At 47.6% G+C, this 60,948-nt stretch overlaps 2 protein-coding genes across 3 annotated transcripts; one reads left to right on the plus strand and one right to left on the minus strand.

Moving 5' to 3' along the window:
* Positions 1–20,872: 20,872 nt before the first annotated feature.
* Positions 20,873–57,386, minus strand: LOC115397329 (teashirt homolog 1). 2 transcript variants are annotated; one of them, XM_030103574.1, is made up of 3 exons: positions 57,313–57,386; positions 54,648–55,239; positions 20,873–25,670 (listed from the first exon to the last, which is right to left on the minus strand). In XM_030103574.1, exons 2-3 carry the CDS (start codon positions 54,685–54,687, stop codon positions 22,129–22,131), a joined length of 3,582 nt encoding a protein of 1,193 aa, XP_029959434.1. In that variant the 5' UTR covers positions 54,688–55,239; positions 57,313–57,386; the 3' UTR covers positions 20,873–22,128. The 2 variants fall into 2 exon arrangements, with proteins under 2 accessions (XP_029959434.1, XP_029959433.1); XM_030103573.1 differs by lacking the exon at positions 57,313–57,386 and adding an exon at positions 55,434–56,083.
* Positions 56,419–60,626, plus strand: LOC115397330 (prostaglandin reductase-3). The gene is made up of 2 exons (XM_030103575.1): positions 56,419–57,145; positions 59,056–60,626. The coding sequence occupies exons 1-2, from the start codon at positions 56,883–56,885 to the stop codon at positions 59,987–59,989; spliced, it is 1,197 nt and encodes a 398-aa protein (XP_029959435.1). The 5' UTR covers positions 56,419–56,882; the 3' UTR covers positions 59,990–60,626.
* The last annotated feature ends 322 nt before the right edge of the window (positions 60,627–60,948 follow it).

Raw genomic sequence — 60,948 nt, forward strand, 5'->3', positions numbered from 1 at the left:
AGCAACATTTCTGCCATATTGACTGATTTACTGGTTGCATTAGGGCTGTTAATTGCCGGGACCGTGGTAATATAATGCACACTGCAGGGGTTTAAACTGAAGTAAATATATTGCTTTATACAGTGTATATTTTGGGACATAAACAGTGACATTTGCTTTTTAATTCCATGGCATATCTCACCGAGACATCGTCAACTGCTGAAACGGAGAAACCCAGATGTCTGGATTAATTTAAAATAAACAAAGAGAGAGACAGGAAGTCAATTGAAGTCCTGCTTGTAGCATTAGCACAGCTGAGAAGCAAATGATGGCTGAAATTACAGGGAAAAACTCAAAATTAAGATCACTTTATATCAGTGCATTTCATGCTTTTAGAAAATGTATTAGAGAGATAAAGCAAAACTTTTGTGTAATATTTAATTAATACTTTAGTTACTATATTCAGGGAACTGCTTTGGAAAGGTATTATGTAGAAATAACTTTACCTCAGGGCAACGTCATAAAATAACACAGTAATCAAACCATCAGAATTTGAATATAACTCAACTACTAAAACCTAAATTACTTTAAACAGGAACATTTCTAAAATGACAAAGTAAAGAAGATGTGTTTCCACGTCAAATGTCGTTGTGTAAACCTGGCCTGAGACTCTAGACAAAGGCTATAGAGGGCTGGGCTCTGCAAATCCTTCTGTCACAAATTACAATCAGAGAAAAATCATCAAGCAAACACAGATCCAATCAACCTGAATGAATAGCAAGGAGCCACAGAATCAGTCTGGCTGAAAAAAACAAAACAAACCACGTCTCATCACTCCGACGGTTGACTTTCACTTCAGACCATTGATGATGAATTCCCTCGTGAGTTTCACTATGGTGCTTCCATCCACAATATCCCTGTACACAATGTCACACCAGTTCATCTCTTCTGGTTCTTGGTGTTTTCAGAGCCCAGATTTCAGGCAGCAGAGTGTGAGAGGGATCTTCAGGGTGGACACAGGTTAGCACCGGCGCTATCCCAACGGCTCTTCCACCCACTTAAAGAGTCTTCTTGATGGTCGATGACGGGCTGACACATAATGTTCCAGTTACCGGAGTGTCTGGAGAGTCGGTAGCTCTTTGAATTCAACGAGCATTCAGTGCTGGTCTCTGGGTGCAAAAAGAAAAGAAGAAGAAGAAGATTTCCACTCGTTCCAGGCTGGAGTAAAGTTCACTGCTCAACGTTTGAGTGAAATCACTTCTGAATGCACGTCATCAACAAAAGGAAGTTGTGTTTTGGCCTTATTCTCTAACATTCATTCATTCATTCACTCGTATCTGAGTCCACTACATTCAGAATAGGGTGGTGTTGCTGAATCTTCCTCCAACTGTATTCCTTCATGTGGATACTCGTCAATGAACTTGTCCAGGTTCCGTCAACACCAACAACCCCATCGCCTATTAATGCCAGTATGATTGGTTTAGCTTCGTGTGACTACCCTACATCAACATTCACCTCTGAAAAGTGTTCTCTGAAAGTACGACTCGTCCATAACTGATCAGTAAACACGGCGTCTCTCGGTGAATCCAGACCGGCGCTGATATGATAATGTTGACATCGGGGCTCTGTTGGAGGCCATACCATCTGTTGCGGTACACCTTGTCCTTCTTGTTCCTCATGGCTCTGCCTGGATGTTTGGGAAAGGTGCGGTGGCGCAGACTGATCGGACGCCTCGAGGACGGCAGATGCATGACAGAAGCGTTTAATATGCCGCGTGTTCTTATCGGCGATCGGTTAGAGAGCAGCCGTGTTTATGGAGGTCAATAAAAATGACCCGCAGTATGAGAGCGGTGGTGAAACACCGAATAGGGGATTGATGCACAGATACACCCGAACACCGGCTAATTTATGCAGTCATTATAATAAAATCAATCTCCTGCAGAGTGCATCTTTGTGATGATTTCATGTCTAACTAAAGTTTTCAAAGAGTGACTGAATGGCCGAATTAGACAATAAACTACCGAGGGAGTTGATTGCATTATTGCTGTGTTTCTGAAGCTAATGAGACAGTTTCAGTTATTTTCTCCCACAGCGACAACAGGTAAAGTGGCTCACAAGCACACACACACACACACACACACACACACACACACACACGTTCACACACTGACGCCGAGCATTCATCTCTCACTAATCTAACCGCGGGGATCCCTCACAGTTATGTCCCCCGAATAGCAGGAGCTGTCAATATGGACAAGGTTAGTGAACCCAGGGTCACAACAAGCCAGACCTCCACCACCCACCACCAACCAAACACACACACACACACACACACACACACACACACTGCCTGGTTCTCCAGCACATGTATAAACATTAGCAGTCAAAATAGCAGCGAGTGTGTGGACTGTACCCGCCTTTTAATACACCTCGGACTGATACTAATTGAATTTTATCCGTAATACTCCAGGCTCCTTGGTGTTATAAGGCACAACATGGCAAATAATTAAGCTTTCACTCTTGGTGACATAATATTCTATGGATGCTATCAGGAGTCCTCAGCCAGGGGGATTGCATTGATGAACTCAATAAGCTCATCTGGAGCGAACATCTCGACATATAGAGAAAGTGGCATGTCTGTCAACGATTTTCTCTGCCCATAATTGAGATTAAATTCCAATGAAATAAAAAAAAAAAGTCAAAAGAAGAGGAATCATCAAGCCGATAATAGGATTATTGTTTGTTGTTTGTTTGTTATGGATGGCGGATTAAAAAGAAAACCAGGGTTAAACGCGGGGAAGATTAGCACAGCCTGCGTAGTTATCGCCCTGCCGTTTCATAAAATTAGCAAACGCAACAGACTGAGAGCTCATTTGCATGAGGAGATAACGCTGGCATTGTTGTATGAGTGTTGCTGCTAATTAGAGGTTGTGCGAATACTGTTATGATGAATTAAACCCTTCATCATTAACACTGAGAAAACTCACAAATGATTGGACAGAGGGGGAATAGCTGAAACGGGAGCTTGAAAGAGTATTTACAGGGTGTCAACTTGACTGACACCCCCACCACCCCCCCCCCCCCCCCCACCCCGGAAAAAAGCGTCTGGGGAGGGGCGGCTTTCGCTTTCCGAATATTATCAAAGTCAGTAAAGCCCCAGATTGAAATATTATGGGCTTTAATAAGACTTGGGGGGTGTGACCTGCTTCTGAGCGAGGGGTTTTTGTGTGCGAGTGTGTGTGCTGTCTGGCTCCGTGTGTGTGTGTGTTTCTGTACCATACTGTATGTGTGTTTGCTTTATCTAAAGTGGTTAATTAAATAGCAGAGTGGAATTGTCATTTAGTTTTAATTATGTGCCATAAATGAGGAGCGCGGCCGACTCGCTCTCCTCCTCGCTGTGAACTGGTCCTTCAAAAACATCAGTGAATAAAACCTAATATACGGTTCACTTCCAAGTTATGCAATCTGACGAGAGTCTGGGGGGGTGGGGTGGAGAGTTGGGGGGCGGTGGGAGATGGTGGAGAGGGGGCGGGGGTGGGTAAAAAGGGAGATGGTGCTAATTAAAGTCAGCTCTCTGTCAGTTCTGGTGGATAAACACTTCAAGAAGCTTTGCAGATAGACGAGAGATGCCTTTGTGTCAGGGAAATCTCTCTTACGTGGAAACGTACTCCGCAAAGGGTGACAATCCCCGGGGAGGGAGCGTCTGATAAGGACCTTGTCTCAGTTTTTTTCTAAAAAGCCTGAACAGGCCTCATTAAGGACCAAAGTCATATAGATATGCCCTTCTCCTACTTCCTGCAGCCGGCACTGTGGAAACAACGGCAACGCCACATGATGATCACCGTCTGATTTCACCAACTGTACGATATCATCGCTGCGTGTATACATCTGTTAGATTTCCATGGCCCAAATGGAAATCCAACCGCGTTCGGAAGCCTGCTTCTAAATGCCTTTCCATTGTTTGCTGCAGTTCATAAAGAGGCACTTGGAAGCACGAGCTGCGACTGATAATTGCTTCATGAACTTGCTCTGCCACAATACAACTTGCTCACATTTAATTTGTTTGGCTCATTCGGCGGGTTTCTCGAGGCTACGAGGAACTCGCCAGGAGAGCCACTCCAAGAGCTCCGAGTCGAGGCCTGAATGTCTGATTTGCTCACCAACACATAACCACAAAGACCCCTGATGTCCTGATAGCGTCTGACTCTTTCCTTGGGTTCGACAGACAGATGTGCAACAAGCAGAACTCTGGAATGGGGATATCATCCATCTCACTGCTTAACTAAGCAGCAATCTGGCTCCATTTATTTAAAGAAAAAAAGAAGAAAAAAAAAACACAGAGGGAATTGGCTTGGGTTGACACAGCTGAGCAAACTGATGTTTAAAGATTTATGGAAAAAAAACTGACAAGGGCTGCAACATTGCCTCTCCAGAACTGGTCAGATACAGGCCTCGGGCCTTATGTTTGACACCCCTGATGGACGCCGTTTTTACAGAAGCAGTGAACGGACAAGCGAGCCCGATCCATGGTGGCCCCAAAACTGAAGTCACCTGCTGCTCACAGCTCAGTGCCAGATACCACAGCAGCCCTTCAACAGGCCGCTCTGCCGGCAGGAGGATCCAGGCAGGTTATACAATATCACCTCTGACTGATGTGTGTCACAGGCTTCGAACAGATCCAGGCAAAACAAAACGAAAATTAATGTTGAGAGAATTAAGTGAAAAGCACACTTTTGTTGAGATGCTTCATGAAAATGCAGAAGCTCTAAGTTCTCAGATCACCTCAAATACAGTTTGCACACACACACACACACACACACACACACACAATACATTCAGTACATTAATACCTTACTTTCAGGCCTGGTGTCATGTTTGGACCGGTGAGGCTGTTATAATCAAAACAACAAAATCAAAGTGTGTTACCTTGTTCCTGTAGTCTCAATCCAAACTGAAGCTTTCATCACGTTCTGGTCCTCCATTAAAGGAAACAGGAAGTCATGTGTTCAAAAGCAGGAAGTTCCATAAATCCAGAGACCTGCCTGGTCCGGGTTGCCAGATCTGACCGTTTCCAGCCAAGATGAAAGATAAATTCTGCTCACCTGAAACTCAAAACATATACACTTTAGAAACACAAGTTAAAATCAGCAAAGTATCAAATGTTCCATAAAGAATTTGTGGGAAAACTGCACAACTCTTCACAGAGAGTGCAGATTAAGTAACAAACACAAATAGTTTCCACAAACAGGGCTTCATGGCAACCACAAAAAGTAATCCAACGCCAATATGAAAACAGCTGAGTTCACACATAGACATGTAGGGCAGATCAATCGACAGCCATGAAACAAATCAAGTTTATCAGACAGGAATGCATCAGCCACAGCTGTGAAGTAAATCACCACAGCCCACACAGAACAACACAGGTTCATTAAGAAAGATAGTTTTACATGTTGCTTTCTCTTGGAATATTGAACAATTTATGTAAAGTCAGTATTGACCCGTAGACTACACTGATTATTTAACCTGGTTAGGAAGCATGTTGTGGTCACTATCAGAAGTGTTTGACATTAAACAAACTAGTAAATAGTATGTTAATGCTACGTTTTTTGTTCTCCAGTGTAGATGAATACTTTTCAAAATGCAGTAAATATCTTCCCCACGTTAACGGGACCACGACCTCCTTTACATCTCCGGGCGCAGCGTCTGTCCTCGCCTGTTTGATGTTATTCTGTTACTTCCTGGAACATCAGTCCAGGCCTCAGCGCTGCTGCATTTTGCTTTCAATCTGAAGCTCGAGGTGGCCGTGGCTCTGATGGAGGGGGGGGGGGGGGCTCCGCCTCCGACGTGCCTGCAGGCAACGCTGACCCCGCCGTCCTCCTCCGACTGTCTGCGATGAGGCGCCGATCCTCGCTCCAGGCTACAAACATACAAGAGGGGAATGGATGGATGAGAGCGGGGAGGGACGGGGGGGGGGCGAGGCTGCAACGGGGGCAAAGGCTTAATTTGGCTGTTTTGTCACTAAATTCAAGAAGGGAGCTGCTTAGAAGTGTAACATTTTACACTGTGATTAATCCCACTCTGTCACAGCAAACAAGGGGCTAATGGGGAAAAATGGGGTGAGGGAGCCGGGTGGGGCGGGGAGCCGGGTGGGGGGAGCCGGGTGGGGCGGGACGCAGGGTTTTCCCTGAAGTGTGGGGAAGTGGCTGACTGGTGGTCTGTTTACCATATTAGCCTGCATGGAAACCAGATTTTATAAAAGGCTTCTGATTATCAGAGATGATACTTAACTTTATACAGGGCAGGTGAATATGTGTGGCTAAAACTAAAGAAACACGTCGTCTATCTGACAGAAACCTGTGTTTTTGGAACACATTATTACCATCTGGCTTATAAGATGAGATACTGTAGTTATGACAGCTTTTTTAAGACAACTAGTGGGACTTTTTAGACTCTCTGGATGTTTTTTTAAGCTGTAAATTTTGAAATACAAAGCTATTTTAAATACTTTACTGTTTTTGCATTAATATTAAGTCTTGTTTTATGTTAATACTGACTGTAAAAAGTCACAAATATTAAGAATTATGTCTTGAAATATTCTTTGGTAATTTTTGTTTGTAAATGTTTAAGTTCTGGTTTGAGTGGGAGAATTTCTTATAATGTCATGAATTGTCATTTCCACTGAAACACTTTGTTATAATCCAGTCACAAAATGTTCACATGCAAAACTAGTCTGAAGCTGCATGTGGAAGTGAAGAGCAAAACCCAATGGACAAAAAAACAAACACACAGAAACTATTTCAAACCAGGCTGAAACTCATCTAAATCTACTGCAGGTCAAGTCTAAATCTGACATAAAAGAATCTAAAAACAGATTCACTTCACAGCGAGAAGGTCATGGGTTCAAATACCGACCAGGCCTTTCTGTGTGGATTTGACATATCGCAGAATATTCATCAATGTAACAGAACTAAAACAACATACATATTGAGATTTCAATACTCTAATAAAGCAGGACTAGTTTTGTTTAGATTGACCCAAATTATCAGTGTTTGAGTCACCTGAATAATTTCGGTTCCAGAGAGCCGCACGCTTCATATTCCCTCAGTAATTATTATTAAAGTAGAATTTATTCACTGTTTTATTTACTTCGGTTGCAGTGGCTGTGAAGGGAAGTGATAGCAAACAGAAAGGTATTTGGTGAAGGGCCTTGTTTTGGATCTCCACCACATTTCTCTTTGAGTGACAGCCAGCAGTATTTTTCAAGGCTTTCCTTCCTCGTGAAGCTCGGGCGACAAACTGCACATCACACGCCGGCCAAGATGGCATCCATCGCACAGCCCTGCCACTGATCTCACCGCCATCGGCCGCCAATCAGACTCATCACATAGCTGCCTTCTGCTTGCTGACAGCAGCCAGGGCCAAGAAAGTTAACTCTTGCTCCTCCGGTCTGGACAACAACAACGACGGCAACCGCAACAAAAAAACAAAAAACAAAACAAAAAAAAACTCCTGGAGGAAGCGGCTCTTCCTCTGTCTCTCTCTCTCTCTTTGTTTCTGGTCAGATTTTATCTGCAGAGAACAGGATTGAACCACAGCAAGCGATCACTCTCTCCAGGATCCACCTCGGCCTCCTCACTGTCACCGGGACAGCTCTGCAGCTGCATTTCTTTCTTTCCTTTTCCTCTTTCTTTTTTTTTTTTCTTTTTTGCAGCCAGACCAGGCTTATCATCTCAGTTTGCATACACAACACTGTGGTGAGTTATTGTGCGAATGTGCATCGCGAACATTTCCAACTTAATTGGGAATATTGAATAGCAGATAATTAGATATTTGATGTGACACGTGGCGTCTAATGGGCTTGATGCAGTGGTCTCATGTTGTTCCCATAGCGAGAGGGATTTTTGATGTGTTGTCAGGCTCCAGTGTAAAAATAACTGAAGTGACAGCAGTGACTTGGTTGTCAGTGTTGTCGAGGCTGGTGCGGATTTTCACAGCCGTGGGTCCTGTGTGTGTGTGTGTGTGTGTGTGTGTGTGGATGCGTGTTGTGTGTGTGTGTGTGTGTTTGTGCACTGCAATGTTGTGGGTGACAGTGCTGATCGTTGTGTGATGACAGCCTATCATTGTCGCTGTGCAAGAGTGAGAGTGGCAGGGGGGCCTTTTTGGCATGTGTTTTCTCCACGCCTTCATCTGTGTCTGTGGCACTCCGAGCTTGGCTTAACAAAGGAGAGGCAGGGTGGCGAGGTGGAGTGGGGGTACTGGGTGCCGGATGCCGGAGACTGGGTGGGGCTAGCTGTTGAGAAAATGTGTCGGTAGCGCAGTCACATGGTGTCACTTCCATCCACGGTTTCAGGAAGAGGAAGCACAATTCTCAGAATCCACCAGGAAAGAAAGTCTCCAAGGCAACTTGCTTCTTCGAAACTTTTCTGCTTGCACGTTGCCATGTTTGCCAAAGCAAAAACAAGCGTCAGCATCAGCTGCACACAAACACGTAAAGAACATTTCAGCTGTACACCTGGAGATGCTTCCGCTGAAGCGAGTCAGTGAAGATGAAGTAAATACCTTAGATACGCTGTTGTGTTGATTTCAAGTAAATTTAAGTGTCATTTCAGCATTTTGATTTGAAAAATAAGATTAGATGCATCAAAACTGTCAAATACTGATGATACTTCTAAACACATGATGCTTTAAAACAGGTTAAAGGTCATGCTTATTTAAAAAAACCCCATTACATTGTTACCAAACTTTTATTTTTAAGCTAAAATGGCCTTTTGACATGTGACACCAGGATCTGTGTGACCTCAGGGTCTTAAACTGTTGAAATTGCAACCATAGGGTGGATTTTGCATCCAGAGGTGATGCTGACGTCAGAAGGGGAAATTCCACCACGTCTCTCCAGGCAAACTGCAGCCTCCAGCACGCTGGATTTCACTTCCGAAATGTAAGTTTATATGATCAAACGATCTCATATGAACAAGCACATTCAGTCAAGTACATTCAGTCTACCTTTGCAAAACTCAGTAAATCCTAAATCACCATCAAATATGATGGTGCAATAATTCACTGGAATTTAATCCTGTTATATTTAAATATTACCAATTATGAGAGTTTTACTTTATAACTTATTAAAAACTTAACATTTACACATTATAAAGCATAGGCTACAGTAGACAGGGAAAGCCATCCGGACCCTTTCTACTGGAAATAAACCTCTGCAGAACCAGATGCAGGTGATGGGTTTCTGATGGGCAGAAACAAACAGGATGAGGGCATCAGAGGGCAAGATGATTACCATCCATCCATCTTCTAGACCTCCTCTGTCCTGTTCAGGGGAGCTGGAGCCAATCCCATCCATGGGCGATTGCAGTTTTCATAATGGACTCGTAGACAGTCTGTTACATTTCAACCAATCACACACACTCACCATCACACCTGTCAGCGAATTAGAGTCACGGATTAACCTCACATGCATGCTTTTGTTTGCTCTTCTTATTGTTTGCAGTTATGTTTGTCTTTTGGGACTGTTACAATGAGATGAAAAATGTTCTATTGCTCAAATCGCCATTTTCCTTTCCAATGAAAAAGACTTTGGTGAAAGAAAAAAAAAAGAAAGAAAATGGTCCAATGTGTTGTGCCACAACTGTAAGCTTTATAAAACAGGAATTTTCAAGCCTTATCCTAGAAGTAGATTGTATCAACATCTAACTTGGAGCTGGTTCTACAGCAGGCAGATAACTGAAAGCTAAATGTCCCGTTCTACTGAGAACCTCTAGAAACCCGCAGTACTCTGGGATAAAGTAGAACTAATAACACTTCACAAATCCTTCGCCTCCTTATTGTCGTTACTGAGTTCATATTTGTGATAAATAAACCAAAATAGCATTCAGACAGGTAATAATGTGTCTCAACTCCAGCCGAGTACAAATTCCTCCGGAGGGTTGGCCTGGGCTTACTTTGGAACCAGTCCAATTCATTGCACATACAGCACACGCACGCAGTGGGTGAGGTAAAATTATCTGGGTGAAGTGACAAGGAAGTGACAGGCTGTCCATTAAATCAACACCTCGGAGCTGCAGGATCCCGCCTCGGTACCAGGACGGCGAAGCGTGGCCATTAGGTGGACTGCCGGCTCATCTGCACTCCCCACACCAGCCCTCACTCATCTGCAAAATAAACTCCTCCAGAAGGAGAGCAGTTTGAGATGAATCATTATTAGATGGACGCTAATTGTTCCCTCAGACTGACGCACGCGTTTGCAAATTACGTCGAATTTACAGCTTCCCGCTCGGTTATTTATACCGCACAAACTGTGACAAAAACCTGTCAGTTGCGCTGCGATCAGGGAAGAGAAAACAAAGTTTTTCGTCAGAGACGAGCCGCCTGAACGCCGCAGACTCGGGAGGATCGTGAGAAACGTGCGCTTCATAACTGTGGAGGCAGTTAACCTTTAATAAACAGATGGACAACTCCAACTGGTGCTGTGAAATTAACAGGCTTGAAATAACAACAGGACCATTACATGCAAGCTGCCTACAATGGCAGTCTGTTTCTTTTTCACTCACTTCTACTTTTGTTTATTCCAGTCGACGCCACGCTGGTTGGCGGCGGTTACCTCGCCGAGGTCCGGAGGTTCAGAGGTTCAGAGGTTTCTCTGCCATAATACAGAGCTTTCACTTGATTATTCCCACATCCACCTTCTGCACATGCTTGATTCAGAGCAGGACTGTGGGCCGGTGAAGCTAACAGAGGGTTCAGCTGCTAGACAGACGACCCCAACAATGGAAGACACCGATTTGTCTTTGGATTGTGGGAGAAATAAAGAGTACAGAGAGAACATGCAAACTCCCCATGGAAAGGCACAAGGCTGGAAAAAAAAAGATCTGAAAGAGGAGATTTGGAGATTAAGACGAGGTGAAAGCACGAACCGCTGCTCCGGCCCACATCCATCCGTCTTCTGTTCATCATACATCAGATATACCGTCCCTCGCTTATTGAGGGAAATGAGGGGTGAATGATGGACGTGTCGATGAATTTCAAGTGCCGTTAAACATGAGTTTTTCTCTTTTTCCCTCCAGTCACCTCCAAAGAAAAAAAGACTGATACTGAAAATCGGAATATGTCTGAACAATGTTTTGAAAACTTGCGTTGCACTGGAAATGTTTTTGGTCGTTGAGAGGAAGCTGGAGTCCCCAAAGAAGGAAGTCCACAGGGGCCCAGGGAGAACATGCAGACTGAACTGAATCTCTCCCGATCTTCTGTTTGAGAGAGCACCAACCACCACCCCACCACGTTCTCTATTTCAGGTTTTTTTTCTCCCAAAGTGCACGTTCTCATGAAGTGCTTCCCCTCAGAATGTAGCGCTGAGTCATCGCTGGCGTGACTTTTGAATCTTCGCCCACAAATTAACGCTCGTTTACAGCTGACACATGGAATCACACATAACAACCGCACCATTCATCCCAAACAAAAGCCCATATGCACTGCAATCAACACGTTTCCCTTCGTAGTCTTCCTTCTGCACCCCCCCCCCCCCCCCCCCCCAAAAAAAAAAGCCGTCTGACGACAAGAACTTGAACCAATAATGTTAATGGTGTGTCACAAGGGAGCATTGATTGAGCTGGGAGTGGGTAACACAGGGAAACTGTTTCCAAGCACACTCATTGTCATCCCTCAGAAAAGAAAGTAGAACTGAATGTACAATACGGCCCCCGAGGGTTCGCTCCTCTGGGAAGGCATCGGTTTATGTAAGTCTTGGAAACAGCTCGCACTCTTTTACAGGACCCTAAAATTCTCCATTAACATCTATTTAAAAACAAGTTTTTATTGCAGGTTTGGCGGGATGAAGAAAAGAGGAAAAAAAAAAGTCTCGCCCTTTAACCGGAGCTGCATCTGTGGCCACTTTCCTGATCTTTAGGCCATATTAACGCAAAGGAAGCGGGTTAGATCCATCCAGGTCTGCCGGTTCCAGCCGAACGCCGCGTCGTCGTTCCACGTTTCTCTGTCTGAAAACTCGTATCTGTCGGTCACCACACTGACATGCTGTAAAAACAACAGCAGCTTTGTAAACGCTGCCCTGCTTGTAGCCCATGAAAAGCCCACAACTAATTTTCAGAATTCCAGCAGATCTGACGGAAACAACCTTCCAATTGACAGCATGGGTTTTACTGCCTCTGAATTGCCACTAGTCATACGTTTTAAGGGTTTTCTTGAGAGATATACCCATAAAAATGTTCGGTTTGGAGAAATTGTTTTAAAAATGTCCACATTGTGACTCGTTTTTGGGAACATTTTCTTTTTTTCCCACAGTGATAAAAAACGTCTGCAATGCTTTCATGTGTGTTTTCTCACACACTCAACAGTTTATGCTGCCGAGGTGCGATTAATGTTTTGGAAATGTTCAGATATGTGTGATCAGTTTCTTTTGAGTTGTTTTTTTTTTTAGTTTTAGTTTTAAAACATTACTTTTTATATCAATACCAGTAAATTTAAATATTTTTACTTTCAGTTAAGTTGTTAATTGTTTTTTCAATTTGGATGAATTTTTTGTGAAGAGACACAAAGTGTCACAGTGACATTCATTTATATAACTCCTATTTTGGTTAGTATAGGAGGATTTTTATTGTTGCCTCTTTATTCTTCCAATTCCACACATTTCAGAATGCTCATCACACTTTCACCCCAATTTCACTTATTTTACAGTTTTAAGTTGTCCTAATTAAGATTCAATGCAGCGTATAGTTATAAAACAAACTTCAACCTCATAATGTCACGGATAACCAATTAATTTACAAAATTAATTAATCAGAAATAATTTTATGTTTTTTTTTTTTAATAAACAGTACTTTTTGAGCAATAACAGCTGATTTAATGTTTGTGCTCTTAGTTCAGATGATCAGAGATGTTAATAACACTACCATTTTCTACTTTAAACTTTCCATGACAACAAATGTTCACACAATGACTTAATCCAATTCAATCCAATTTTTGTGTCTTCTGTTTAAAAAAACAGAACAAAAACAGCAACATAATGTATGCACTGATGTTTTACTAGTCATTCGAAAAATTCCATTAATATTAATATTTTAAAACTACAACAATCTCAGCATAAAGCCAACATTAAAGAAACTTTCTGATGTAAAACACAGTGAAATCACCAAAAAACCTGCTGCATAATGCATGTTTTTACAAACTCACTCAAATAACATTGAATAACATTTCTTTGAGGCCAGTTTGCTTGCAGTGACTGTATCATGTTTTGTCCAGCACTCTCAAGAAATTTCTGAAAAAAGAAAAAAAGAAAAAACAAAACCAAGATGCACAGTGTTGTTGTGGCCTTTTAAACATCAAACCAAAGGATGTAAAGAAAACTGTTCCGGGCTGCTGGGACGTCTACAGATCTGCTCCTCCCTGCATCTGAAACATAAGAGATGTTCAATTATTATTCATTTTTGGGAGACTGAAAATCCAACATAAAACCATCATCACCAGACGTCTGCCACGTCCGTCATTCGGTCGTGAACAGCGCCTTGTTGCGGGAGGTTTCAGACCTCAGTCTGACCAAACCACCAGCGCACTCAAACACGATTTTCGGATTAACTGGTCACAGTTGTTTGGTGGGTCTGGACTGAAGCAGTCACACCTCGATCAATGGACCGCACAAACCCGTCAATTCAACCAGGACTGGGACCAGAACATCAGGGGTTCTGGTGAAACAGCTGTGTATTCTGCATGTGAAATGAATAAAACACCTCCATCGTACCAGCGCGCTGGAATGTTTGATGGGAGTATTTTGGAACAGAGAACTTCATAATGTGTGTTTTGAATACGTTTCTGGCGTCAGTAAGTTTTCTCACTTGATGATTTGAATCATGGGTAAACGGCCTCCCTCCACTGACACAATGAAGAAGATTTCATCACAATCCTGCAGCGAGAGAGCAAATCATCCACAGTGCGGTTACACCCAAAAACACACTGTTCACACATTGAAATGCCTGTAACTACTTTTCCAATAGTGGCGACTCACTTGAGATGAGTCATACTCATTCGTCTTTGTATTTTTCAATTGATCCCTGGTTAAGATTACCAGTACCGTGACAATTATTCAATAATGTTAATCATCGGCCCGATCCAAACTGAGGACTGAATCAGTCTGTATCGATACGACTCAATATAATTCTCAGAGTTCATTAATTCCATCTTCTTTTATTCCTAGATAGCCTCTGGGGTTCATGGCGTCGGACTTGGATGAAGTGAAATGAATATTTCCCATCAACCTCCAGCACGAGTGCAGTAATATCAGCAGACAGGCGGCCCACGGGCCTGCAGGACCCCCGGACCCTCGTCCACGCCTGCCCGGGACGAGCCCTGTCCAGAGAGAGGAGGCCTCCAGGGCCCCGACTGTACCTCACAGTCATATCTAATCTGGTTACCGCGGCAACAGCGAGGATTAGCGGTGTGATGTGGGAGGGGCTCCTCTAACGAGACTGGTCATATGCATAATTCATGCAAACGAGCCGGGCTGGGGAGGGGAGGGCAAGGAGCTGACGAACACACACACACACACACACACACACACACACACACACACACACACACACACACACACACACACACACACTGCTACGACACAACAATTCTCCAATAATACCAAAAGACAACCATAACATAATTGGTATCTCCGTGCAGAACTGAAACATTTCCACACTGGTGTCTTCTCATCTTCTGCTTAGATCCACGGCGATCTATCGATCTGCAGCCTCACTTCCGAATCCGACTGCCTCATTGACGTAATGAAAACAACAACAACAACAACAACAAAACAAGCAGCACAAGCACAACTACAGGCTCATCCTCGAACGCTTTATTGAGTCACTGGAGCAAAAATCATGTGAGTGTGATGAGATGTGGTGTCAGTGGCGCTGCAGCCGAAGCCTGGAAAACAATCACATCCACACACAGCGGCGCAGGGTCACTTCAACAGTATTAGTCATTTTCACTCATGAGCAGATGTCTTAAGGGACAAGATTATGGCTGTGATTTCACTGTGACTCAACATGCATATCAGCAAAGCCTGGATGTGTGTGTGTGAGTGTGTGTGTGCGTGTGTGTGTGAGTGTGTGTGAGAAAGAGAGGGACACAGAGAGTCGTGGTGTCTGCATTAGTGAATTTGAATGCACTTGTTTATGTGTATGTTGCTTCTCAGTGGACATGACAAATGTGTCGCCCCTTCAGTGTGTGCTACACCGAGACGCCGCCTTCCACCACACACACACACACACACACACACACACACACACTCTCCCTGCCACCTCTTCGCCCCCTCGCTCCCCTCATCCTCCTGCCCTGCCCCCCCCCCCCCCCCCCCCACCCCACCTGCATAATAACCCCCTCCCCCTCCCCCTCCCCCTCTTCTGTCTCCCCTGCCAGAGCGCCCATGTCCAAACCAAACACAACAGATCAACAACTCGACATGCAGATCGTGTCACGGGATAAATTATGCGCGGCGTGTCAGCTTCATACGTGGGCCCTCGGCTGGCTGTCCGTGACATGTGTCACGGTGCCCCTGCGTCTCCGCCGCGCCACGCTAATGACGGGATGCCGGGTTAGCCTCAGATTGCACCCCGCCCCGCCGCCGCCGCCGCCGCGCCCGCCCCCAGCCGCCACAGCCCCACCGCTCCTCCAGCAACCCCCCTCCACCCATCACTATCGATGAGACAGTGTGTCACCTCCAGAAGGGTGGAAGATTTAAGAAAAAAAAAAAAAAAGGATCTGGTATTAAGGGGATAAAGATGGACACTGGTGTTTGTGGGGTCCGTGGTCACGCCGCAGTGCTTGGATGATTCCCTTTAAAAGATGAGTTTGGATTTTTAGAAGGTCAGCAGCAGCACTGGGAAGCTCTGGGTCCATTTGGATTTTTTTCATCAACTTAATACTTATTAACAGAAGGAGAGAACGGAATCCAACCATCAGTTGAAGCGCAGCAATAATCCCACGATGATGACGTCCAACAACAACAACGACCTGAGCAGCAGCGGAAATGATGCATTGTCGATACACACGCATGCGTTTCTTTGCATTCGGCTGCATGCAGCTCTAAGCTAAATGCCAAAGGCTGCCATCAGGTCTGGATGTCGGTCTAACCCTTTTATATACACAACATGACATGCGAGACCTTTTTAAAACAATTTACCGGGCTCCCCTTCCTCCTCCTCTTCGTCGGCCCCTCCCACCCTCTCCTCTCAAATCTCTTCAGTCTTTTCTCTCTCAAGATGGTGCATTTTTTATTTATGCCCTCCTTTTTTTTTTCCTGTCTTTCTTTCTTTCCTTTTTTTTTTTTTTTTTTGTTTTTAGTCTTTGTATGCAAATCCTGTCTGACTTGTCTGAATTATGTGTGTCTGTCCGGGAGCTTCTGTGATTCGGAGTGACTGAGGATTGCACACACGGTGATTGCATCCACTGGGCCCACTCTGAGCCTTGCATAAGTAATTGAGATGTCAGTATGTGTTCTCATATTCCCACAACAAAACTGTAGGAAAACATGCACTGTTGAAGGTCATTTGAATAATTCCTTAATGGAAGGGAGGCCTTGTTTTTCGGGATGCATGAAAAAGCAAATGTCAATGATCAAGATCAAGCAGCATCATATCTCACGGAGGCAGCACTGATTCCTGGAGCACTTCACCCTCTATCTCCGTCTCCTTCTCTCTGAAAAGATAGATAAGGGATAAGTGTCTTTGTGCATATCAAACACAGCACAAGCCACTATTTCTCAAGGGTCTTTTTGAAACACAAATTGGTTTTGAGACATTTTCTATGTTGACCTCTTTGATTTGAAATAGGAAATGACAGGAACATGGTAGTCCTCACACTCAAAAAAAAATCCCTGAGAGGTCAATGATTAAATCATACATATACACACACTGGATAATGGGAAATATGCCATTAATCTTTAATACGTTCAGTATTATTGCGGCTATAGACATGTCCCCAGGTGAACAGGAAAATGGAGACAGATTAGATGCTACATAAAGAAGGTTGTATGTAGAAAAACACCCAACAGACGCAGCGTGTTGTTTCTCAAAGAGTGAGAACTAGAAAGGTGGATTTCTCGTAATGTATATTTTAATGCAATTCAAAGACAAAGATTCACAAGACAAACATCCCCAGAGTGCCCCGACTACATGAAACGAAAAAAAAAATGACAGGTTAAGAAGAGAATGGATAGGTATAGCATCTTGTTTTGTAAAACCACATCACTCATCCACCAAGATGGAGGGAACACTTCATCCCCCGTATGCTTTGTGTTTTGTCCGGGCTTGTGATGGATGAAGGGCCTGGCGACACACACCTGCAGATCTCATCCACCGCCACATCATAACTAAAGGCTTGGCAGACTGAGATGATCTCCTACATCCGTTAGCCCGCCGCTGTCAAATACCATCACTCTCCCAGGACAACTCTGTCACATCAACCCTCCCACCACCAAATAACCCACCCTGATGAGAGAGTGCCGCGTGTCCATCAGAAAAACACAAATACTGGGACTGACTCGCTCCCGGCAGCAGTGCTGAGCCGGAGGAGAGCTGGCGCCACGGTGTCAATGAACAGAAGACAGTCAAAAGTTTATTTTTCTTGTTTGTTGACAATTAAATGAATGCTGAATGTGGTGTGGCTTTTAAAAAAATGAGGGTAACAAACCACTGCATGTATAGCTCCTAGTTTTTCTTTTTTCAATGCAGATATTAATGAAAGAGTCATATAAAAGCAAAAAAAGTGAGAATTAAAACCTTGTAAAGATCTGAAACACACACAAAGCCTTTAGTACTGAATGTTATTGAGGTGTAATCAGCGACACCTGTAATTTTCTCTACATTTTAACAACAAACACACTGTTAGAGGATCCTTAAAGACACGTTTTGCTAATAAAGTGGCCTTTAAATGTTGCCCCACTCTAACACGTTACAGCTTTATGTTCCTCGAAGAAGCTCAAAGTGCTCACTTTAGTGTGAACGGAGCTTTCTGCTTCATGTACACAGATCCTGAAGAGTCACAGATCCGGTGTGTTTTTTACAGTATGAATCCGAGCAACCTAATCAAATCATGCCTCCAAACCCGCTAAGATGAACATAAAAATAGACCGAGGCAGGTACGCTCTGCAGAACGCGAATACTGATAACTTCTCCCCCGAACGCAATTTCCACAATGAGCCGTTTTATCAGGATCCAAACAGATTTCTGCGACTTTAGTTTCTGATCCAGCACAAAGGCTCTCAGTCGTCGAAGCTTTGTTTGTTGATTCTCTGTCAGACATTGTTTGCTTGGTTTGAGGTATTTTGGAAGGGTATTAAACCTTACGTTGGAGTTTCTGTGCGAAGTTGGAGGGGTTTTTTTTTTTTTTTTTTTTTTTTCCTCCCCAGACTGCAGGCACACGCCGGGATCCTCAGCAGGAGCTTTGTCTTTGTTTTGCGGCTGGCGATGATCTTCGCGCCGCCGCCGCCGCCGCCGTACACAAGCCGCGCGGCGACGACCAGGAACATGCGACGCCTAACAAAGGGACTTGTCAGGAAAAACCACAGGTGTGTTTCCCCGGAGCGTACATACGTTCTGTGGTAATGACACACCTTGAAGCTTCAGAGGTGAACCTCAGAGGAAAGATCAAACACACCCTGACACCTTATCTCTTTGAGCCCTGAAACGCAGCGACACCTCTCTGTCAATGTCTTTAACAGACCCGCAGAACGGACCGCTTCATGTAACGTACACATTCTGAGAGCAAACAGCGAAAATACGCCTGTTCCATCAAGGCAGAGGCAGACAGGAGTTCTGGAGGTTAATACCTCCTCCCCGCGTTCCCACCAGCCCAGGTAATTTTGTTATTCCGTTTGTGCCCTGTGTCTACACCCACCCCTGTCTGCTGTACATAATGGTCCCAGCCCTGGGAGGAAGCAGGCATTTACTTATACAAAACCTTGAGGAAATCCCTACCAATCCTCAGGGCTCACGTTCAGCAGCGCCCAAAACACAAAGGCTATGCAAATCTGCCCAGGCTGCGTTTATCTACCCTCGGTTTCCGTTTGCACCGCGGGAACCAGCATTGTGCCGTGCGTGGCGATTATCGCATGTAATTTACATAGAATACGCACAGGAAACAGTGCGCTGATCTCTAACAAAGCAGGAAAGAGTCTCTATCGGCTCAGGAGCTATCTGACGGCCCAGCAAAATTACAGGTTTAGCTGTGGGGTATTAAACCTACAAGGTGTTTTTTATTTCTGGTGTGCAGGGAACACTATCTCCTCCAAATGTTGCTTGTTTATCTGCCTTGTTTGTTTTATAACCCAACTCCAGCAGCCCCTTTCCGAGGAAGCCGCATCTTCAGCCGAGCTAATCTGCCCTCTGCCTGTGTTTCCTTTGTCGCCGAATCCATGTATCAACACAGCGAGGTGCAGGCAGATCGAGGAGGTGTGTAATTGCACAAAGACACTCCATGCTAATGCAGCCCGGAAGAGTGAGTGCGTGTGACTGACTCAGCTGACACGAGACACGTTGCGAGCGTGAGGAATGGAAGTCATAACACTGCAGCGCGGCTTCATCCGTACAAAAGCTGGTACAGTAAGTACTCTGTCAGAAACTTGAGACATGGGGGCGAGACGGGAGATCGGGTTCCTGATGCAGACGCTCCGCTGGCGGGAGAGCACGAGGACCGAGAGCCTAGGTCGCCTAGAGGTCACTGTGCGCCATGGACAACTTCTAACCCGCACACCAGCTGGCCATTAGGGCAGCGGATCGTTTTTATATCCGCAATTTAACAGTAGCAAAGCTGCACGCAAAAAAAGGTAGAACGCGGTGTGAAAAAGCCTGTGGCCAGAGCGCAACAGAATCAGCAGAACGAGTCTGACAGTGCAGAAGCTGTTTGATTAGTCAAAAAAAAAAAGAAGCCAAATTCTTCCGTCACGCTCGGAGAGTAACAATGCAAACATTCATTTAGAGGAGATGAAAACAGTCAACGAAGTGGAAAGAGAAACAGCAATGCTTTTCTGCTGCAAACGGCTCCATATTTGATTGACCTCAGACAGTCGGAGGAGTCTGTGGAAGAGAGCCAATAAAACAAGTGACACTTCAGCCCCGGAAAGTGTTGCTTTATGTGCACAAATCGGCTAAACAGGAGCCCCAGAATAACATTTCCACCTGCACACTCGTGCGCCTGTTAAATCCGGCTGCGGCGAATCTGACGAGCAGTTCCTCAACGATCACATTTAAGTTACGGTTCACTCTTGATTATTGCCTCCCTGTTGCCAAGTTTCACTTAAGCAGAACAGACACCCATCTGATTTTGTTCCGAGAAGACAGGCAAAAGTACACTGCCGTCATTAATATAACACTGATTCTTTCAGAGCGGCCCTCCGAAGGCCAGTCACAAGCCTAGCATGGGTTCCTCGCAGCACAATAGGCACTCTTACAGGCTTATCAGCCTCATCATCTTCATCATTATAATAATCATTGGCGGTATGATGTGGCTCAGTCATCAGTTACAAGTATGACACCAGTGACTGTTCTCTCTTTAGAAAAAAAAAAAGAGAGAGAGACAGAAGGAGGTAAAGATAAAAGCAGGCCTTCAAATGTGAACTGATATTAAAATAAGTTTACTCTCACCTCTGCACACACAAAGAAATCCTGTTACGCAGGGTTCGGATTTAAAATGGGTGTGGATGCTTTAATTCGCCACAGATATACTTCACACATCTCGAGTTTGGTGCTCCGCCGCGAAGGAACAAACAACAATAAATAAATTAAAAGGAGATGAAGAACACACCACCAGAAATTTGTGACTGTTAACAACTGCTTTGGGGTTTATTTTACAGTTGAGAAAGAAATGAAACAAACTAATCGGTGCTAAAAAGTTTTTTTTCCATTTTCGTTTTTACAATATTGTCGATAAAACATTGAAATGTATAGTCATTGTGCATCGCTTATTTTATTTTCCACACCATTTCATGCATCAAATTGGATGCAAGTATAATTAAAATCATTTCTGTAAACCAAGCCAAAGAAGCTAAATTTGTATTTTCTTTAAAAAAGGACATTTTTGTAGCTCTACAGCATATATCTATATACATCATCTGTTTTTATTTTTTAGCGTTTTTGTATATAAAATGACAATATAAAAGTTAGAGAATGCACACACCTTAAGATACAAAGAATGTTGAGCCGTTTCAAATGGTAAGATATGTCTTATGGAGTACTGACATTTCACTGGTAATCATTTACACATAACGGACTGTTCTCTTTACAGTTGAATAAAGCGACACAATTTAGAAAGAGAAAGTTGTAACAAACCATACAACTGGAAAATTGCTATAAGGTGATACTTCACAACAAGGAAAAGTTTTTTTTTTCTTTTACTGAGCAAACTTGCATACCGATGGCCATTCATTTTTCACTGATTGACTCAGAACCAGAAGCAGCATTTCAGTTTTTCCAAATGTTCACATGTTCTCTTTTTTTTTCTAATACACTGACAGATTTAGGAGCAGGCCATTCATCATCAAAAACATTGCAGTGACAGAAACCCAGGAAGGAAGGAGGAGGGGGGATGATAATCCTTGATCTTTTAAAATCAGATTTTTGACAAATGCAAGATATTTCAAAACATGTCCTCTTTACAAATTCATAATTCAACTGTCTAAGGTGCTACTTCAGTCTTTCAGGGTATTCTTTCATTCTTTTGGTGTATACATTTAATTTTCACCTTCTTCATATCAAGTATTATACAGTTTTCTCTTCCGCCAGTTCTTCCCGCTCGCCACTTTTACCATTGAAGCAGTAGTTGTATTTGCCATGAAAAGATTAAAATCTTGTGTTTAACCTTGATTCACTAAAATACATGCACAGATCAGACAAATAGCATATAAATATATTACAAAATAAGTGTAAAAAAGCTTGGCAAAACAAAAAAACAAATCAACATGAAAAGACATGGTCCAGTCAGGCAGTTATCACAACAAAAAATAATAAGACTGATTTTTATTTTATTTTTTTTTCCTAGTGGCTCAGTTCGGCCCAGTGCAGTAACTGTGAACAACGTCTTTTTAGTGCAATGAAATTCTAGTCAGTTCCACAGCTGTCAGTCTTCACCCTCAGCTCAAGACACGCTTCCTTAAACCTTCTCCGCTTTGTCCAGCTTCTCCAGCTTCTCCAATGCAGTGACAAACACCAGGTGGTCCTCCGGAGACTTGCCGTGGGTCTTGCTGAGGTGCAGTTTGACTGCGTGCTTGCTGACGAATGTCCGATTGCAAAGTCTGCACTGGTACACGGAGCCTGTGTCGTCCTCTGGCGTGGTCAAGGCTGACAGGGGGCTGCCGAATGTCATTTTGTCTGTGATCACCTTTGAGGCAGCCTGCTGCTCCCGTAGGTGCTCCGCTGACAGTTTGGACAGGTCCTTCAAGCTGAAGCCCAGGTGAGACTCCAGGTGGCTGATGTAGGAGGAGGGAGTCCTGAACTGAGAGGCACAGTCGCCACAGAGGAACACGGGCTGGCACGAGTCCATGTTCTTGAGAAACTTGGTGCCGCCAGTCCGTCTGAGCTGGTACTTGACATTAGCCAACCAATGGGAAATGGTCGTCATGGAGAGGCCTGTGAATTTACAGATGTGGACCCTCTCCTGAGGGCCCAGGTCAGTCATGGCGTAGCGGCCCTCCGGGGTCTCCCTCAGACTGGAGGCAAACTGGGCCTGCAAGATGAGGAGGTGCTGAGGGTTCCAGTTGGATTGCCTCCCTTTCCTTTTCTGCACTGGCGAGAGGTCTTCCAGGGCGTCCTCGAACGCGCTGCCGTCGGCGTCCGACTTCTCTGAAATGGAGGACGGCGTTGAAGATTTCGGTGTCAGCCTTCCCGTGAGGTTCTTCACCATGTCTGAAATGTCCATCAGAGCATTCTCCCTCAGGGGGGAGGAGACCGAGTCAGGGAGGGAAATGAGGGGTTTGTTGCCATTCACACTGTTGTTGGTCAAAAGCACACCGCTGTTGTTGTTATTGTTGTTGTTGCTATTCGTATTGGCCTTATTCTTACTCAGGTCAATGGGCTGGTCGTTGTTTTCATAGAGCTGAAAGTGGTTGGCGGACTCAGCCGGCTTGCCCTGAGGAGTTGGGTTGAAAGTCGGCTTATCCATCATGCTGTTGCTGATTTTGTAAAGCATGGACAGCGGATCTGCAGCTGGGCTCACCGGTTTGGACGCCTTGCCCAGGTGCGTGTTCATGATTGACTGGAGTGCGCTAAGAGGGTTGATGAAAGGGCTTTCGGGTGAGTGATCGGTGATGATTCCAAGGCTGTTGCCATTAGTTACGGGTGATTGGCACGCCTCGGACCCATTCTTTGAATGGTTACTGTGGCCGTCTACGAGGCTCTCTTTGGGCTCCTTCTTGCAGATAAGCTCTGAGTCTACACTGCCTGGACTGCTACTTCTCATACCAGACGGTTTACCTACAGAAAGGTCATTGGGAGATGCTAACTGCTCTCTCTGCTCTCTCAGTGCAGGAGAAGGGGATTTGACTAACGACGGGGGTCGGCATCTATCCTGGCTAACCACCTTCTCCTCCTTTTCTTTCTTCACAGTGGCAGCTTTTCCTGTCACTTTCTCCACGAGCTCCTCCATGGCAGTGACGTTGCTTCTGAGGGGGGTGGGGGAGGAAGGACTCCGAGGTGAGTGAATGACTGAGTTGGGGTCGCTCACGAGGCCTCGTAGGCTACTGTTGAACATCGGCTGCATCTGGACGCTCTGGACTGTTGGGGGAAGAACAGTAGACGAGCTCTTCATAGCACCCTGTAGCTGGTAGGCTGCGTGAATGCTAGGGTAGCCCCCCCAGGTGGGTGTGCCTGTCTGGGCCTTGCTAATGGCACTAGAAACTGTATTCTCTAAAGATTTTAAAATATCTAACCCCTCTTTAGGTGTTTCTTCAAGGTCTTCTTCTCTAAGGTATTTATATGACGTGGTGTCAGTCTCAGACTTCTCACCCGAGTCATCTTTCTCCTCCTTAATTTTTTTTTCCAAAATATCACCACCTTCAGGTTTTTCATCCTCTCCTGCTTCCCTTTTTTCCTCCGAGCCAGAGGAGAGGGCAGGGGACACTGGCTGGGACTTAACACTACTGGGAACAGGGAGTCTGGTCGTGGTTGGGGGCAGTGGGATAGACTGAATCTTTTCTTCCACGACGGGATCAAAGACAAGCTGTTTGCCTTTTTTGGATGCGGAATTTGTGACCTTCAAAAAGTGACCTGTAACCATCATGTGGGCGGTCAGCTGTTGGAGTGTATCGTGCGAGCTGCCACACTCCATGCATTTGAGGATTTGCGCTTTCCGAGCTTCAAACTGCCATGTGTAGCTGGCACCATTCTGATAGCCGTAACGGTTGTTTGGTGTAACGTAAGGGTTGGCTGCAGCTTTTGTGTCTTTTCCAACATCCCCGAGAGATACACCTCCACCGCCACTACCAGCATGAATCGAGTCTGGGGAGCACGGAGAGACTATAGCGTCTTGGATAGCACGTTTTTTAGCTGAAGTGGGTACCAGCTTTGTGGCCAAGGCTGGCACTGGTTCTTTGAGAGGCACTTTCTGGTAATGCTTGGTCTTAATCATATGAACGCTAAGATCTTGCAAAGACTCAAATGAGTGGCCACAGTACATGCACTTCAGTACTTTCTGTGCATCCTCTTTTCCCTCCATTTCCATCAAGGACCGCTTGCGTGGCTTGGACCAGCGCTTCCCCTGCTCTTCCTCTTTGTCCTTGTTGTCATCTCGGTAGTGGCCGGTCTCATTCATGTGGACCGTCAAACCCACCAGTGTGTCGTAAGCCGCACTGCAATCTTTGCAGCGGAACTTGCTGGCACCGGTAAAAACAGAGCCATACAGCTTGTTGTTCTGCCTGTAGAGCTGCACTGTGCTGAAGAGGCTGGGCTCTGGTAAAAGATGATAGGGGGTCTGCTGAAGAGTTTTGGCAAGGGCAGCCTGGTGCCAGTCATACGCTACGCCGCCACCATTACTAGCACCGCCGGCACCGCTGCTGCTCCCGCTGCTGCTGGTCGCGCTGTGGCTGCTCACAGAGTTGGCTGCTGTGCCGTTTGTATTGCCACTTGCACTGCTTGTGTGGTTGACGGTAGTGCTGGAGCTCCTGCCATTATGGTGACTGCTAGCCAGGTTGACTACGCTGCTTTTGTTTATAGTGGCAGTCGTGGAGACGGAGGCAGTAGAGACAGGCTCGGGAGTGGTGAGGGCACTGTTGACACTGCCAGCTGCAGCAGGCTTAGATTTCATAATGTCCATTGTGATGCTAGACCAAGAGGCATCTGAGATGAGGTTTGCATAGACGGCTTTCATCTGCGCCAGGCTGTCCTGGAAAGAGAGGCCATTGTTCGGACGGAAGGGCAAAGCATTGCCGTCTCTCTCCTGGCCATCCCTGGAAGAGGTGCTCTTGAAGTCCGCAAGCCGGTCGCTGGCGTCACTGAGAGGGGACCCGTATCCAGCGTCGGGGTTGGTGCCGTTGCTGAGCGGAGAGTCTCTGTAGCTTGGTGGCTGCCCTCCGTCCACATCTTCCTCTTCCTCGTTGCACAGGAACTCATTGTCCTGGCCATCTAATGAGAGGCCGTCATCCTGCAGGTGTTCTTCCTCATCGTGTGTGGATGCCTTAAGCTCATCCTCGGGCATGTAGGCTGGAGAGCAGAGACAGAGAAAGGACAAAAATGGGGGGGGGGGGGGATAAAAAGAGGTCAGCTCAGTGAAATTAAAGATTTACAGCACACTAACAGGACCACTGTCAAAATAACATGGAATGAATACTCAGTGATACGAAATGTAGGCTCTTATTCTCATCCATTGTGTGTGTCTGTATGCATGCATGCATGAGTCTGTGTGTATTTTACACACATGTGGCTCTGAAAGCCAGTGGTGAAAAAAGCCTCCAAGGGAAAAATAAATCACTGAGCTTCTGACAGTTGTCCTTTTCCTTCCCAACTATCTATTCCTCCTCGCATACCTCATGTTCCCCAGGAAATGACTGGCTGTTTGGCCTTGTTAGCCAGCTGCATGCTTGCATGTTCATCTCCCCACTTTCTCTTTCATTCGCCCTCCCTTCCCGAAGTTTTACTGAATCTCGCACATGCAGTCCGAGAAGTTCAGCCCCTCACATGTTCAGGTTACGCAACTCATCGGGGAGAGTTACAGACGTAGCACTAATTTGGAGATATCACAGCTTTTCCAAACCCACTCTGATGAGCCGAAGGTCATTTTCATTTGCGCTAATAAGCAGGAACTGGGGAAACAATGGCACTTGGAGTGAGAATCCTGCACTGATTGCTAGAGGAAGGAGTCTGCAGCAGACGGTTTTTCAAGTTTGCGCTACCGTTGCTCTGTGATCCACAACGGCATGGACAACGCAAACAAAAAAAGAGACAGATTAAACAAGGAAAGTGAACAGATGATCAAAGATAGAGGCCTGGGGAAAAGGAACTAAACAAGGCTGGGATGTAACAGGTTTACCAGTAAAACGTGTACGGGAAAATGAGATGGAAGGTGAGACTATGTGGGTGCATATGCATGCTAGGAAGACACAGCGAGCATCCGTAAGTAGCAGAGACAGGAGGTGGTTAGGGGGGAGAACAAGTGAGTGAAAAGAAGACGTGGAGGAGAAAGAAAAAGTGAGCAGGGGGTGGCGGGCTTGTTCGGAGGGAGCGGGGGGGGGGGGGGGGGGGGGTGTAAGAGAAGAGATAGAGGGAAGAGAGAGGGGGAGAGAGAGGGTGAGCGAGGCAGGGAGACAGGAAAGACGGCCCCCTAGCTTCTTCCTTTATCTCCTTCCTGCATGGTGAGATGTGTGTCCTAGATGCCAGTATCAGTCTCTCCTGATGAAACAGATGTGCTGTCAACTTCAAACGGCACGCTAACCTGTCATATCATAATCTAAGTGGACATAATACCTGATATATATACACTGGCACCATTTACTGCTGCCTGAGAGGAGCTGGGTGGAGGGGGCTGGGGCTGGGGGTGGGGGAGGTGAGCAGCTGCACCATCAACTGTGACTGTGCGATGATGTGCATGCGTGTGCGTGTGAGTGCCGCGGTAAGTGCCTGTTTGCGAATGCCCGCACGCTCACCTTCCCGTGCCCGCGTGCGTACTTTATGCATTTTGCAGCTCACACACATTTGCTCTTACGCTGCAAACCCACCGACCATAATATTGCCTATAAGTCTGAGTTCGCTGTGTGCTACTGATACACCCTTCTCCAAATGAGCAACATACTCCCCTAACGCCTGACAGGATTTCTGTGAAATGAGAGCACTACAGGAGAACCTGGCTGCGCTTCAATCCCACTGACAGACTGAGACCGAGACAGTTTCTAAAACTCCTGAAAATCCCTAACACAGCAGATTAGCATTATGTGCTGTACTCTCCTACAACACATCTGCAGAGTGTCTTCTGTTACAGTGCCTTCTCCCTCACTAACCCACTTCCAGGAGAGGAGGCTATCAATACGCATCAGCCATTTAATATACAAAGCATCCTGCAGAACGGCTCTCCGTCCTCCACAGAGCCTGCGAGAACGGCGCAAACATACAGTAGGAATTACCTATGTGAGTCACTGGTGTCAGCCATAGCCAAAAAATAGCTAAACCCAAATAGCTGTGGCAGTGTTTAATACACACACACACACACACACACACACACACACACACACACACAGAGCAGGAATGAGAAGCGGCAGATCAGAAATATCCCTGGGTGAGTGACAAAACACAGACTGCAGCGGGGAGGGGCTTCGAACGATGAGCAGGTCGCCAGGGAACCCTTTGACGATCCCTGTCAATCAATTCCTGTCCTGCCACGTTGTCATGGAAACAACAAAGAGGGAGATATCAAAAGCACCCAGACAAAAGACTGGCAGAGACAGACATCTGTAAAAATCACAGGCAGCGAGTGGACGTTTTCGCAAGCCATAAACGCACGGCATTAGTGATGAAATGTTGGCTAACGTGAGCCTGAAATAAAACGATCTGTCCATCTGCTTTCTCAGATGCCGCATCCATCCTGACAGGATGCTCAGAAAAAAAAAAAAAAAAAATCTGAAGGATGAGGAAGGAAAAGTATTAAGAGCTGCACGTCAACTCAGTCGGGGCAACTTGAAGATGTGTGATTCTGACTGGCGAGCAGATTAAGCTCCTTCTCCCGTCCTGGATGCACATATGCGGCGCAACACCGGCAGCGAAGGGGCGGGCTTCGGGAAGGGGTAGGGCAGGCGCGCCGTCCCTGGCGGTTTGGTTTGCCGAGCGGGTGATGGCTGTGAGCAGGGCCATCTGCACGGGCGCCAAAGCGCCTGTCACTTTTGCTCGGGGACGTGCCGCCATCAAGGAGACAGGCGGCGGTGTGGCCGGGATAGGACTGCAGACTCACTGTCAAAAACAGCAGCGATCAAGCCCGCCACCAGCCACGCCAGATCACCCGCAACACACACCAAGGAGGCAGGAATTAGCATCTCGCTCATCTCCTCCTACCTCCACACGGGGTTAATGCACTATAAATAAAAGGGAGTATAAAATATGTTAAGTGCCAAAATGGCTTTGTAGTATCCCTTTTTGGATGTTAAAAAGAGCTCCTTCAATATGCATAATGCACAAACAGAATGACATACACACTTAATAGTGCTGTAATGCATGTTATCAAAGGTTTTCCTGTCTCAGGATAGCAAATATACTTAAAATAAGGGCTACAGACCCTTATTTGATTAGAGATAAGAGCTTTAAAAGAGCTCAAGTATGTGTTTTGCTCCTATCCGCCTCATTTATTACTATTCTTATTTAAATGAGAGGGCTTTTGAAGGACGACCCGACTAATGCACCCACCAAGCACCCTTGATCCTTACTTGTAGCTAATATTTAAAGATTACAGAACACTATACGTCAGTGCAGATTGTTGCATTAGGATTCTGCGCCTCACGGCAACATTTAGAGGCCACATCCGAGGTGGACGAGTGCAGCGGCGATGTGTTCGGGAGGTGGTTTTTTTTTTGTGGTGAACGCCCCTCGACACACCGTCCGGCCTCACAGCGGGACGACACGAGCAGGGCTCGCGTCCAAAACACTCTCCCTCACACAGAGTGCGAACTTTCTGCTATTTTTCTGTGTGTGTGTAAATGATACTGAGTGAAATACAACCGGCAAACACGTCAGCGTTTTGGCAAAGAGCGCAGGAGAAACATATCACTCCTTTTCAAAACTTAGCTATCTTCCTCCGCCCTTCCATTTTTTTTTTTTACCGCCTTCTCCCTTTTCTTCACTGAGAGTCTGCTGGTTGTTAAATCAATAAAACTCTCTGTCAGGCTCGCAGAGCTTCACCATTTGGCCGCTGTCAAAGCCAAACAAACCAGATAAGAAAGGCAGAAAGGCGATGAAACGAGAGAGAGAGAGAGAGCGAGAGAGAGTGAGGGAAAAGAAGGGGATGAAACCAGTCAGCCTCCCCTCGCCGGCACCCCTGGTTCCTCCAGCACCCCTCCTTCTATTTATTTACACACATTTCTTTATTTATTTGATGTGAGTTTGGGAAGAGGGGCAATCACGGCAGTCATTTGCGGCACTAATGTCCAATCACGGGCCCCTTCACTCATGTGATTTAGGCAGTGCGGGAGTGGGTCGGCGGCGGCGGAGGGCGAGTCGGTGGTGGCTGCGGTGGGGGGGGGCGGGGGCACGGAGGCCGTTTAGGCCGGGCCCTAATAGGAAACTGGCAGTCTTATTCCTTCCCCAGATTCTGTTTGTCACCCTGCTCTCCATTACGTGCCTCTCAGCCCTGATGGCTTTGGACAGGAGCTGATCAAAAAGCCATCGCTTGACCTACACGCCGCGGCAGAACCAGACTCGCGCCCCGCCAGATGAGACAGGAGGAGGAGGAGGAGGACGAGGAGGACGAGGAAGAGGAGGGGTGTATGTCAGTGGATGGTGCAGAGAGGAGAAAGGAAAGGGGGGGGGGGAGGGGTGATGGCTCTCGGACCGGGACAAGAGGGCTGTAAATAAAATGACATTATTATTTCCTCTGTCCCGTCATGTAGAAAAGCCAATTATGGTAATGCTGCTGCCGGCGTGTCAGAGGGAATGCTGGGATGTGCTTCCCGTGAAGCGGCTAACATGAGAGCAATGCCCTGATCAGGAGCCCGGGCCTCAGTTTGACGAGAGACCGAACAGATAGGAGGAGGAAACACAGAGGGAGGAGAGAGAGAGGGAGGGAGAGAGAGGCGATGCTAACAGCAGAGCCGTGTGTGGGCCTTGTTTCCTTAACTGATGAATATTACGCCACACGGAGGAGATTTCAGAGGTCAAAAAAGTTTGTTTCTCATTGCTCTCTCATAGTTACTGTACATTAAAACGTCTCCAGTGTGGAAATCGCACTAAAACACAACCTGTGAGGCAGAACATGTATTTAGGGTGAGCTTCTTAACAACAATTTAAAAAGAAAAGAAAAAAAAAAAAAACAAAAAACCTGAAATGCTCTGGACCTGAGAAAGTTCATGAATTATACTCTGAGAATCTAAGGGGATGAATTATGCAGAGCCGAGTGTGAGCGCGCCGGATATTGAGGAGTGAAGGCCATCATTTACTTTAGGAGCTAATTTGTTCTCATCTCATCGCAGGCTTTTCCCCGGCATCCCGTCCTCCACATTCCTCCTCCGCCTGATGGAGGGACTCTCCTTAAAATAATTCCTCAGCTACCTTGCTCCGTTCACTCCCCTCCATTACCCCCCCCCCCCCCTCTCTGTGTTCTCCCACCTTCCTCCTCCTCCTCCTCCTCCTCCTCCTCCTCCTCGCCAGCCCTGCTCACACGCCCACATGGGCCCCTCCCAAGCGGAATAATGGGAGCATATGGCCTAGGCAGCACCTACAGGGCCTTAAATAACTGCTGCAGCATTCCAGCTCGCTGTACCAATTTATCTCCCACTCACACCACTCCCCACCCCACCCCACCCCCACCCGCTCCCGCACCCCACTTCACAACACTCCCAGCCTCCGCCGGGCGCCGGCAGACGGGACGCGCTGTTATTCAGACGCCCGGCCACATAACAGGCCGACGTAGAGGAGCGCTGCGCAAACAGAATTAGCTGTGAAATTCGGGGTTTATTGGCCGATGCGCCGGCGATGAACCCGCCGGGCTCCCTGCGAACCGCTCCCAGTCATGTTGAGTTACAGCGGGCCGCTAACGTTATGCAAAGTCACTCCGCCGATGCTTTAAATAGCCGTTTGTGAGTTTGTTTTGCCCTGCGAGCGAAGCCACGGCCGCTCGGGTCCGGCGTCTTCGTCGGCGTCTGCTCCGCTTTCCGAGGGGGGAAGTCAGGGAGCGAACGCTGCGGCTAAAGCCTAGATCATTACTCTGTAAACTGGAGGTAGGGGTCAGAGGTCAGACAGGTAGCCAGGGCTAAGCTGGGACAGGTCACGCTCCCATGTAAATATGTCGATAAGTCCCACAGACATCCTTTCCTTTGACCTTTAGGGAATGATGTATGGAGCGAGGGGCGACCTGGGAGGGAATATTTGTGCATGCGACGGCGTCCAGGCAGGTGTGAGATCCAAATGGGTAGATTTGTATGTGTGTGTGTGTGTGAGAGAGAGAGAGAGAGAGAGAGAGAGAGAGAGAGAGAGAGAGAGAGAGAGAGAAAGAGTGAGTGAGTGTGAAAGGTGCTGCTGTTTTATTTATAGAGCGAGCGCTATTTATACCCAACTCAAAGATCAGTTCAGAGAAGCTGCTAGTGGGCCACAGCCAAGATCACTCTCCATTACTGAGCATGCACAAAACCAAAACACACACACACACACACACACACACACACACACACACACACACACACACACACACACACACACACACACACACATTTATATGTACAAACACACATTTGCAGCTGCGTATTCTGGGTCTGTGATCGTCTTTCGACACATGCATCCCAAGAACAAACAAACAGGAAGAGTTCTCCGGGTTAACCCCGTGTTGGCCGGCGTGAGACGGGGGTTTGGCGACGGGGGGGGGGGGCTCTGACTGAGTGTTCTTCATGGAGTACAGCAGGCTTTAACATGCCGGAGGATCAATACAGTGAACCAGCGCCAATCGATTGCAATTCATCTCGTTTTTTTTTTTTTTTTTTAATTTCATTCTCACCCACTCACGCTGCACGGCGAACTGCTGCCGCTGTCCTGTGAGGCAGCACATAAATAATCATACACGCATTTGCATACACAAGAACACAATAACATGCACACACACACACACACACACACACACACCTGAGTGGCTGGAACGATTGCACCCTCCACGCAAAAGCGGGTTCAATAAACCCGTATGGAATTTATTTATTTTTATTGAGCATATCAGCCCATCCTGGTCCTCTCTGCATAACAAGGCCTGTATAATTAAACCATAAATTTCAGTGCGCTCCTTTAATTACCACAGACAATGTCAGGAGGCAGCAGAGTAAACAAATGGCTTTGAAGTGAGCAAGAGGAAAAAAAAATGCTTCGACACAGCAATGGAGAAGCTGTTCATTTTGGTGGGGATGTTGCTGCACTTAAAAAGGATGAAATGTTCAAAAGAGTGTACGTGTACGGGGAGTACAGTATGCATTCTTCCCCTCGTGTGTGTGTGTGTTTTTTTTTTTCCTCTTCCCAGGAACGCATTTGAGGCACGAGGTTTGGCAGTGGAGTGAGAGGAGGAATAATCAGTGTATCGCTGCAAGCATGACGATGTGCAAATATGTATATTTTGGATGAGCATAGCACGCCTGCATCGACTAATAAGGTATGTACAGGAGTGTGTGTGTGTGTGTGTGTGTGTGTGTAAACCTTTGTTTCCCCTGAACACACCGAAGACACAGAAGGTTCGTTTGTGCTTGGATGTAATTTACAGGAGAGCCAGAGGTTCTTGTCCCTCTTGACCATGACTGGAGAACTGTGTCTCCTACAGTATATATACATATATTAGAGTGTGTGAGTGTGTGCGCGCACACGCGTGCACGCTTTAGGTCAATGTCAACACGCGGGCCTGCTTCTCCGCAGCTTAGCTAATTACACAAGAGCCCTGAAGGCCACTTAGAACAGGTTAGCTAATTAACAAACAGGCTGATTGCAGATTAATTGAGAGGTGTTCCTAATCTTCACCCCTAAATGCAATGACAAATGCTAACTGCCGCTAATTAGGCCGGTATGGAGAGCCGAGAGCGGAGGCTGTATTTACAGTTTGCCGCGGCTCATATGGATGTGTGGCTGCCATCCAGCTGCTTCGTACCGAGCTGCCAACAGGTTAAACAAATGGAACTACTGGGAAGTAAACGCCAAGTGGAAACAACCACATCTGCAGCCAGTGTTTACGCTTCAGTCCTACTATTTTTGTCTGCCAGGAATTTAGTAGCTTGATTATAATATTTCTACCTTTAAAATCAATATTATCATAATGATGAAGCAAACTAGCAAAACATGATTATAATCCACTCCGTGTTTCTGAGCGTCCATTCATCTTTTCTGAATACCTTTTGAGCACTTTTAACAATCCCCTTCTGAAAACTTCCTCTCTCTTATGTTTGTATTTGACCTTTTAATGTGTGTGTGTGTGTGTGCGTGCGTGTGTACATGAATGGCCGCGCAAACCGAACGCGTAACCTGAATCGCCGTCGACACAAAGGGTTACGGCGGAGCACAATGGCCGGACGTAGAGAAAAAGACCCCTCAGCGGGGATGTGAACCAGCACCCATCTGTGGACTATCACCTGCCAATAGGAACAAAACACACACACACACACGTACACACACAATCTTGCAATTTTCACAGCCACTAAAACCAGTCCCCGAGGCCCGACTTCTTGCGACGTCCATCTGCCTGGATGAATTTATCATACAGCGAGCCTGTCTATCACCACACCTGTGCCTTTTAAGCTGCCCACTCTCCCCCAGAGCACACACACACACACACACACACACAACCCCCCCCACACACACATACTCAGATTCCACCTGGCCTCGTTCAACCTCTGACCCCACCCTCACCAAAGTCTCCCTTCTTCCCATAATCCTCTCCTCTATCCATTGACTCCATTCTTTCTTTTTGGCACCACCTGCGCTTTTAAATCCCTACATCAGGATCGACCATTTTACCTGAACACACACACACACACACACACACACACACACACAAAAACACTCACAGATCCCAGGATACACACCGGAACATAAGTATGTACAAACACACACACATGCACTGTCCCTGACAAGACAACAGCCCGCAGCAGCTGCTTCCATCTCCTAGCAACAGCCAGCCTGATAGATGACCCGACGATGGATAATTACCGTAAATCACCACGGCTCACACACCGAAGGAGAGAGAGAGGGGCGAGCGAGCTCCAGGAAGAGCGAGCAAAGAAGGCGAGCGAGACAGAAAGGGATGAGAAGCGGAGGGCTGGGGCCGGTCATGTGTGTGCTAATGCACCTTGATGAGCTCGGATTCATCTGCCTTTTAGAGCACACACACACACACACACACACACACACACACACACACACACACACACACACACGGAGACGAGTGCGTAAACACACCGTCTCCAGTATCAAAACACACACTCACATAACCATAATTCACATACGCTTGTACGCTCGCGCCCTCGGACCCGCATGCGTGTGTTCTTTAATGCCGTGCGATCGGCGCACAAGCGCACGTACAAACACCGGCGGCGCCGCGGCCGTAAGCCGACACCACAAGCCCCGCCCCCCCCCCACAGAGGCGCTCGTCCGTCACAGGTTCGCGTCTCTCACTCAGAGGCGGGTTCACACACTTTCAACTCACTGGTTCAGAGAAGCGTTGTTAGGGACGCATCGCTTCGTGTTCGGGTTTCATTAAAGCTGCATTCACACCGTAAAGTTCTGCGTTTTCATCTTACTCACGTCTGCACCTGAAGCTTCCCTTCAGCGGTTTCTGCTCTTACTGTCTCACTTCCTGCTGCCAGTGATGAAACATATTGATCCTGAGTCCAACCCAAATGGCGTGCAATCCCCATTTCCATAAAATCTAAATTTAGCAACGTGACAAACTACCTCCAGAAGTTTGAAATAATCGTGCTCTAAAACAAAGTTTACTCCAAACGATCCCCAGATCTCCGATATGCACGCGCAGCTGCTCCATTTACTTCCCCTTCATTTTCAGCTCTCCCAGACATGCAATCTGTCCCCCACGCCTCCCCCCAACCCCCTCCCCCCCCGTGCGAGTCCTGGCTGCTGCAGACATTTGATCTGGCTGCCTTGTGATAGATTGACAGGTAATGAGGAGGTTGAAGGGGCGTTGGAGACAGGAGCAGGTGTTCAGCACAGTCTTTTTGGCCAGCGCTAAGCTGCCATGTCCTTCACTGCTGCACCGCACTCCGCTCCCCCCCCCCCCCCCGCCTTCTCCTTCTCCTTCTCTTCCTCCTTCGTTCCTTCCTCCTCCCTCCGTCTTTTCCTCTTCCTAAGAGAAGAAGACTGTGCAATCCATCACGCGGTGACACGGTCGGACACGGACTGTCTTTATATGGGGAAAAACGCACGGGCCGTGGAAATAAATAGAGAAACGAACGTGGAGTCCCATGCTGGCAGCGGCGAAGTAGGGCTCGGACTGATCAGTCAAACTGTGTCGAGGAGACGAGGAGACTGATTTGGAACATCCTGAGTAAAGGAGACCGAATCGTGCTTTGACTACAGCAGCGCTGAAGGTGACACGACGACAAAAAAAAAAGTTGTGTTTTCCTTCAGAAGGCTAGAGAATCCTTGCCACAACATTTGACCACTTACATAATTTCTGAAGTCTTAATTGCGTTACATCGCATCCGAGTGTCTTACATGCTACTGAGTCTAACCCCGCGCCGATCCCGGTTCCTCCACGCTTTGACCTGCTTCTGTCCTGCTGACACAGCAGAGCGCCGCCGAGCATCACACCTCGCAAACCGAGGGGGAGGAAAAGGGGGGGCGAGGACGATGACGGCAGGAATGTGAGGAGAAGAACTGCAGCAGCGATCATTCTTTTCATGCCTCCTCGATTAAATACCAGTCCGGCCACAGAGATCCAACAACAACAACAACAACAAAAAAAAACTAATCGTTGATCTAATTCATGGCAGGTTTAACCCAAAATGACCTCATTTCACTGTGGTCGGCTTCAGTTTTACACTCTTAATGTGTGGAACGTGTCAAAGCGACTCGATAGACACAAAAAATGCGAGAAAATGTAGGAATTAGCGACACTGAAGCAGCGATTACATGCCGAAGTTTGAAGTGAAAACACATCCCTTCTGTGTTTTTGTTACAGAATAGTTTCATATTCACAGACCAACGTTTTGAAAGTGATTTCTGTTTACACAACGTCTCCACCACACCTTTCTGCTGACGACTAGTGGTGATGACGTGTTGCGCTGATATGGCTGCGACTGCTGATCCGTTAGTCTGAGAGCAACTTGTCTCGTGTTTTTTTGCTATGTATGTGCGCAGGTTGGCTTTTTTTGGTCTCTCACTTCTAATCACGACTCCCTTCGGAACCGTGATCTGAATTGATGTATCTTTTTTTACCACCCCTCCCTCCCCCTCTCCCCTAATTTCTGTCTGAGTTTCTTTAACTCTGTTTCCTTTTCAAGACGGAGCGCCGTAATTGGCTGCCTGGGCGTCTTGAAAAACCCATGCAATTTCGTTGTACTTGTAACTTCGGTAACTTGTTGCGATGAAAATAAAGACAATTCTGATTCTGATTCTGATTCAGCAACTTTGAAAACACTGAAAACAATGTTTTTTTTTCATGTTAGGTCAGTAGTGAGAACTTTTTGTTTTTGAATTAAACCACACACACACACACACACACACACACACAGAAAACAATGGGGTGTACATGAACATTCGCAAGGACAGACGATCAAAGCCTCGGCCTCACATCTAAAACGACCAAGAACCCAGAGGAAACCAGTCAAGACGGTCTGGAGGCGGCCACTGTCGTTACTGGCCGTCTGCTCCGGCATACATAGAGATGGAGCGTCTTCAGGAAGTTTTACCTTCTACACAGAGATGGAGTCGGCGATGGTGCGACTTTCTGAGAACTGCATGTAAACGCACGCTAAAAATGGTTTCCTAAACCTCAAAACCCAGCTGAACGTTGAATGCATGGCTCAGGAATCTTTTTGTCTCTGGACATGAAGAATGCAGAAGGTTAAGCTGACCAGACAGTGATGCTGTAAGGTTCATTTCTTATTAATGTTATCTTTAAATTGCCGAGCTTTAATAAAGCAGGGCTGAGGACAGGTCAGACGGGAAGACTGTCACACTATTTCCCAAAAACCAAAGAAAGCCATGCAAGACCCTTTCAATGGTTCCTTAATTTCTGTTCCCAATGTGCTGTGAGAAAGGAGCTGGAGGGGCGGACCTCGGAGCGCCGCCATCGGACACAAGACAGCAAGAGAAAAATAAGGCTTCGACCTATAAATCCAGCCCTTCAGTTTACTACCCAACATTAAAAGACATGTCACCCTCCTAAATCAGCGCGGAGAGGGGAGACAGCCGGGCTAAAAGAGGGAGCATTTGCATGTTCCCTCAAACATTCCTGAGAGGTGAACGCACGCCGCTTGACCACCTTCCTCCAGTTGTATCAACACCGAAGCTCGAAGCATTTCGGATTACGCGCCGCATGACGGATCCCGTCGGTTTTCCGCGGCGACGGAGCTTTCTGGATCAAAGCGAAGGCCGAAAACGCGTGGAGGAAGTTGCCAGTCGCGTTTATCTCGGCGTTTATCGGCAGTCGGACGCCGAGATCCAGCGCCCGGCCGAGTCGCACAGGGCCGCAAAAAAATAAAATAAATTAAATAAACAGCTTCACCTGGACAGTCTCACACAGACAGTTTAATTATTTAAAAGAACAGCAGATAAGAGAGTGTAGAATTAAAGAGGACGCCACCAAGCTTAAAATTAGCCTTTCCCAATTGTCACCCTACTCAAAGAGAACCTGTTTTCTGCCGCAAAAAAAAAAAAAAAACCGTCATTGACGTGCAATCACATTCAAACACACTCGCCTGTCAGTTTATAACTCACCTACTCTCTCACACACACACACACACACCATCCAACACACAAATAGACACCCACACGCATACACACTTTTTAAGCCCTCGCCTGGCATCAGCTGTCACACAACCTGTCTCGGAGAACTAAGCAGAGACAGACGCTGTCAACTTAGAGTGCCTCAAATGCCCACATCCAGCCCGGCGGAGGAGAAATCAAGCCTGTCTCCCAGTATAATTTGCGCTAATCCTTCATGGGAGATAGTAAAGTCTACGGCATATCTGCCTAATAGCATCAGTCAGCGGCAGGTTCTAATCTCATATTTAGACCCATTTCCATCACGGACTGACGACAAAAGCACCAGCACAAAGTGTGATTACCTTCTTATTTTTTTACATTTCTGCATGACTTGACTCCTGATAATGGTGGAGGAGGAGGAGGAGGAGGAGGAGGAGGAGGACGAGGGGGGCTGATTTTAAAAACACGAGGAGAGAAAACTTCGAGGTTTGAGGAAGAAGAAGAAGAAGAAGAAGAAGAAAGTCAATCCAGGCGACTGCAGAAGACAGGTGGGCAGGGAGAAAAGGGAGCGGAAAGTAAGCGTTGAACTGTATCAGGAGAGGGAAAAGTGGAGGTAAAGAGAGTGAAAGCCTTTCAGTCAAGAGACTACACAGACTTACACACTCACATTAACACATCCTCGCGCACACGCACGCACACACACACACACTCCTTTTCAAAGCGTTTACAACCTGTGGTGTTTGTCCTGCTCTGCTGGCTGCTTTACCACGTGCATTTGAATGCCGACTGGAGTGCATCCCTCTCTTTCAGACAGCGCCATAAAAGAAGACACACACAATGAGGGCTCTTTTCAGCCGAGTGGGGCTGCCTGGGGGTAGGGAAGCACCTCCAAAAAAAAAAAAAAAGAGAGAGAGAAGAAGAAGAAGAAAAAAACGCCACAGCACTTCAACTCTCAAGGCACAATGAGGTGCTAAGCCTTGATGAATAACCAGAGATTATTCATAAAGATGACAAACACACCAACAGAAACAAACTAGACAAAGTACTGCATGAAAAGTCCTTTAGGTTGGGAGTTTTCCCCCTTTTTGGAGTGTGTGTGTGTGTGTGTGTGTGTGTGTGTGTGTAGGAGTGACCTGGCGAAAGGAAGGGGGACAAAAAGAGAGGGGAGCCGGAGCGAGGATCCTAATGAAGCCGTAAATCAGAGTCCGATGAGAACAGACGCTGAAGGAGGATCACATCAGTGGAGATCAATGCAGACAGTTGCACACACACACACACACACACACACACACACACACACACACACACACACACACACACACACACACCAACGAGAATAGAGATGAGAAACAGCCCAACACAAACATATGCCAGAGTTCCCCAAGTGGGGCAGACTTATGAAGGTAAGAGCAAGTACATGAGCATTAGCACACCCCATTCATTTGCAAACACACACACACACACTAAGAAATCACACACATACACGCGCATTCATCTAAAATCTATTAAACTTCCCCCCTGCTGGCCCCCTCCCACCTCTTCACTCCCCCCCCCCCTCCAAGAACTCACCAATGGGCTCCGAGTCCCACCGCCTTGTTCAATCCTGCTCGTCTGAATAATATCTGCCGTGATGAATGGCGCCATAACTCTGATATCCACAATCAATCTCTGCTTTAAAGACACATCCATCTTCTGTAACGCTGAATTGTGAGGTGGGGCGAGTGCAGTGGGGAGGGGGGCAGAACAGAGAGGGGTGGAAAAGGTGCTGGGGTGGCTGCCTGACCTCCTGGAGGAAAAGGGGGGAGCAGGGGAGGGCGGGGCGGGGGCTGCAGGGTGCTGATGGAGGGGAAAGAAGGGGCGCAGGGTGTGTGTGTGTGTGTGTGTGTGTGTAGTTGTGTGTGTGTGTGTGTGTGTGTGGGTGGGTGAGTGTGTGGTGGGGGCACTGAGTGATGTCTGTCAGCTCACATCTGGCTGCAAAAATAAATGAGGCTTATGAAGACAAATGAAAAGGGGCTGTCTTCCTGATCGCAACCCTCCCCAACTCCCTGACACACACACACACACACACACACACACACACACACACACACACACACACAGACACACACACACGCATACAAAGACAGCCAAAACTGCAGTGAGCGGATGGAGAAAGGAGGAGAAAAGACAAAGGGAAGAGAGGAGGCAGCTGAACGGGAGAAGTGACACCAGACAGAGGGCATCCAGAGAACCACCGGCAGCTTCCTCTGCAGCTCGGAGCTCGTGTCTCCCCGGTTCGATTCCCCGTGTGGAGCGGAGACGTCACTGAGGACTCGGGCCCCGTTTACAGCACAACATTTCAAGTGAAAACACATCGTTTTTGCATTTTCACTTCAGAAAGGTTTCGCCTCAATATTTTAATATTTTGAAAACAGAAGAAGAAGAGCATCGAAAGCAATGAAGTTGTCAGTGTTACTGTCACAAGTTTATCACTGTTGTGTTGTTTTTGTAGTGAAATCTCACACTCACACATGAAGCTGGATTCTAGAGTCTAAAACTACCAAGTCCAGGAGGATCCGGACGGGGAGCCACGCCACTCTGGAGGAAAACGCCGCTGTCCATCTACTCACTCATGTGTTGGAGAACTATTTATTACACGGTGTGTAAATACAGTAACAGGGTTTTCAAAATGTTGCGTTTTCCCTCGTTTACACGACGCAGAGTCAGAGCGTTTTTTTTTTAAATGACACAAGAAGTTTGGCGTTTTCCGAACGGCGCCTCAGCCAGCCTGAGGTGAACCACCCAGGCTTCAGAATGACTTTCTCATCAATGCGGTTCCAATTAATCACAGGCCCCTGCTGCCGAATCGCAGACTTTAGCAAAAAGACGGCGCAGAGATGGTAAAACGGCCACTGTGCGGTTAAAAAGTCAAAGATTCACACCTATAGCTGAGAGCAGAGGAGTCACGGCGGAGGGGGGGGCGGAGGGAGGAGGCATTTAGTGGGCCGGCTGCTTTCAGAGGGTGAACTATCCCTGACCTGCGAGGAGGGTCACCCCTGGGTGACACTGCCACTGAATATTCTTCTTAATGATGTACCACGTCTTTTCACCCCCGCAGACAAAGCGAGGAAACGTTACACTGTGAGGAGGGCTCCCCCATGTCGTCCCGGGCTCTTTTCTCTCTCCGCTTCCTCCCCCGGCTTGGAGTTTTAATTATTAAAAAAAAAAGAAGAGAGAATTCCACCCTGAATTTCTCCGCGGCTCTCCGGGCCTGTCTGATCTGCCAGGACCCGGATGAATCGGGAGTAAAAACACGCTCCTTTTAGAAAAGCAAAAAGCAGCTTTCAGGAAAAAAATGGATGCATCCAAAACTGTCTGCATTTCCAAAACACAAGCAAAAACTGGAAATCTTCCTTCTACATAATAACTTCAGAGTTTCACGGCGACAGGAAGGGAAAGCTAGTCGTCTTAGCTTCCTGTTAGCAAACTAAACGATTCTCTTAGCTCTACCTTAAAGATCCATGTCTCTTTAGTTTGGAAACTGGCTGCGTTTGCACAGAAGGGTCCATAAAACAAGACGTCACTCAGCGGTGAGCAAACATAGCAACAATAACCTGCGTTACGGCGTCTAAACACAGGTAAAGAGGCGGATTACAGCGCTGGAGCTGGAGCTCCTCAAAACCTCTAATCTGAGCGTGCTGGAGGAAGGGAAGGGCACCCAGGTGAGATAGTTTATTGATTCTGGAAGTGGCTGGAATGGAGTTAACCCTAGCCGAGGCTGATGATGGGGGTGGATGAAGGGCCGGGATGAAAGGTGAGCCGATGATGGATGAGAGGAAGCTGGAAATGGAGTGCATGCGGTGAGGTAAGACATTAACACAAAAAGCGGTAGATAGGCATGCTGCAACTGGACTGACACCGCGCGCGATTGTAGCCGACACGTCGGTTACAACAGGCATTCCTGCGCACGAGACGCTCCGCAAAGCAACGGGCCCCGAGAGCCGCGACCCCCCCCCCCCCCCCCCACCGCTCCCCGGCGGACCCCCGGCTGGGGCCCGAGCTGTAATCGCTCTGTCAAACAAGTCTTCAGTAGCAGGTATGGAGTGTGTCTGCGTGTGCACGTAAACGTTTCCAGACCACGAAGAGGCGCAGCAGGAAAGTCTTCTGAGGAACATGGATACATTCAGAAGTTCGACATTAAATCTATTAATGGTTTCAAGACAGTTACTGAATGACTCGACTCTTAGAGTTTGCTCTGTAAAGTTGGCTGTAGGGGGGGGGGCGGCAGAAAACATTACAAGTGAGCGGAGGGTGGAGGTGGTCGGGTGGAGGTGGGGGGGGGTGGCAGGGAGGAGAGAAAACGAGGAGGAGAGTGAACAGCGGGGGCGGGCTGAAGGAGCAGAGATGAGGGAGGGAGGGAGGGAGGGGGGAGGAGGGGGGAGCTGAGCGTTGGAATGAACTCTCTCAGGCTTTGTGGTGCACGTTTCCCAAGGCCCCCGCCTGGCCCCTTTGATAAATGACACATGTCATTCTGTCAGCTTGTGACACTGCAGCTGGGAGGCCCTGTGATGTATGGCTCTGCTGAAAAAGGAAATCAACTTTTTTCCCTTCCCTCTCTCTCTCTCTCTCTCTCTCTCCCTCTGTTTCTGTCTCCCTCTCTCTTTCCGTCTCCCCCCCCCTCCCTGCCCCCTCCCTCTGCCCAGGCTGAGTGCATGGCCTTTTTATATGAGGATTTAGGTTTCCTCTGGTCCAGTAAGCCCCCCCACCTTCTCTCCACACACACACACACACACACACACAGCAACAGACAGGCATGCATGCAGCCAGGTTGCGGCTGATTTGTTCTCTCTCTCGTGCTCTATCTCACACACACACACACACACACACGGTGACGCAGCTATTATGATCGCGCTCAAAGCCGTAACCTGAGGAAAAGAGGGCAACGCCACATCGGCAGTGGATCCAGGATTTATGGCGAAACGCCGAGGAAGTAAACAAAGTACACACTTTTTAATAGGCGAGCGCGGAAAGGGGGGGGTTGTTGTATGGATGCGGGGGGGGGGGGGGGTAAGATTCCGGTTGGGCAGGATGGCTTGTGTCTCCCACTGGGTCATCTGTCATCCATGTGTCTGACTCGGGTACGAGCACACGCACGCCCTCACTCCCACAGGAACTGGGATGAACTGAGAAAAGTATGCCACACACACACACACACACACATACACACACGCAGAGGTGCATGCAGGGTAATGTACATTGCAAGCAGATAAATATTCGCACACTCCAGAAGACTTTTCAGAGCAAATACCCGCACTATCAATCTTCAAACGGCACTGGAAAAAAAAAACAAAGACACGATGAGGTTTTATTTCACAGGGCAAATGAGTCTAGCCAATGAGCTGCTCCCGCGAGGCCTGCCTTAACCCTCCCTTCCTGGCAGATTAGCCTATCACGGCATCCCATTGACCTCTCCACTCCACGCGCCGCCCACGCCATGGATGAGCCGGTGTAAAGAACGGCAATCTCTCTTTCTTTCCCTTTTCTTTCTCCCTCCTGCACACACACTTTTTTTTACTCTCGCTCTAATCATATCCTCTCTCTCTCTCTCTCTCTCTCTTTACACCCCTCCTCCATCTCGTTTCTCTCTCAACGGCTGACCTGTTATCAGTGCACTGGAGATTTAACGGCCCAAAAACAAAAAAACACGGCGGGGGAAAAAAAAAAAAAAAAAAAAGGACAGCATGAGTCAGGCATGACGGAGGGACGTTTTTCAATCTTCACGACCTCTCTCTCTCACACTCACACACACACACACGCACACACACACACAATTCACAAGACAAACACACTGATTCCAAATCAAGCAAAACGTCCAAATATCCTCACTGGTGGTTACCGAATGCAGTCAGGTGGAAAAAAAAAAAAAAAAAAAAAAAAAAAATGAAATAAAAAAAAACAGGAGCAAACAGAAGATGAGAAGACGGCGCTGTTGGTATGAAATCAGAGGAATGAGGAGCAGGATTCAGGCCATTCAGCCGGCTGCATACACACTAATGAGTGAGAGTTCACTATGTGTTGCTATGGGGACTAGGGCTACTTTGAATAAAAGAAACGCAAAAGAGCAAGAGACACCGCGAGAGGAGACATGGAGAGAAAGCAACATTTAAAAAAGAAGGAAGGAGAGGTGGTGAGGACGGGCGCAGGACACGACGTCTCAGGACTCCACAGGTGGATTTATTTTAACATTGTAATTTAACTGCAAAGTTAGGAAAGGTTAGCTGGTGACACTGTGTTTAAGTCGGATTTCTGATGAAATTACACAAATTATGCACCGATATATTGAGTCATGAGCATCTGGTTAAAGTCGATTCAGATATTGTGTTGCATTCAGTTTAAATTAGCGTAAATGACGCATGAAACACAACTGCTTTGCTTTATATTTGAAGGTGGTGATTTAGTTTAGAGAGGAACAAATAAAGAAACTGATGCAGAACGCTTGCAGAGTTTTGTTGATGCTCGATCTGACCAGCGAGCTTCAGGACCACAAAATGAGTAACTGACTGATGAAGGGCATGAACAGCTTTTAACACAGTATTTAGTACTTTATTATTATCATTTATTATAGGAGCAGTATTCCACAGCAGTCCAGTGTTTCTTCCTCTTGGGAAAATGAGCGGCCCACTCCGGGTTCGGAGTGTTTTTTTAGATATTCTGATTGCAACTGGAAATATATTGAATCATGAGATGCATGGAAATAACCAAATTAATACCAGCGTTTTTAATATCAACGATTTTCACCTGAGAAGCAGCGACGAAACGAGGAAATAGTTTTTATGAGTGAAAAGTTTGAGCAGAATTCAGCTGGAGGAGGAGAGAAAACTGCAGCAAACAAGGACCTGCCTGGTCCGGACTGTGGCCACTTGGGGGTCACGACCTGCCTCCGACCCTGTCAGATGTGCACTCTGACTGCAATGGGTGTGTGTGTGTGTGTGTGTGTGTGTGTGTGTGTCTTTCCCTCTCTGCGCAGCCGGACCGACACATTTCTAAATGCCACCAGGCCTCACAATGCTGTCAACAGCAGCAGCGCTACAACTCAGAGAGTGTGTATCAGTGTGTGTGGTTAAAGAAGGGGGTGGTGGGAAGAACCACCACTGGTATTAGCCCCAACACACACACACACACACACACACACACACACACACACCCTCCTTCCTCCTCTGTTAACAAGCTGCCTCTGTGACCTGCAGGATATTGCCATACACATGTAGACAACAAACACATTGAAAACACACCGAGCGGCGGCGGCGGCGGCGGCGCTGGAGCAGCATTCCTGCCTTCCACATGAAGACTGCGGCCACTGTAGCCATTTTGTTTTTGTTTAGTCTCCCCTTTTTCTGCATGGAGTTTGGTTTGCGCGGTCGAATTTTTCTCTTTTAATCACAGCTGGAGGAGAGGAAGAAAGAGTTATGAGGAAATGAAGGCGGCGCCGTGACAAGGGGGGCAGTGTGTGTGGAGCCGGGGAGTGTGTGTGAAGGTGTAGCCAACACTTTTTTTTTTTTTTTTTGGGAACGCCACAAGGTCAGCCGATAAAACGCCACATTCACGAAGCAAGAGGACGGTGGAGGAAGGTGGAGGACCCTCTCATCCTCCTCCTCCTCCTCCTGTTTCCCACCTCTCACTCCTCCACGCAACTCGCCTCGATTAATCACCGCCGTTGTTACGCCACGGAAAAAAACAATCTCCATGATCACACGCACAAACAAAATTTCAAATTGCTATCATCCATCTCACCTTCTCCTTGTTAAGAGCAGAAGCGGGAGTGGGGGGGGTGGGGGTGGCGGGGGGTGGGGGGGGGGGGGGGGGGTGAGGTGGACGGCTGAACCCGTCACCTCGCTCCAGAGGCCCGGCCGGTCAGCCGGTGGTGAAAAATTAACGGCGGCGGCCAAACGGGTTTAAAAAGTAAAAAATTAAAAAAAAAAAAACAAAAAAAAAAACAGGTTAACGGTGAGAGGGGATCAATGTGCAGCAGGGGGGTGGGGGGTGGGGGGTGGGGGCTGTTTGGGGGGGGGGGGGTTGGTGGAGCAGCTATGTAAAACACTCGCCTTAAGTCAGCCGCATCCGGTTAATATTTAATCCCTCCATCCATCTCCACAAAGAGCGTTTCCCTTTTAGCTTCAGCTGCCGTTTACTTTGATTACATACAAACGTTTCAGGGGGCTGGATGGGGCTGGGGGGGGGGGGGGGGGGGGGGGGGGTGATAAGAGAGTACGGTGGGGCGATTTGCATGGTGGATGGTGAAAAATGAAAAAAAAAAAAAAGAGAAAGAATTCTCAGGTTTGATAATGGCTCGGAGCAGTCTGGAGCTGGCGTGAGACAGAAGAGCTGAGGCAGGCCCGGAGAAAGAAAGAGGGAAGGAAGGAGGGAGCGAGAGAGGAAAGGTCTGTGACGACGAGAGAACGGGGGGGAAAAGACAGGATGGGAGAGAAAAAAACAAAAAACAACAAACCAAATTTCACTGGGAGGGGGCTGCCTTATTTAAAACAAGAGATATGCAAATAAAGCGGGGAGCTGCGAAATAACACTGATATTATCTTCCCCGGTTATTTTCCGTGGCAAATGATTTCTAGGGAGGGAATCAAAAACTGTAACTCCCAAGTGAACATGCAAATCCATCCGTGTGTTCCTGGGGAGCCTCGCTCGCTCTCGTGTTGCTGTTTTTTAGCTTCCTCTTTCAACCGACGCGAGCTTCTCACGTTTCTTCTGCGCCGTAAAGCTGCATTTGCTACGGGAGTATAAACCACGCGGAGTCGAGCGTACGATAACCGTACGACGCAGGTAAATTAGAAATACCAAAACAGGGCCTGAGACCGCTTCGGCCGGCTCGGATCCGAGTCTCACGCACGCCATGCTTTCTATTAGACCCCGGCAATTAAAGGGAAATTGAACTACATGCCTCTGCACTGATTTAAACCCTTAAAAATTGAGAAAATATGGCAAACGGAGAACACACACCACTTAAATTTTCAGTTCCCCCCCCCTCTTTCCTCTTTTTTTTCCTTTTCCTTCCCAGCCTCGATGTGTTTGTCAGCCAGCGGGTTTACTGGAAGGAAGCCTTCAAGATGGGCAATGGCAACTGTTCATTTTCTCACTCACTGACCTCGAGTCCCCACTTTACAATGTGGAATAAAAGCAGCTCTGAGTTCGCCAACAGGGCGGCGAGCGGCGGGAGGATGAGGAGAACCGGCGCTGGAGGTTGCAGCTAAAAAAAAAAAAAAAAGGTTTTGCAATGAGGCACGAATGCATCCAAACGCAGAGGCGAGAGGAAGTCCTGGAACGGACAGAGACGCTCCGACTGGAGGATTAATTGATCGATTAGGTTCATCCCGCCTTCCGCTCATTTATAAGTATTCCTTTCTTCGTCTGTACAACGTCATCAATGGTGGTGAATATAAAGAATGAAGAATATCGATTGGATGGACTGTTTTTGTCTGGTTTGATTGGTTTTCCAGGTTTCGGTTTGGGCGCCGGACCCTCCAGAACCTCCCCCCCCCCCCCGTCCACCCACTGACTCATCGCCGCCATCGCTGATCCGGCCGGCCATCGATCGCCGATCGTCTGCCGGGATCCGGGGCTGCAGGGCCCGTGACAACGCTGACAAGGGTAAAGTGTTATTTCTCTCACACGCCGACAGCTGGACGCAGGGGGGGGGGGGGGGTTGGAGGGATGCGAGCAGGGAGGGGCGTTCGGCCGGCCAGGCAGTAATTCTTAATTGACACCTGTCAGGATAATGGCGGCAGTCACAGCTGTTGCGGGAGAATTTGTCCATCGTCCCGTTCATCTGTCAGCTTTAATGCCCGTCCTAAAAGCTGCCCCCACCCCCCCCCCCTCCTCCACCACACACACATTTCACCCCTCCTCTTCCAGCCCACCCTCCCTCAGACGCCGCCCCCACCCCCCAAACCCGACCCGGAAGTGCCACCTTCCTCGAGGCGGACGATCAAACCGTCAAACACCAAACCCTCCTGCCTGGCCGGTGGCGTCAGCTGACAGGAGTCACACACCGCCTCCGCAGTCAAACACAGACACACTACTCTGATTAACTTGAAAATGTGGGTTTTTGTTGTCATTCTCTGTGGACGGCGGAGAAATAAAGGAGCATGATTTCTGATGTACAGATGACAATAAACCTGATCGTCTCAGAATAAACCGGAGTGTTTATTCCCCATTTGCTCACAAACACACTCAGCAACACTTTTCTCCTCGCTTCTTTCCGGCTCCACCTCACTTCCTGTGATGAGCTACAACCAGCAGAAAGAAGAAAGCACGTATTTCATCCTTCACCCCTTTTTTTTTTCCCACCACTTCTCTTACGCTTTAGTGTCTGGGAAAAAAAAAAAAAAACAAGAAAAAAAAAAAAACGAGTATTTATCCAAGAAGAGAAGGAGGATGTGAGATGAGAAACATGCCGGAGAGGGGGGGAAATAAAGAGAGAGGGAGTGGCGTGAAATGAGAGGAGAGATGAGAGCGAGGGAGGAGAGCGCCGGGCCCGGGCGTCCCTGGATGGGGCTCTGCTCTTCTGTACTGGGCCCATCTCGTTTGTCTTGTTTGTTTGTTGGCATCAAAGAGCTGCCTCTCACTCCCCCTGCTAACTGATGTAATGAGTGGGTAAGCTACATGTTTTTTTTTTTTTTTTTCCCCCTGCGCCGAGGAATTCAAATACTTATTAGACAAAATATTCCGTAATTGCTCATCTTTTATTGATAGTGGTAACATGTTAAATTTGGCTCGAGCAGACTTTCCCATAGCCTCTCGAGGAGGCACGGCACTGATCAAGAGAGCAAATTTACCCTCGGCAAATGTAATACTTTACTTAAGAAAATTTGAGATGTCAATTTTTGCGCCTTAAATGTTGCATGACTACTTCTCTTGAACGCTTCCCCTCTTATCTTCCTCACGTCTCGCATTACGTGCCAGAGAGAGGAGGGCGAAAGAAAGAGGAAAATAAAGAAAAACAGCACAACACATCAACAGATTTTCATTAATGAGCTTTTAAGGCGTGCATCCCTGCTGCGGACCCCTGAACAAAACGTAATTACTCAGCACAACACTAATATTACATAGTAATTAAGCACACTTAACACACGGCTGATAACCGCCACAGCAAAGCCTTTATCAAAGCGCAGGATTTCACGAAAGTTAAAAAAAAAAAAAAAAAAAAAAAAGCGAGTTTGTTATGTTGCTGCAACACTGAAAAATGAGAACAAAAATTCTTTATTTGGGGGGAAATTGTTTTTCTATGGCAGTCAGGAGTAAGACTGCTTGTCAGCACAGTCCCAGAGGGCTGCTTCTATCTGCTTCAGGATTTCTTTCTCTTCTTCTTCTTCTTCATTTTGGATCCCATGACTTGCTGCTGTTTGTGTGTGTGTGTGTGTGTGTGTGTGTGTGTGTGTGTGTGTGTGTGTGTGTGTGTGTGTGTGTGTGCGTGCGCTGCAAGGCAAGGCAACAAAGCACATCTGGCTGCTTTAATGATATGATTTCCCATCATGCTAAGCCACCTCCATTATGACCTCCCACAGAGACATGCTGGCTGCACTTAAGCATTGGGTGTAGGTGTGTGTGTGTGTCTGTCTGTCTGACTGTCTGTGTTTACGGTTTGACGTTGTGTGTGTGTGTGTTTAAAGTGAAGCGAGGGCAACACACTGGTAGTGATGGTAGCGGCGTGCCCTGAGGGCAGCTTCGGTTGAGAACGCCCCAAAAAATATCGAAAACGGGGAAAAGACAAGGAGAAGCACGAGAGCGGCGGAGTGAAACGTCTCTTCCTGCCGGCAGAAATATGACTTTAAAAGTCTGATGTTAGCTTTTACTTGATGAAGCGACAATTAATATTTGAAGAAAAAACCTGTTGAGCTGGAAACTGTTCGTGTTTTTGTTTGTGGAAGTTCAAGGATAACAGAGGGAGCTAATACTACACACACACACTCAGACACACACACACACACTCAGACACACACACACACACTTGTGGTGGCTGGAGGCATTAGAAGAGCAAGCTGAGCATGTTTGACCTCTGACTGGCTCAAATCCCAGATGTAAATTTAACTATTAGTTTCGGAGGGTGGCGCAGGAGCAAAAGTGGCTATCGACGAGGTGGATCGATAGCACCTGCTAACGACACCGCCGCTCCAATTAGCGTAACCTCTAGCTGAGTCCGACCGCCAAACACACACACACACACACACACACACACAGGATCTGGGAAGGGGGGAATGCCAAGAAAGCGTTACAGTAGCACCGAAGGGTGGAGAATAAAAAGCGCGGATCGATACGTGTTGCTGCTCACGTCCGATATCGCTCCGTCTGATCGGGAATTTTGCGCCGACATGACAGGAGCGAGAAACATGTGGCGGCGCCGCTCCAGGGTGTTTTCCCCCGCCGCCGCGGGGGGATCTGAAGGCAGGCCGTGCTAAAGAGGATGACTAACGCGCCGTGGTTACCGTTACACTCGCTCGAGTTATTCATTCCAGGAAAACCAACACCGGTCAGCGCTAAGCTACAAACACACACATGCTCTCTCTCGGCCCCCGTCTCGCTGCTCACTTCTTCCCCTCACACACACTTGCACAAACACTCGCTCTCTTTTTCTTCTTCTTCTTCTTCTTCATTAAATTCAACATAAACTTCTCATTTCTCAGAAACGGCGGAGCCTTTAAGCCATCGGAAGTTAGAAGCTGCTCCAACTTTCGGGCCGCAGACACTGGGCTGCTTTGCTGGGAGTCGACTTCCCACCAGAACGAGGCTGTTCGGGGGGAGTTATTCAGATCTGGCAACATTAACACTAAAACACACACACACACACACACCTAGAGGCTACGCACTGCCGTGTTCCTCAGGACGCTGGTGCAGACAGAGGGGTGGGGTGTGTGTGTATGTGTGTGTATGTGTGTGTGTGTGTGTGTGTGTGTGTGGGGGGGGGGGGGGGGTTCACATAAATCTCAGCATGCTGATTATTTGGAGGGGAGAATATCACATAACAGCATCGTCAAGTAAGAGCACAAAGGTCGCTGTGTAATCTTAGCTACCCCGGGCATGCAAAATCATTAATCCCTGGGCACTGTGATTCTCCTGCTCAGAATAAACCGGAGGCCTTCAGCAAGGCAGCTCCGCCGCCGAGCTGCAGGGGCGGCGGGGTGGGGGGGTGGGGGGGGGGTGAACGACGCTCAGGCCAAAAAGTAGACGGCGCTGTGATGTGTTGGTGAATTAGCAGTGAAAAAAAAAAAATAGTGTGTGTGAAAAACTTCCAACAGAATGTGGACGTCTTTAAAAATGGCTCCCGGGATGAAGTTTGGTTGGGAGAGGCCTGAACCGTGTCATTAATAGCAAAATAAATAAATCCGCTTCCCCGCCGATGTTTCCACTGGGACGCTCCCGTCCGGGGACGGAGGAGGAGAAGAAGCACTCGGAAAGCGGCCCGGTCGTTAGGTGAAAGAATTTAGAGGGGAAACAAACGGATGGAGAGGAGGGCGGCGTGCGGCGTGCTGCGGACGGCCTGGCTCGCTTATTACAAGGTTATAAGAGCGGTGGGGGCGGGGGTGGGGGAGGGGGGGGGCGGTGGCGGAGGCCTACAGAGGTCATTAACTGGCATTGTCTCCTGACGTGATTAGTCAGGTAGCAAAGTCCATTTGTCACCTGCACAGGCAAATTGAGTTGGTGCTGCACTGGGGGCGATGGGGACTGTATAATATCAACTTGATTACATCAAGGCAGCTGCGGACTTGACACCTTACTGAATTTGTCAGCATTAATCGTTAGGGCCTGTCACAAATCCATCAGCTCCACAGATAATTAGGGCTCTCTCTAATGAAGCCAACGGGAAGCAACCTTACCACCAGCACCCTTTACACACTCCACACACACATATACACACACGCACGCGCGCGCACGCATCGTCTTTCTTATAATTAACCACCGTGCTCCACGGAGCTAACTATCTTATCGCTCCAGCCTGGAGTGAGAGGTGGCGCCACTCCGCTCTGTCCTGTCCCTCGCTCCGGCGTCTCCTGCTGTCCTCAGCCTGGAGGCTCAGAGACGACCGGACGTCTGCGACCAGCAGCAAACTTCACTGGAGCGGGGGCTCCAACTTTCAGTCTGGATTTAACTCATGTTCAAAAAAAAAACCCACACGCAATGAACGTAATGTTTACTACGACTGTTTCATCTGGGGAAAAAAATACTGAACACACACACACACACACACACACACTGAAAAAAATTTGAATCGGTTTTAAATGAAGTCTCTGCAAATTTGCCATGTTTCTGAAAATGAAATTGATTCAAACATTTTGGGAGGAAATTGTTACATTTTGTTCAAATATGCAACAATTTTTTTTCTTTTTCCCACAAAACGCTTTAAGACACAGGAACTGAAAAGAACACCAACGTTTCCTGATTATGAAACTGAATAAATCTTCAATAAAAGGTTTTATTACTGTGTCTGCTGTTCATAAGATATTTTTGCTCAAGCTTCGGCCTCCAATTCCTCACATAAAACACAACATGGGCGCATGTACGATATTTTCTAAATAAGGTGAAAGTATTTCTAAACCTGAATGAAGAAATGATGAATTGTGTGTCTTCTGATTTCAGTCTCTCCATGTGAAACGTCCTGTTTGAGCAGAGGAAGCCACAGGTCAGAACCTGATCCCAGTGGAGCATCAAGCAAGCCCAGTGTGAGCGTGCGTGTGTGTGAGTGTGTGTGTGTGTGTTTTATTTATTCGCTGGTGAGACCGTCGAGCGGAGGGTGTTATCTCTGACCGAGCGTCGTGTTCATGGAAGAATGGAAAACATCCTGTTTGCCAAGCTGTGATTGACCATTACAACACATGATGTGCATGGCACTCAGTGGACAGTGCAACAGATCAATGTGTGTGTGTGAGTGTGTGTGTGTGTGTGTGTGTGTGTGTGTGTGTGTGTGTGGGGAGGGATCACGACGTTGTCATGTTTTTCATGCCTCCGTCTACATGCTGCAACCTAAAGGGAGTTCCTCTGCTCCCACCGCAGACGACCTTTTCCAGGGGGGATGTTTCACCAAAACAACAGCACCAACACACACACACACACGTACACACTCTCGCATCACACACACACACATTGAGACAAGCATGTGAACTCTCTGCTTTCTCAGTGTGGGTCAGATATCATGTGCAGACTGCTTAGACGTGAACAGCGAGGACCGGTTGAATGCTCTCCGTCCTGCCCGCCTTCCTCCTCATCCTCCTCATCCTCACCTCCACCACCACCACCACCACCAGCTCCTGCTTAAAATGATAAAACCTGCTGAGTTCAAAGTCTTCGTCGGCTGGCCCTCCTGTTCGACCCGCTTTGCACCTCATATTTCAAAATCTCTTTAAAATTCTGTAACTGTCTTTTGTTCACTCCAGTTGTTAATGCCTAACTTCAAAGGCTCGGCCTCATTAGCACAGAGGTAGAAACCCCTGTCACTCATTTACATTTGTTTAAAGGCTGCAGGGAGACGAGAGCAGGAAAGAGGAAAAAAAAAAAAGAGGGGGGGAGTCCAAATCCAAACCACTAGAAGTCAACCTTGTCGGTCCTCTGCCAACACCTGGTTTTATCAGTTGGTCACATTGCGAATATCACACACAGCCCTCCAGCACTGGGTATTGATTTCAATACTGGGCCGATCCCCTCAGCGAGTGTGGGATGAATTTAGATGGGAACGTGTAAAATAAAATCCTCTACGTTTATCTCTAAGAATATAAAGGAACAGGATGGGAGTCAAAACCCAGGCAGCTGATTTTTATAAGAGTGTTTGGCTTGATTTTTTTTTTTCGTTCTATTACAAACACACACACACACACACTGTCCTTTCATGTGCTGTTAATGAGCACACACACATCAAAATCCAGGAGGTGATTTTCTGACATAATTCTCAACTTTTTAAAGCAGTTGAGCTCCTGTTGGAAACAACAGGAGGGTCTGCTGCGTGTCTGAGTGGGTAAAGCAAGCTTCTTCTCTTCGTGGAGGGATTTATTGATGTTTATCAGGGATGAATAGATCAAAGACTGCCACATGACAGGCGATCAATCACGCATCAAATCAAGGATGGCAATGCTCTAATAAAACAGAGAGAAAGGGGGGAAAAACCGGCTCTCGCCAGTTTTCTAACCCCCTTCTTTCCCAGTCAATTATTCATCATTACTCACTCTTGAACCTCAAAAACTCCCTTTTATCCCCCATAACATGCCATTTAGTTTATCTCGCTGTCGTTATTAGAACTTTCCTGGCAAAGGAGGATTAGAGTAAAATTTAGAAGAAAAAGAAATCACTGTGAAAGTGGCATTGCACAGATTCGTGCGTCATTTGCGCAATTAGACACATTTAAACTCCAGTTTGTTTGGTGAGAGTTGCGCACAGTGGGAATAACACAAGGAAAAATTACACAGTTGCAAAATATATGTATATATAAATGTCAGCATGCAGCACGAGTGAGAAATATGACGGCTTCGTGGTTAATTTTTCTTCATTTGTGGCACTTGTGTATGAAAAAAAAAAGAAGTTGAGGAGCGTTTGCAGTGGAGGGGCGGGTTATACCTGCTGATCGCCGCGGCTCTTGCTGCTTTCTCCTCGGCATAGTGACCGTCAAGTTCCACGGTGCTTCTCATGCAGGAATTACGAACGAATCAAGTCTATCAGTGTGGAAAAATCATCCCGTTTTTTCGGGTGGAGGAAGAGAGGGGGGACAGAGTGTTGATCTCGGAGCTGGAAACGTCTCGGATCGCCTCAAAGCCGCTGCTCTCTTCTGGATTTAATAGCTGGATCGGCTTCAGTGAGAAGGAGCTCAAAAATTACGAAGGGATTCGGCCAGCTCCTGACACCTTCGTGGCCATTAAAAAACATCTTCCTTCATCTCTTTCATAGCGAAGAAAAAAAGAAGAGGAAAAAAAAAACAGCAGCTTCAAACCCAAGTTTTTAGTTCACTCCGTTTAGGAAAAAAAAATCCCCCCGATCTCCAGTGCTTGTTTGGAGAAAGGAGATAGTTTGCTGCGCTTTTTACGCACGCCACAAAACTAAAAAAATAAATAAATTCTGGCGGCGGCCAAACAAATAAGTCCCGTGTGAGCGCAGCGCGCACCTCTGATAAGTAACGTATCCTCGTGGTTCCTTCTCTTCTTGTGCCGGGGACCTGGGGAGAGGAAGGCAGCGAGACAGACAGGCATTAGATGGGTTAATGTCAATCCCGTCACCACCACGCCACCTCAGCCCGGATCCAGCCTCAGCAGTCCGGCGGTGACTTTTCCCTCCCTCCCCTCCTGCCCTCTCTCTCGCTCCTATTTAAAGAAAAATAAATGGGACGAGCAGGCTTCCTCTCTTACTTACGTTTTAGGAGTCGTGAGAATGATTTCCACCGCTCATCTCATCGCATCTTGGACAGAGTCTGTGTTTTTTTTTTTTTTTTTTTTTGGAGGGGTGGCTGATGCGGTGGAGAGGAGATCACTTGGGGAACAAACAAGACGCAGGCGCATCCAAGCTCCGCCAACAACAGATCAGATCGACACGGACTGAAATATTAGTCTCTTGTGTGTGGGAAAAACAAAACAAAAAAAAAAAGGAAAAGAGAGGAAAAGGCGTAAAAAGAGCGGAGGGGAAAACTCCGGGGGCTGATCCGAGCTCTCTCAGAAAGGGGGAAAATGGAAACGCGGAGGATCCAGAAGCTGTTTCAGACAGTCTCAACTGATAGACAGACGCATCGAGTGGCTTTTCCTGCTACATTTTTACTCCTCCCCTCTCCACAAGCGTCACCCCTGACAGAGGAGCCTACCTGTCAATCTTTTTAATTGTCTTGTTTTCCCCCCTCTCTCTCTCTCTCTCTCCCTCCCTCCCTCTCTCTCCCTCTCTCTCTCTCTCTCTTCTTCTCCCTCCGCTTTAAAAATCCCAAAGAAAAAGATCCATTCGGAACTTATTGGAATCTCAACTAAACCCAAACTCTTCTTTCAAGATCTGTGCAACTTGAATGTCACAGTTTACAATAGCGTGACACTGACATGGCACGAGTTTGGGGGGGGGGGGGGGGGGGGTTGACTCCCACTGAGGGAGGGACGTGGGTTCAATAGTCCAGCATGTTCACGCAGCACTTCTTACATGATTTGGAATCATCCAGAAAATGACTCCAGATTCAGTGAAAGGTGCCAGAAAGCGGTCATGGGGGGGCGGTTTGGTTACAGGTGTAAGCAGAACGTGTAGCACAAACAGCGTCTCCGCCGCTCCACAAATACTAACGCGGAATAATAATAAAAAAAAGAAAAAAAAAAACGGAAGCGCGTTTTGCGCAGCAGCGCGCCGCAGCCGCGAACGATCTCCGGTTATTTCCAGAACGTGGAGAACAGATCCGGTGGGCCGGTGGTGTTGTTTTTCCGTGGGAGGAAAGCGGCTGAGAATATTAGGAGATGAGGATTGATTTGTTTCACCTTACTAGGAAGTGAGTGTTGTGTCCGGGAAGGGGAGGGACTCCGACGACAAGTCAGGGGCGCCGCTGAGCCTCTGCTGGGCTGCAGCACGCTGCGGGTTCAATCCCGGAGAAAAAACAACAGCACCGCTGCGTGCTTCTTGTTTTTTTTTTTGCTGGAGTATCAGAGAGGAGCCTAAGAAAACCGTTTGTTCCGATTTTATTTTTTTAACGCTTTCAATGCGCGCTCGGTCCGACCCGGCCCGGCCCGGCCTGCACGCCGCGCGCGTGTTCAGGGAGAGCTTATAGCGCAGGCTAACGGCAGCCCGGTTTACCCCGCACGTCAAGTTCCCCTTGAACTTTGCCACATTTTCCCGGGAGCAATGTCCAGCCTGCGGCTGCTGCGGAGCGGCGCGAGAGCGATCGGAGGCGCCGACGCACTTTCTGGAGTTCATTCGGCGGCGAGGCGCTCCATCATAGACATGTCCTACTCGGCGCACTTCATGGATTTCAAAGGATCCTCCATACCGAGCACCATGAGGAAGCTGGTCGTCACCACGCTCAGTCCCAATTTCAGGGAGGCCGTGCGCGCGCAGACCGCCGCCGTTCCCACGCCCGGGGACGCGGACTTGCTCGTCAGAAATCGGTAAGTTGCCGTTTCTGGAAAGGTTGGTCGCTTACGGATGACCCGGCCGCACGCACGCACGCACGCACGCGCTCGCCCCGAGTCTATTTTTGGCGGATCTGAAGCCGAGCTATTGTTTTTTTTATATTCTAGAGAAGTTTATTTGTGGGGAAAGGAGGTCCTCTTACCTCGGTTCAGCCATGTCCAGGACCCGCGATCAGCGCCATCAGCACGAGACGGCAAAATACGCGAAGAATAAGCGCCGTACTGTAATTCCAAGTTCCGCCCTCTCTGCATTTGTCTATCAATCCATCTCGGCATCTCTCTCTCTCTCTCTCTCTCTCTCTCTCTCTCTCTCTCTCTCTCTCTCTCTCTCTCTCTCTCTCTCTCTCTCTCTCTCTACGTCACCAACCTGCAGGCAGGAGTCGCGGGGGGGCTCACTCAGCTCAGCCTGGCACCAGGAGATGGAGATGCTGATGGAGGAGGAGATGCAGCGAATGCAGCATCATCTCGCTGCTTCACAGCAGACAACTTAATGCTGCCCTTCCTCCGCAGCCTCCCTCTGTCCAAAATTCTCTTAAAAAAGATGCACAAGATGCATGAATAGGTGCTGTTTTTATTTCAAACAGTCCTGTTTCTGATTGTGTGTTTGATCCTGTCTGAAGCAGCGATTTGCCCTTCTGATTTATACATGCACACGTTTTACAAGCTCCGTGCGTGCCTCATGTGGTTTTTATTGTTAAATCAGCTTAACACAAGCACACCAGAGGGTTTGTTATTGTAGCCGCTGCCAGTAACACACAGTTTTCTCCGAGCGTGAGTGCAAAACGCACTGCATCAGGACCTGATCGGCTCGTCAGGCGGTGATCGGGTGCCTGTGAACTTTGACTGATCGATATTAGCGATGCTTCTGGGAGCATGTCTGAGAAGTGTACAATGAGCACATCAGTCTGTGGATATGTGCTGCTAGTAAATGTGTTGTGAATGTGATCATCAAGCTGATTGGTGCATTTAAAGACAATTCTGCAAAAACTCATTGAACTTTTTATTTCGATTGCACATGTATGTATATTTTTTTAACAGTTTTTCCAAAACTATGAACTTATTCTAGTTAAAAAATAAACCTCAATCCACAAAAAATGCATTAAATGTATTCAAATTTTGTATAAATGGGAATTCCAGGCTGAGTTTTGCGGTTTTCGGGATCACCTCCACGAGAGCGATCGTTGCGTTTTCAGTCTCAGAAGTTCCTCAAAGCTGTGGGTAGGAACAGATTGTGACTGTGCCACAGATGTTTGCTCGTTCTGATTCACTTCAGTCTTTTTTGCCTCGTGTGCATCCAGACCCGTGTAGCGTTTGATAACGCCGTAATGTGCCTCTGCCAGGAAGCCGATCCCGCAGATGTAAAGAAAGTCAAATCAAGGTGTTTTGTTATATCGTCTCTGCCCATCTATGAACCACAGAAGCATTATCTTTGCGAGCTCAAAGTACACGTGTGACATGCACGGTAATGAGGCGCAGCATGCATGCCGCTCTGAAAGACAGTAAATGATTTATTTATACGTTGCTTTCTCACATATTTGTTTCCAGCGTGTTACAAAAGTAAGATGAAAACAGCCGTCTGCGTGTCGAGGCGAGGAGAAACTCCGACTTTCAGAAAGTGCGGTTTGTTGTGGGTGTCTCTGAAGACAATGAATCATGACATCATGCGATGTGTTTTGTGATACGAGCGTCTCGCTGTCGGTGCAGGACCGGGTTCTTCGGGAGACGGGGGAATCATTGCCAAAACAGAGCGGAGTGTTTGTGCCCCGTGCGCACGTGTCTGGTGAAGGAAGCCGAAGCCTTGACCTGCGCGCTGTGAAGGAATGCGGGTTTAAAATAATGGCGGTGTTCCCAGCATTCACTCCTGCTCTCCTCTCTCTCTCTTTCAGCTTTGTGGGAATCAACGCCTCCGATATTAATTACTCGTCCGGCCGCTACGACCCCTCGGTCAAGCCCCCCTTCGACGCCGGGTTCGAAGGTATCGGCGAGGTCGTGGGCCTGGGCCTCAGCGCCAGCTCCCGCCACACCGTCGGCGACACGGTGGCCTACTTCGGCACCGGCGGCGCCTTCGCCGAGTACACGGTGGTGCCCGCCAAGGAGAGCGTGCCCGTCCCCGCGGCCCGGCCCGAGTTCCTCACCCTGCCGGTCAGCGGCGCCACCGCCTACATCGCCCTCAAGCGCCTGGGCGAGCTGGCCAAAGGCCAGACGGTGCTGGTGACGGCGGCGGCCGGGGGCACGGGCCAGTTCGCCGTGCAGTTCGCCAAGCGGGCCGGCTGCCACGTCATCGGGACCTGCTCCTCCGACGAGAAGGCCGGCTTCCTCAAGTCCATCGGCTGCGACCGGCCCATCAACTACGCCGCCGAAGACCTGGCCAAGACGCTGAGGAAGGAGTACCCGAAGGGCGTGGACGTGGTCTACGAGTCGGTGGGCGGCGGCGTGATGGAGGTGGCGGTCAACAGCCTGGCCAACAAAGGCCGTCTGATCGTGATCGGCTTCATCTCGGGCTACCAGAGCCAGTCGGGCATCCCGCCGTTCCGGGGCGACACGCTCCCGGTCAAGCTGCTGCAGAAGTCGGCCAGCATGAGGGGCTTCTTCCTGCCGCACTTCCTCAGCGACTACGGCGAGGCGCTGAGCAGCATGATGCAGATGTTCGCCGAGGGGAAGCTGGTGTGCGAGGTGGACCGCGGGGACCTGGCGCCGGAGGGCAGGTTCGTCGGCCTGGAGTCGGTCTTCCGCGCGGTGGACTACATGTACGCCGGGAAAAACGTGGGCAAGGTGGTGGTGGAGGTGGCTCCGCCCTCCGCCTCCAGCAGCAAGCTGTGAATCGGCCGATCTGTGACGCGCACGCTTTGAAATAAGTGAAGTTTAAACACTGTGAATGGCTCCAATGAACAAAATCCAGACGTTCATATAGATTCTTTATTTTTCTAAGCTGATTGATGCAACTCAATAAAAATCAAATAAATTATATTAAAACTTTATTCTGCTGTCAGGGTTTTGAAATTCAAATGGAGTTTATTGCATACAGGCTGAGAAACGGGCGTGCAGATATGTTCTAACCTTTATATTTGACCGATAAACATATTTTAGCTGGCCCCTTCCACCGTTTCTCCACCTCTGAGTGTACTCTGGAGCCGCTGCCTTAACACGCCTGCTTTTGGCACTCACGAGCACTTTATCCACCATTAATGTTTTATGATGGACTTCATTGTTTTTCTGTAATGTGGCGGGTGGAGGGGGGGGGGGCTCACGGCGCTCTGTGCCCGTCAGAAGTGAGCGCTGCTCCAGGTGTGCTCGGCATTTCATTGCCTGTTTGTGGGCTGACAGAAACAGCATTCACACAATCAATCTTTTCATTCACATGCCCCCAAGCTGCACATAATAAAAAAAAAAAAGAAGAATTAGTCCACCTAACCAGGAGTTGGACTAGAAAATGTCATTATGTTCCCCCACGGTGGGGGGGAAAAAAAAAAAAAAACCCTCATAGTGAATGCTTTGTTCAATGTCCTTTGACATGTTTATTTTTTTTTTTTCATTTTTTGTGTTAAATGTAAAGTTTTACAATCGGCCACGTGAAGTTTATCCACTGATCTCCAAGTGAAAGCCTGATAAGTTAAAATAATCTGGGTGGAAAGTTTGAGAGGTTTGGAACTTCTCTGTGGCGAGCGGCGGAGCGGCGGAGGGACGAACCCGGGCGGCGTATTAGTGTTTCTGAAAACAAACACCTGTTCCTACCTGGCAGGGAGGGCTGCAGCCTTCATGCACTGTGAACATGTTATTTC

Source organism: Salarias fasciatus, chromosome 11 (assembly GCF_902148845.1).
Source record: "Salarias fasciatus chromosome 11, fSalaFa1.1, whole genome shotgun sequence".
Lineage (NCBI taxonomy): Eukaryota > Metazoa > Chordata > Actinopteri > Blenniiformes > Blenniidae > Salarias > Salarias fasciatus.

Excerpts from the sequence above, each read along its gene's own strand:
- LOC115397329 (XM_030103574.1), bottom strand. The coding sequence starts at position 54,687 with ATGCCGAGGAGAAAGCAGCAAGAGCCGCGGCGATCAGCAG. Across the intron at positions 25,671-54,647 it reads AGAGCCGCGGCGATCAGCAG|CCTACATGCCCGAGGATGAG; the intron begins GTATAACCCGCC and ends TCTGCTCTCCAG.
- LOC115397330 (XM_030103575.1), top strand. The coding sequence starts at position 56,883 with ATGTCCAGCCTGCGGCTGCTGCGGAGCGGCGCGAGAGCGATCGGAGGC. Across the intron at positions 57,146-59,055 it reads GACTTGCTCGTCAGAAATCG|CTTTGTGGGAATCAACGCCT; the intron begins GTAAGTTGCCGT and ends TCTCTCTTTCAG.